This window comes from Euphorbia lathyris, chromosome 1 (assembly GCF_963576675.1).
Source record: "Euphorbia lathyris chromosome 1, ddEupLath1.1, whole genome shotgun sequence".
NCBI classification, from domain to species: Eukaryota; Viridiplantae; Streptophyta; class Magnoliopsida; order Malpighiales; family Euphorbiaceae; genus Euphorbia; species Euphorbia lathyris.
Genome location: NC_088910.1, coordinates 38,360,278 through 38,432,366, shown reverse-complemented (window position 1 = coordinate 38,432,366; position 72,089 = coordinate 38,360,278). Strand labels below are relative to the sequence as shown.

At 37.1% G+C, this 72,089-nt stretch overlaps 3 protein-coding genes across 7 annotated transcripts; 1 reads left to right on the top strand and 2 right to left on the bottom strand.

Annotated features, from left to right (window-relative positions):
• The first annotated feature begins 15,090 nt into the window (after positions 1-15,090).
• Positions 15,091-19,902, top strand: LOC136228777 (conserved oligomeric Golgi complex subunit 2). Its single transcript, XM_066017257.1, has 12 exons — positions 15,091-15,637; positions 16,258-16,464; positions 16,617-16,953; positions 17,390-17,551; positions 17,693-17,792; positions 17,865-18,080; positions 18,178-18,286; positions 18,424-18,624; positions 18,775-18,879; positions 19,195-19,320; positions 19,423-19,557; positions 19,639-19,902. Exons 1-12 carry the CDS (start codon positions 15,179-15,181, stop codon positions 19,750-19,752), a joined length of 2,271 nt encoding a protein of 756 aa, XP_065873329.1. The 5' UTR covers positions 15,091-15,178; the 3' UTR covers positions 19,753-19,902.
• Positions 19,903-23,871: 3,969 nt separating this feature from the next.
• On the bottom strand, positions 23,872-26,764 carry LOC136228766 (uncharacterized). Its single transcript, XM_066017247.1, has 6 exons — positions 26,577-26,764; positions 26,436-26,490; positions 26,016-26,066; positions 25,338-25,429; positions 25,174-25,251; positions 23,872-24,150 (listed from the first exon to the last, which is right to left on the bottom strand). Exons 1-6 carry the CDS (start codon positions 26,630-26,632, stop codon positions 24,000-24,002), a joined length of 483 nt encoding a protein of 160 aa, XP_065873319.1. The 5' UTR covers positions 26,633-26,764; the 3' UTR covers positions 23,872-23,999.
• Positions 26,765-44,758: 17,994 nt separating this feature from the next.
• On the bottom strand, positions 44,759-60,302 carry LOC136228739 (uncharacterized). 5 transcript variants are annotated; one of them, XM_066017220.1, is made up of 28 exons: positions 60,136-60,302; positions 59,824-60,022; positions 59,612-59,739; positions 59,321-59,437; positions 58,975-59,121; positions 58,441-58,830; positions 58,196-58,353; positions 55,743-55,864; positions 55,544-55,635; positions 55,189-55,456; positions 55,027-55,081; positions 54,110-54,258; positions 53,933-53,997; positions 53,665-53,838; positions 51,262-51,333; positions 49,591-49,692; positions 49,429-49,518; positions 47,529-47,604; positions 47,353-47,446; positions 47,184-47,253; positions 46,889-47,068; positions 46,644-46,766; positions 46,475-46,558; positions 46,185-46,369; positions 45,950-46,088; positions 45,784-45,843; positions 45,447-45,551; positions 44,759-45,365 (listed from the first exon to the last, which is right to left on the bottom strand). In XM_066017220.1, the coding sequence occupies exons 1-28, from the start codon at positions 60,232-60,234 to the stop codon at positions 45,252-45,254; spliced, it is 3,657 nt and encodes a 1,218-aa protein (XP_065873292.1). In that variant the 5' UTR covers positions 60,235-60,302; the 3' UTR covers positions 44,759-45,251. The 5 variants fall into 5 exon arrangements, with proteins under 5 accessions (XP_065873292.1, XP_065873300.1, XP_065873277.1 ...); XM_066017228.1 differs by having other exon boundaries at positions 58,456-58,830; XM_066017205.1 differs by having other exon boundaries at positions 58,196-58,830.
• Positions 60,303-72,089: the final 11,787 nt, after the last annotated feature.

Below are 72,089 nucleotides of genomic sequence, written 5' to 3'. Positions count from 1 at the left end.
AGTTTCAGTCTAGCAGCATCTTGGGGGACCCCATTGGTCCTTGCAGTGTCTACGCACATTAGGAAGCGATCCAGATGATCATTCGGGCTCTCATGTGCTTCTCCTCCAAACAGTCCGGTCTGTTGGATCAAGTGAATTATACCAGACTTGATTTCGTATGTGTTTGCCGGAATGTTTGGAGCAGCAATGCCTGACAGATGCTGATGTCGGTGCGGTGCCAGGATCTCACTCATCAGACGAGTGTCATTTTCTGGTCCGGTGTTCTCAGGGTTCCGCTCATTGTTCCGTTCATTGTCAGTCATCTTGATAGGCTTGATAGGCTCGATGATCTCGTCTTGCTTCAGCTTTCCGATCTGTTTGCTCCTACGAAGAGTACGTTCAAGTTCAGGGTTAAGAGGGACAACCGGTATTTTCGCTGATCTCGTAGGCATACGCTGAGAAAAGATAAATACAGAAATAAATGAAAGCTGAAGGGAAATCATACAAATCATACAGTTTTGTACAAGTATAAGAATAGTATAAATAAACACATACAGACATGTTTAGATGAAATTAATAACTATATGTTCATACAAACGAATATAAACAAGCGTAAGTATTAACAAGGATGGTTATCATAGATGAGTATATATAAATATGCGTATATAAACAAGTATAAACGGTATAGATACGTAATAAAAAGAATCATGATTATAAACAAGTATATATGATATTAACAAAGGATATATTCACAAGGAATGCCTAAACTAACAAGTCGACCTTTGGTTCGATATTGCAGAAGAAATAAATCCCCGGCAACGGCGCCAAAAACTTGATGCGGTTTCTGGGAAACCTCACTAAGGGATAAGTGTACCCCGTCGTTATCAAGTAATAAATTTCTGGTTTAAGTCCAGGTTATCGTCCACAGGATTTATTTCTGCAAGTACCGAGCTACTCGATCTCGGATGTTATCTAGGCTTAGGGGGTTTTGAGTTGGTTTGTTTATATTAATCTACTCCTAGGTTGAATTATACTAATTCTAGCTAAGTTATCTAATTCTAACTAAGTTATCTAATTCTAGCTAAGTTATTCTACGCCTAACTAAGTTACTCTACCCCTAATTGATCTTTTACCAATGCAATTAACCGAATGAACATGAAAGGATACGATGATAATGAAAATAGAATGTTTAAACAATTGAATTGAAACTAAGTCACTTATGTCCAAGGCGATTAACCCGACCTATCCTCCTAAAGTCCCTAGTTCGTGATTCCCTTGTAAGGCCGAAACTAGCTCTAAGGCTCAGTAATTTGGGCTTAATCTTCTATAGGGTTGTCAATCCTATAGGCACTGACTAGGTCAGATTCAGCTCGCAATATGTACCAACCTAATTTTGGGATTATCGAATGAGTTAAACCAATCAGACAAAGCGTAAGACAAAGATTAAAACATCAAAACAATTGAATAAACAAGAACTATAATATATATCAAAGATGGAAACATTGTCACGAAGTTACAATAAACCTAGAATTCATAGCATGTATCAGAGGCTAGACAGAATGTAAAAGAAGAAAAATCCCTTTCAGGGAACCTGTCTACCAATGCAGGCGTCTTTCTAGGACTTAAGGATGAAGCTTGAGTAATCCTCGGTGAATGGAGCTTCGGAGGTGTCTTCAATGGAGGTTTGAAGGATATGGAGGAGGTGGAGAGGATTTCTCAAGGTGAAAAGCTAAGAAAATTACAAAGGAAAAAGATATCTAAATTACAATGGAAAAATCCTATTTATAGACGCGTCTCGAGCCTCGTTTTGACCTATTTTCGTGTCCTTGTTGGTGTAGGAAGACGTGGGGCCGAACGTGGCTTCGTGGGGGCAGAATTGGTCTTTTTGACCAATTCCCGCAGGGCTGCTCGCCGAGCAGGGAAGGCTGCTCGGCGAGCAGGGCTGCTCGCACCGAGCAGCCCCCTGCTCGCCGAGCAGGCGCCTGGTGGCCTGCTCGGCGAGCAGAAATGGCCCGTGGGGCCCTACTCGCCGAGCGTTTTCGCCCGAAGCGTGCTCGATTCAAGCTTGATGAGTTCCATGCCCTTTTTCGTCCGAACTTACACCTGCACACGCATAAAAACTCCGGAAAATATTAGTCCAAAAGCCAAATTGATCCGTCAATCGCTTATTTTGAGCAAACGCTTCGTTTGGTGTGACTTTTGACGGACCAATTAGCTTCAAAAGATAACGGAATTCTATTATACATGCTATTTCGGCCGTATTTGCCTAAATTGATCATAAAACGAGCCTAAACGACGAAAAGTAAATAGAACGTTTCCAATTCCTAACTAACTCACACAAAAGCATTTAAATGCGAGAATTGCTCGCTTATTAACCAAATAACTCTAAAACCCGTCCTAAAACCGTACCCAAAGATAGGGGTTTTTGACCTCTATCATCTGTCAGCACAGACAACATTAGAATTACCTCTTCTCCAATCAACACATCTACCGATCAATCAGCTCTACCAGAACCTCAAGTGCAGATTGAAAGCACACTTCCAGTCACTGACCACGTTATTCATCTGACTCCTCTTCCAACCGGTCATACTGAGGCAATAAGGCAAGTTAATGAAGGCCCTCTTAGCTACTTGCATGCCACCGAGTCTGGAAAAAGAATCATCGACTCGGTGCAAACACTAATCAAATACCTTCATCAAACCACTCAACCTGCTGCTGGGTCTTCTACTGCTGAGGCAACTCAGCTCTCCCATGTAACTCAGCTTCTCAACGAAGTTAAGGGATTCAAAGACTTGCTGAGTGTCATCGTTACCTTTCAAGCACAGCAAGCTAAGCAGGATTCCATCGCAAAGCTGGCTGAGATCCAGCTGACAATAGTTCAACATCTCAACGCTCTTCAAGAACAAGTTCAGACTTTGTCAGCTACGAACACGCGCTATGCAACTTCTGATGAAGTCAAAATGCTTTTTGCTCAGCTTCACACTGAGCAAATCAAAACCAACGAGCAAATGGTCTCCTATTCTCAGTGCTCAGTGGAGCAAATTGGTGAGGATGTTCGATTGCTGAACTTGAACAAGCAAGAGATGGACACTGACGCTATGAAGCAAAATGAAATGCTGTGTATCACCAGACAAACCTTCAACCACATACGTCACAACAATATTCAGCGTCAATACTACGACACATCGTTACTGAAGACTTTTCATCAAGTCGTTGCTGGTCTGTCCGATGCACTTACCTGGATAGGTAAATCTCAAGCCTTCATAGTAAGCATGATCAGCGCTGCTGAACTCAATATACCCACTGAGGTATCAGATGATGGAGTTGCTATTTTTGATGGTGTCAATGAAAGCGCCGATAGACTTAAGGCGCTATCCACGGAACTGACCAGAGCCGTCTTAACCGACGCCTTTAGGATTCCTCCTCCCGATGCTGACAAAACGGGGGAGAAAGAACAAGCAAGAACACAGCATGAGCATAGTCAGTCCAAGCAAAAGAAAAAGAAATAGAAATTAGGCTAGCTCAGTTATGCTTAGTTTGTAGTCTCTATGTTTATGCTTTTCTTTTGTTGTTTATGCTGACTACTTCTAGTAATATCAATACTTGCATCTTTTTATCCAAAAACTGAGTTATGAGTTATTATCTATGATGCTGAGTATTAAGTTATTATGTATCTTCAATTACATCAACCATGTTTAATGCTTATAAAACTTGTTGATCGTACCCAATGCTGATAACATGTTTGACATTGACTTGTATGTTTATATAATATTGTCTTATAAAACTCATTGAACAACAAATTACTCAGCGCCCTCTGAATGTTAAAACTTCCGCTTAAACACTAAGTAAAATAGAATATGTTCCATGAGCTGGCCTATGTCTATAAACTGACCTTAGACTTACTCGATTAAACCTTCAAGTGTTTAGAGTAAAACTAAGTCAGTAGCTCAACCCTGACGAGGGAGTCTGCTAAGTTATATTAGGTCAACAATCATGGGGGAGCTCAATACTGAGTTCTTCGCTGAATAGTTTTGCCAACATCAAAATGGGGGAGTTTGTTAAAACACCTTTCCACATAATTTTGATTTGACAAAATTGTTTAAGTAGAATTAAAAATATTCTAAACACACTAAGTTTAAATGCTTTGATTTATTCTACTAATGGGTTTGTTCAATGTTGAGTTAAATTATTTATAAGACACAAGATTAAAAGGCCCAAGCCCAATACGGAAGTCAAACCCCAAGTCAAACAGTTTAAGGCAACTCGGCCCGCGTATGTCAAAACGCTGTCGTTATGTACAAAACGCAACTCAGCGGAAGAAGGATCAAGAAGACCTTCGTGGAACAACTTCGGGACGAAGCTACTGAGTTGATTCGACAAACAGTACAAGACAGCAGCTGACTAAGAACAACTTCCAGACAAAGTGTTTCCACTTTGGGTAAAGTTCAGAAGACACAGTATGCTGTCCAGTTGACCTTACCATAAATGGAGAGACATTCTGCCGAGCTGTCCAAAAGCTGACCGAGGACAGAAGATACTCAAATCTGATTGGCCAAGAGCTCTGAGCAAGACAGGATGACAACGACAGGAAGCCGTTTCCCTCCAACGGTTATTTCGAAATTCGAAATGACCGATGCCTCAGACGTCTCTATAAATAGTGCCATCAGTTGCTTCATTCGATACAGAACTTGATCAAGCCATTACGCTGACCAAATCTCTACGCAAAGTTCTGCAAGAAAAAGCAAAGCAATCTTACACTAAATTTCATATCTTTTGTGTAAAAGTCTAGAGTGATTATTCAATCATCTAAGGTGTCTTAGCAATCATTGTTTAGGACAAACACTTATCATTTCTAGAGATTAGAAAGGAGAGGCTGAGTACTCGGTTATAGTACTCAGCGAGAGATTAGGATTGAGTAGAGGTATAGAGGAAGGTACTCTTGTTATACTCAGTTGCTAAGATTGTAAAAGGTTTGATGCTCTACCGTTAAAGAGCTCAGTAGAGAATTCGAAATCTCGGAACGTGTTCCGGGGACAAGACGTAGGCTTGGAGGCCGAACCTGGATAAATCTGCTGAGTAACATATTTCTAACTTTTAACTCCTTTATATTTTTATTGCTTGCTTAAACAAAAAACTGACCAAGTAAAGAGGTCAAGCTGAGTTGTGCGCATTGAATATCTGAGCTCAGGAATAGACTCTAAGTGATATCTCCTGACTCAAGTAAAGAAACTGACCTAGTCACTAGTTGACTAAGCCAGTATCTTGCTATTCACTCAGCGCCGCTGTCCAAACCTTTTTCTCACGAAAAAAGAAGTCTGCCCTAGCTTAAAATTTTTAAATAGTTCCTAACCCCCCCCCCCCCCTTGGAACTATACTTGTAACGTTATAAGGGACCAACAACATCCCTTATTAGCAGACAACTCGAACAATTTGTGAGATAAGTTGTTTATTTCCTTTTTGTAATATGTATCTAACTTATTTTTGGGGTTTTCATCTTCTTCCTTAGCTTCACTCGGTCTAGCCACCATCTTATTAACTTTTTAGTTTCTATTGCGACATCGTAACCCATGCAAATTGAAATAAAAAAGACTAACACTTTCTGCTTTCATGTAGGTTTTGGATGGACATTGAATTAGTTTTCTTTGGGAAAGTTGTTAATTTTATTTCAAGGTTATCCTCTTTTTCTTGCATGTTTATTTAGAGACGGTTGTGAGCAGCAGCCAAACCCGATTATCCTACTCTCGGGAGGATTTCGACAAATGGAATTCCGTTTTTACATATCACCGTCACTTACCGTTTTTAAGAACGATGCTTAGCGTGTCCTTTCCGATATATGCATTCATTTGAATATTTTCTAACATTTTTTTATCATGCTTTATGGTTAGATTATTTATTTCAGAGTCGCCACCTGAATTTTAATGCTCGGAAACATGTCAAAAGTTTAGATGGCACACTGGCCCACAACATGTCATTTCTTCAGAGTTAGGTTCGTGACTTAAACGGGTTAAGGGTCTGATTAATAAACACGTAGACTTGTTTTTATTAAAATACTATAATATTTCTATTCCAGATTCAATTTAATATCGTTTTAGCGTTCCAAAGCGATAAATAAGTACTGAAATATAAAATTGTTACATGATTACACAAATGGCACCATTTTGCCCTAACACATCAAATCTAGCCATATGAAATAAATCTATTAAACTTGCAAGACAATAAACATTAGCTGTGGGACATTAAGACTCGTCTTTCGGGTTTAACCACGGCGTCGGACTCGATCAAATAGGACTTATTTAATTCTAAGATCTAACACAACAGCATGCAATTATACCGAAGCCTAATTCATTCATCTAGTCAGTCTTTATAAAAGTGATGAAAATACCCTTATATCCTGAGATTGCTTTTGAGGGCGAGCCTTGGCGCAACGGTAAACGTTGTTGTCGTGTAACCAAGAGGTCACGGGTTCGAGTCTTAGGAGCGGCATCTTGTCAAATAAATTGGCAGGGGAAGGCTTGCCGCCAGTACACCCTTGTGGTGGGACCCCTCCCCGGACCCTCGCTCAGCGGGGACGAGTTGTGCGACCGGGCCGCCCTTTTTTTTATCCTGAGATTGCTTTTAGCCTTATTTATAATAATAAAATAACAGAATAATAAATTTACCAAAATAAAACTAGACTACCCAAACAGAAAACATGGTTTGCTTGTCTCTCCCTGAAGACTAGGTCTTCGATCAATGACTGTCTTTGGGGCAAACCCCATGTTTTACGTGTCAGAACCCAGAAAACAAGAAAACAAGATAAAAAAAAGTAATAAACAAGTTGCAGGCAGTAGGGATGAGATTTTAAAACCCTTCAGAAGTTACATTTGAAACACTTTTCCAGTTTTTGAAGCGTGGTAGGCTGACGTACGCGTGATTGTGGCTTGAGCAGCAACCCAGACCCGTGTAACAGGAAATTAATATGATTAGAAAGTGGAATTCCACGTACTTGAACCGAAATTCACCGGTTTATGAAAGATTTTGACCCAAAAGATCAATTCTAGAAGTGTAGTGACTTTAGAATTGATAATTAGAGAGGAACAGTTTTAGTGAATGTGTTTCCTCTGCTAAATAACTTAAAATGGTGTTTAATTTGGATGTAAGAACCTTCAAAAATGGTTGATTTGATAAGAAATGATGTAAAAACCCTTTCTTCTCACTCACTTTCACTAAGTTTCACTTAAGGGTGTACAATGAATAATTTTTTGGTATTTGGAACCCAACCCAACCCAACCCAACCCAACTCCACCCAACCCAACCGACTAAAACAAATAGTTCATGGATTGATTGTTAAAACCAACTCAACCCATCAAATATTCAAATTAAAAGAGTTGAGTTGGGTTGAATGTTAATTCAAATAATTCAAAATGACAACTATATATATATAAAAACTATAACTTTGAGAATATTAATTATTATATCAACTAATACAATAGCTGTAACTTAAAAAAATATTTAAAAACCATTTTAATTCTTAATAAACTTAACTAAAATATCAATTAAAAATAATAACTCCAAATTTTTCAAAAAAAACCTAGAAATTTGTTCACTTGAATTTCAATTAACCTACACGTAAAAACTATTAGTCCAAATAATGTAATATTCTATCAAATTAAAATATAACAATATTATATTAAGATAACCTTTTAAAAAGTTTTCGAGAGAACATCATCAAACAACAATGTAGTAATCATCCAAATCATAAAGCATTTTTTAAATTCCAGAATTTTCAAAATTCCAGAATATTTGGAATTTCAGAATATCTGGAATTTCAGAATTTTTAATATTTTAGAATTTCTAGATCCTAAAATTATAGAATTTTCAAAATTTTAGAATTTCTGAAATTTCAGAATTTTTGAAATTCTAGCATTTCCGAATTCTGAAATTCCAGAATTTTTGAAATTCTAGAATTTCTGGATTCTAGAATTCTTCAGATTCTGGAATTCCAGAATTTTGAAATTTTAGAATTTTAGAATATCTGGAATTTTTAAATTTCTAAAATTTCAGAATTTTTAAAATTCCAGAATTTTCAGATTCTGAAATTTTAGAATTTTCAAAATTTTAGAATTTCTGAAATTCTAGAATTTCCGAATTCTGGAATCCAAAATTTTCATATTCTAGAATTTCAAAATTTTTGAAATTCTTGAATTTCTGGATTTTGGAATTCTTCAGATTCTGGAATTCTAGAATTTTCAAAATTCTAGAATTTCTGGAATTCCAGAATTTCAGAATTTTTGAATTTCTAGAATCTCCAGGATGTCACAATTTCTGAATTTCGAGCTTCAAATTTCCAGAATTTAATAATTTTTGAAATTTCAAAATTTTTGAAATTTTTGAAATCTAAAATTTCAAAAATTCCAGAATTTCGGAAGTTTAAATTCTAGAAAATTATGAAATTTTAGAATTTCTGATCTATGAACATATGAAACCGTGTGTTTTTTTAAAATCAACCCTTAATTTTATAGGTTTTCTTTTGAGAATATATAATTTAATATTTTGTGGAATTAGAGAATATTTTTTTAGACGTTTTGTATAAGAAATAAAAATATATATTTATTAATTATTAAATAAATGAATATTTTGATGAAATTATTTATTGGGTTGTCGTCAGAGCCTCACATCCTCATATTTTATAAATAAATAAATAAATATATTATTTCAAAGGAAACTATATATAATGAGTTGAAAAATCTACTAATATTAAAGAATAAGTATGAAAAGAATAATATGAAGAGAATAATTCTGATTTAGTGGTGAATAATTCAAATTCCATTCAATATTTCTTAATCAAACCCAACCCAACAAATAAATTAGATAATATAGAATATGTTGGGTTGGGTTGGATTAGTGAGTTGGGTATATTTTGTAAAGCTCTATGGGTGTACAATGAATAATTTTTTGGTATTTGGAACCCAATCCAACCCAACCACTAAAACAAATAGTTCATGAATTGATTGCTAAAACAAACCCAACCCATCAAATATTCAAATTAAAAGAGTTAGGTTGGGTTGAATGTTAATTCAAATAATTCAAAATGACAACTATATATATAAAAACTATAACTTTGAGAATATTAATTATTATATCAACTAAAACAATAGCTGTAATTTTAAAAAAAATATTAAAAAACTATTTTTTTTTTTGTAGAAAAGGAAAAGAAAAACGAACAACAACAAACTACCTAGGAATTAGCCTAGGGAAGCTAACCCCAATCTTATCTTCTAAGAGAAGAGGAGAGATGAAATTAGGGGAAACAGGAAGGGTAGTAACGCCTAACGTCCCTTCATGGCCCGCCGTCGCCAAGCGATCAGCAACACGATTCTGCTCTCTAAAAATGTGTCTGAACTCTACGAACTCAAAGGAGGAGCAAAGACTTTTAATAGCTTTGATGAGGTTGCGACTGTTAAGACCCATATAATGATTCTCAGAAATCATTTTGATTGCTTCCAAATTATCAGACTCCACAGAGAGCCTCTTAACACCCAGCCTTTTAGCAAGATTGATTCCAGTAAGAATAGCCCAGAGCTCCGCAGAAAAGGAAGAACCCAACCCTAAATTCTGGGAGAACCCAGAAAGCCAGGCGCCCCCTGCATCTCTAAGCACACCTCCAGCCGCAATCTTACCGTTACTGAGGCAGGAACCATCAGTATTCAGCTTCACAACCCCCTCTCTTGGCCTGCTCCATCCCACGAGATGGACATCACAACACTGAGAGGCTCTGGCAAGGGACTCTCCTTTGAAACTATCGATAATAGAGAAAAGTTTTTTCGAGAAGAAATCAGCTAAGTTTGTCATAAAAACAGTTTTATCTCCAAAAATCTCTTCGTTTCTCCATTTCCAAACTTGGTGACAGATAATAGCAAAGAAAATGTCACCATGCTCCATGTATGGAAGCAACTTTCCTCTAACACCATCAGAGAACCAGTCGACCTCAGAATGTGCCATGAAGGAAGAGAAAATATGGTGTGGGAGAATTTTCCTCCAAACCTATTAAAAAACTATTTTAATTCTTAATAAACTTAACTAAAATATCAATTAAAATAATAACTCCAAATTTTTCAAAAAAAAAACCTAGAAATTTGTTCACTTGAATTACAATTAGCATACATGTAAAAACTATTAGTCTAAATAATGTAATGTTCTATCAAATTAAAATATAACAATATTATATTAAGATAACCTTTTAAAAAGTTTTCGATAGAACATCATCAAACAACAATGTAGTAATCATCCAAATCATAAAGAATTTTTGAAAATCCAGAATTTCTGGAATTTCAGAATTTTCGGATTCTGGAATTCTCCAGATTATGGAATTTCAGAATTTTTAAAATTTTAGAATTTTTGAAATTCTAGCATTTCTGAATTTTGGAATTCCATAATTTTTAAAATTCTAGAATTTTCGGATTCTGGAATTCTTCAGATTCTGGAATTCTAGAATTTTCAAAATTCTAAAATTTCTGGAATTTCAGAATATTTGGAATTTCTAAATTTCTAAAATTCTAGAATTTGCAGATTCTGGAATTTTAGAATTTCTGAAAAAAATTCTAGAATTTCCAAATTCTGGAATTCCAGAATTTTCATATTCTGGAATTCCAGAATTTTCATATTCCGAAATTTCAGAATTTTTGAAATTCTAGAATTTCTGGATTTTAGAATTCTTCAGATTATGGGATTCTAGAATTTCAGAATTTTTGAATTTCTAGAATTTCCAGAATGTCACAATTTTTGAATTTCGAGCTCCAAATTTCCAGAATTTAATAATTTTTGAAATTCCAGAACTCTGAAATTCCAGAAAATTCTAGAATTTCAGAAATTTAAATTCTAGAAAATTATGGAATTTTAGAATTTCTGATCTATGAACACATAAAACCATGTGTGTTTTTTAAATTAACCCTTAATTTTATAAGTTTTCTTTTGAGAATATATAATTTAATATTTCGTGGAATTAGAGAATATATTTATTTTTGTTTTAGACGTTTTGTATGAGAAATAAAAATATATATTTATTAATTATTAAATAAATGAATGTTTTGACGAAATTATTTATTGGATTGTCATCACAGCCTCACATCCTCACATTTTATAAATAAATATATTATTTCAAAGGAAACTATATATAATGAGTTGAAAAATCTACTAATATTAAAGAATAAGTATGAAAAGAATAATATGGAGAGAATAATTCTGATTTAGTGGATGAATAATTCAAATTCCATTCAATATTTCTTAATCAAACCCAACCTAAGCCAACCCAACAAATAAATTAGATAATATAGAATATGTTGGATTGGGTTGGGTTGGATTAGTGGGTTGGGTATATTTTGTACATCCCTAGTTTCACTCACTTTCTTCAAAATGCTCTTCTTTTTTATTGCCAAAACTGATGCCCCTCTAGCCCGTCAATTTATTTCCCTTTTAGTAGTGGGAAATGAACCAAAACTACCAGAAAACTGATTAAAACTGCTCAAAAACCGTTAAAGGTCACCGATCAGCGACCAGGGTACCCGATCGGGGACTTGGTACCCAATCGAAGACCTGCGTGGAGACAAGTATTGTGAAATCTCAGAAAAGATAAATCTGAAAAGATTTTGATAAAAATAAAGTAAAACAAGCTAAACAAGTCAGAGACGGGGTCCAGGTCTTAGCTCGTATCTCGCACAATGCGTCATGTGAAGTCCACCTACATAAACTGTCAGCTAGAATATAACATAGACTCATCACTAGGACCGGAAAAAGTCCATGCTCACAATGATGCCTCCCTAATTAATAGACGACGCCTCTCTAATTAATAGACGACTTGATTTTTTTCTCAAATTAGTTGTCTCTTTTCCAATTGTAATATGTAAAGTACTTACTCCGTGCAAATACACATGCATTACATCAAATGGCCATATTGTTTAGGTTCGATCTCATTCCATATTAACTATTCACCATGAAAAAGAAGGTCCCCTTATCCAGGTTCAGTCTCAAAGAACTGTGGAAGAAGTACAAAAAATAAGCACATTTATCTAGGTTGATGTACTGCAAGAAAACTAAAATAACCTTCTTGACAATGACTACCGAACGTTTGTCTTTTTTAAAATTTTACTCCTGTATGTTAGGAAGGAATACTTGATTGTGTTGTGATGATATGTTCTACATTACAGTCCGAAAAATGGGATGTTAGGAAAAAAATGTTAGGCTCTCATTAACAGTGGCGTAGTTATATAGAAAGTGATATGGTTTGCAATGCAAGGAAACAAATCTACGTATTTCATTGTCTTTGGTGGTTCGTCTCCAGGCTACGGTGAGTTTTTGCCTCTTTTTTCCCTATATTAATATTTTCATTGAAATAGAGTTACACTTTTCTAATATTGTTGTGTTGTTTTGTTGGTTTAAAAAATAGACTATTTAAATTGTTAGATTAATGAATCATCAATAAAAAATATAAATTTTTTTCTCTATTGTTCTTCTTTGCTATTTGTTAGGTATTTCTTTCTAATTTTTATTTTCTCTACAACTACAACGCATTAGTCACTACAATTTGGCTTTCTTATTCATTAAATATTTTGTGAGCTCATACGATTTCCGTTAATTATGCTAGATTAGGAATTACAAAGCAAAACAATGTATTTGTTAGAAAGAAACAACAAATTGCTTACCTATTTTTGTTAATTCCATCTTTTTAGTAAATACATATATATATTCTGAGTTTGTCATTGATATTTTTTTGCTTAATTTTCTTGGATGATATATATAAATAACACCGTATTAAGTGGTGTATAGTGATTTTTCGTGCTTAGTATTATTTTGTTATAACATGGATTCTTAGTGCATTTGGGTAAATGTACAAGTTTTATAAAGGAATAACTCATTCTATTAAGTTTGGTAGATGTAATGACTATAACGGGAAGATATGTTCGGTGAAAGCTAACTAAATGTATTATAACTGATTTGATGTTTACTACTTCAACATATTTAACCCTTAACTTTTGGTGTTTTGTATGGTTACTTTGTTTTTGATAAAGTAAAACTTATTTTGTTTCATTTCACCATTAGATGATAGTGGACTTTAACAAAGTAAGTTCATCCAATGGTGGTAAAAATAAAGTAAGGCTTACTTTATCAAAAACAAAGTAAGCATAACCTAACATAATTTTTGTTTTTCTTTATGTTAGTATTTAATCTTACAGCTAGTAAAATGCATAAATAGATAAAAAAAAATGTTATACATAATATAAGGTACATAATAATTTATATGACATATTGTCATTATTAATAAATAAAGAAATATGATAGGTTTTTTAGAAGGAAAAAAAATATGATAATTAGCATTAAGATTAAATAGACAATTGTAAGAAAAAAAATATATAATTATTGGTTGGATTATAATCATCGGTAGACAAATTTTCTAAGGCCCTGTTCTTTATCACTTAATTTCAGTAACAATCAGTTCAGTTCAGTTCAGTTCAATTCAGTTCAGTTCAATTCAATTCAATTCAGTTCAGTTCAGTTCAGCATTCAGTTTCAGCATCCAGTTTCAGCATTCAGTTTCAGTATTCAGTAATTTATCATTATTTATTATATTATAATTATTTATATATAATTTATTATTATTATTATTATTATTATTATTTATCTATAATTTATCATTATTTATTATTATTATTATTTATAGTTTATCATTATCTATAAATTAGATAAAAGTCAAGAAATGATAGTTTATTAAAGTATATATGGTTTAATAAAAAAAATAAAACTAAAGTATGCATCCATATTTAAAAATTAGGAATTGCATCCATTTATGAATTATTTCTCAAATTTATCCAATTTATCAATGTTAGGGATAAAATTCCACCATTTTAGACGTTAGAGGTAAAATTACTTCTGACCCAAAACGTTATTTTTGCACTTTAACCCTTAATTAAAATAAGAAGTTAAGAGTTTGTATTCATATGAAGATTTGTATTTAATTTCATAGGCTTTAAATTATATATAAATTTGTGTTTGTATGTAATTTGTATTTTTAATTTAAATTAGACTTATTTTTATTTAATTTCATAGGCGTTTATCGAGCCAAGATTTTATCATCCCGGGCTTTTAATATCATCATTATTGTTAAGTTCGGTTAAGTTCGGTAGCATTCAGTTAAGTTCAGTAGCATTCAGTTAAGTTCAGTATTCAGTAGTATTCAGTTAAATTCAGTTCAGTATTCAGCAGTATTCAGTTCAGTTCAGTTCAATTCAATTCAGTTCAGTTTAGTTTAGTTCAGTTCAATTCAGTTCAGTTTTTTTCAGCGATAAAGAACAAGTGTATGTTTTCCGCATAGTTCGTAATTGGTATTTGTAACTTGCATTATTGATCGCTTTGGTAAAAGAAAATTCATTTTGTTCGATAGTTTGTAAACTGCTCAAACATTTCTATCCGCAATTTACTATTACGAGACGTAGCTATGGTAACTTCTAATTTAACATTAAGGAATGCAAAAGTATCCCTAACATTTACGGCTAGAAGCAATTTTATTCTTAACGTTTAAATGGTGATGTTGGCAGTCAAAAGCAAGTTTACCTTAATGTTGTCAACTTGGGTTAATTTTAGAAATAATTTATCAAACTGTTTCATCGATCATGAATCTTGTCATCTACACTTCATATTTATTTTATCATTCATTAATGACAAATCATAAACATATGATTAAACGTGAAAAAAAAATTAAAAAAGATACTGTCTATTTTGGATAAAAAGAATTCAAAATATTTCACCGAATTAATAAATATTAACCTCCAATTCTATTATTAAATCACAGAAAATATGAAATTTTGATATGCAATTGGTGCAAAACGAAATATTTGTGTTTTACAATAATATTGTAATTGACAACGTTAGAGATAAAATTGCTCTTGACTATTAATATTAGGAATAAAATTACACCATTTCAGATATTAGGGATAAAATTACTCATCTCTACAAAAGTTAGTGTATTTTTGCACCTTGTACCTAACATTAAAATAAAATAAAAAAAAAAAATCCTTTGCAATTTTCAAATTAAGCGACTCCAGGCCCAAACGACAGGTCGTTTGGAAAGAACAAAAAATTCCAACTTGTTCCGATACATATTTTTACTCGCATCGGCGGGATCTGTACTTCAGCAGAGCAAAACTAACAATCTAATCCAACACTCCAGATGGTGGATTCCGTTCCAACTCCACCGCCGAGATCCGCCACGGATTTCTTCTCCGACCCTCTCGACTCCCACCCTCTTTGGTTCAAACCTAACCTCTTCCTTTCCCCAACTTTCGACTCTGAATCCTACATCTCTGAGCTCCGTACCTTTGTCCCCTTCGACACGCTTCGCTCAGAGCTCCAGGCTCACCTTTCCTCCCTCAACCACGAGCTTATTGACCTTATCAATCGTGACTATGCTGATTTCGTCAATCTCAGTACCAAGCTTGTCGATGTCGACGCTGCCGTGGTGCGCATGCGAGCCCCGTTACTGGAGCTCCGGGAGAAGATTGAGGGATTTCGAGGAAGCGTGGATTCGTCGCTTGTAGCTTTGAGGAATGGATTGCAGCAGAGATCGGAAGCGGCTGCTGCTAGAGAGGTTCTAGAGCTGTTACTGGATACATTTCATGTTGTCTCGAAGGTATGCATTATGGATCAAAACCGAATTTGAATTCCTCCTTTGAAATGAGCAATTCTTATGAAATGTGAATTTTGTATTCCACGAACCTACTATACATCTATAGCTTTCTCATTGGACACTGAATTTTTGGAAGTTGAATTGGTGGGATTTGTTTTGATGTTTTAACTATTATCAGTATTTAGGGGATTTATCCGCAAGATTGGAATGGAAATGGATATCTGTTCTGTGAAGTGGTTGGGAAGTTAATTCAGATCTTGGGTAGGGGTGTAGAAGAGTTGAGCTTAGTGTAATATTTTTAGCATAGTTATCTCAGTCTTTATGCAACCTTCAAATGTCTGATTCAGTGCCGGTTTGTGCTTTCTGTGACTGATGGGAAGTGCAATATTTTTTTCATGAATCTAGTAGTTAAAAATCCAATCTTTCTTTTAATTCTCATTCTTTGATGGCAAGCCTTTGCAATTAAGAACATTAGGTAGACAACAGAACAACTTATTTAGTTCCATTGTACTGATAATTTTTTATTCAATTTAATCCGTGAAGCTAAACTATTTATTCCCTATGATTGTTTGTTATCAGATGTCATTGCTTGTGCTGTAGTAATCTTGGACATGTGAATGCAGGTTGAAAAACTTATAAAAGAATTACCAAGTGTTCCTGCTGACTGGTCAAATGGAGATTTAAGTTCAAATATGAAGAATGCTATGAGCAATGACACTTCCTTACAATCCATTGAGAATGGATCAAATATCAGGGAGACTCAAAGCATGCTTTTAGAGAGAATTGCCAGTGAGATGAATCGGTTGAAGTTCTACATTGCTCACACACAGGTCTCTTTTGCTCTCACTCAATGTTTAGGAGTCACCTTCATACAATTTATGAGAAAATACTTTTGGGTTTATTCATTTGTAATCATACTACAAATCCTACTCTGGAAATTTTACATTTGTGCTCATGTCTTTTCTCTATTATGCCAGTACAGAACCTTCCCTTCATTGAGAATATGGAGAAGAGGATTCAAAGTGCAAGCCTTTTGTTAGATGCAAGTTTGGGACATTGTTTTGTAGATGGGCTGGAACATCGAGATGAAAATGCAATTTACAATTGCTTACGAGCATATGCCGCCATCGATAATACCAAAAGTGCAGAAGAGATTTTTCGCACAACCATTGTAGCTCCACTAATACAAAAAATTATATCACAAGGATCGTCAGGAATGGTTTCTGCAGCATCTGGGGATGGACTAGCAGATGATTATCGCCAATTTAAACAATGCATTGTGAAAGACTGTAAATTCCTTCTGGAAATTTCATCGACAGGTATTAACTATGGTTAATAATTCATTCTCAATTTGTCTTTAGATTAGTGTGGGAGTTATTGGCATTATTTTATCTCGATATTATTTCTTTTTCATGGGATGTCTGATTGAATTTGAAATACTTAAGCATTGTTCTCAAACTTAAACAATAACATCAATGGCTATTCTGGAAAATGGTTTCTGATACAATTATTTTTATATCAAGCATGGTAGCTTTTACATTGATTTCAAGATTTCATTTGGTAGGAAGAACCAAAGAATGATTTTTAATGTTGCTTATCTCTTTCTAGTTCTTTATCAGAATAATAATGATAAATTTCCTTTTGGATGTCTCTCTTTGGAAATACTTGTCTTCTCCCATATTAACCTTGTCCAACCTTGTTCAAGCTCTTAATTTTATCTTGGTTTTCTTTTCTGTTTTCTTGTTCATGGTTCAGAGAATTCAGGTTTGCATGTATTTGATTTCCTGGCCAACTCAATCTTGAAAGAGGTTCTTTCAGCAATCCAAAAGGGAAAGCCAGGTGCTTTTTCGCCTGGAAGACCGACTGAATTTTTGATGAATTACAACTCAAGCCTAGATTTCTTGGCTCATCTTGAAGGTAGCACAGGCCATCCAATATTATGTTACACAAGTTTAACAAATTCTCTTGGCTGATTCTGTACTTACCAATGCATGTGTGAAATTATCATTATATCAGAGCACTGTGCATTATATTTATAACATCCAATTGTCATGCAAGGCTATTGTTCATCCAGATCTGCTGTGGCTAAATTTCGAGCAGAACCTGTGTATGTTGAGTTCATGAAGCAGTGGAATGTTGGAGTTTATTTCTCTTTAAGGCATGTAGCCAATCCTTTGTTCTTTTTTTTTTTCTTAACAAAACTTCCCTCTTATATGTCCAGTTAATGCAGATTTCAGGAAATAGCAGGGGCTCTGGATTCTGCACTTGCTGCAAGCAGTCTTGTTCCTGTTCAGAATTCAGAATCTGCTCAAGGGAATTTAGGAGGGCTAACATTAAAACAAAGTGCCACTCTTTTAGAGAGCTTGAGATCTTGTTGGAGAGAAGATGTTCTCATCCTTTCATGCTCTGACAAGTTTCTTCGCTTGTCTTTACAGCTTCTTGCTAGGTCTGTTCTAATAATAGAGAATGGTAGTTTCTATTTTGCATCAGTTGTTTCAGTTTATATATCATAGGTTAATTGTTCGTTAATGAATGTCTAACAGATATTCAAACTGGTTATCATCTGGACTGGCTGCTCGGAAGTCCAACAGTTCACGCTCCAATTCGGGATTTGAATGGGCTGTTTCAGCTGCGCCTGATGATTTTATTTATGTATGTTCAATTTCGTGATTGCACCATATAATCTGCTTGTGCTGTAGACTAGATCTTACCAATGCCATATGCACCGAGTCTTTGTGCTTAGCCCGCAATTTCATATAGGATTTTCATATAGGATCTTTGATTTGCAGGTAATTCATGACTTAACTTGTCTGGCAACAGAGGTATGTGGAGATTACCTGGATCATGTCCTTCAGCTTTTGTCTTCCTGTTCAGGTGACATTCTTGGTCTAGTAAAACAAAGCATTTTGCAAGGTGGGAAATCGTTAAATGATTTAGCACCTCTTGCTATCAACGCAATCGTAGAAGCACTAGTTGAAAAGGCTGTTGAGGTAAGCCTACTATTGAAATTAATTAAATGATTCCATGTATGTTTCTATGAGAGATTGCTTGAATTAGTCAATATATTTTATTATTTAGTTTAATTGTTTATTTTCTGGATAAAAATTGATTTACATGAGTGCTTTATTTTCAAACTATAGGACTTGAGACAAGTGAAGGGAATAACTGCAACCTATAGGATGACTAATAAGCCTCTTCCTGTCAGACATTCACCGTATGTTACAGGGGTATTACGACCTTTAAAGGTATGCTACTTTTCAGCTTGTAAATTAACTCCGTTACATGTGAATGGTCTAGTCATTTCCATTTACCACATAGAGGTCGAGGCTAGATTTCTTCTATCAATTTTTGTTATTATTTTAAAGGTTGTTACTAGATGCTACTTCCCCCACGCTATCATATACTGCTTTAAAGGATACTTCTCTTGATCTCTTCCATCCCGTTTATTCTAACTATAATTGCTGCTTCACCTGTAAAAGTTCAGGCGTGACCATTTCACAGATAAACTGAAATCTTTCGCTACTTAAAACTTCCTGATATGGAGTAACTCATTGGTGCAGGCTTTTCTAGAAGGGGAGCGAGCTACGGCATATTTAACAAAAGAAACTAGCAACGCGTTACTGCTTGGTGCTGCGACTGAGATTACTGGTCGTTATTATGAATTAGCTGCTGAACTTGTCAGCGTGGTTAGTGTCTAATACTGCAATCATTCAACTTTGATTTGATTTGACACTTGATTTGGAAATTCTTTATTCATAATATAATATATATTTGTTTGTCACTCCCAGGCTAGAAAAACAGAATCTTCACTTCAGAGAATACGGCAGGGTGCACAAAGACGAGCTGGTGCAAGCTCAGATGTATCAGACCACAGTTTTTCGGACACCGACAAGATATGCATGCAATTGTTCCTCGATATCCAGGTAAGCTGCACTCCTCTGTCTTTCTGTATCTTTGGCTTGCACTCTCCTCCTTACAAGTGGAAATTTTACCTAATCTACCAGGAGTATGGGCGGAATCTCTCACCGCTAGGCGTGGATGCAGCTAATATTCCCGCTTATCGTTCGTTATGGCAGTGTGTTGCTCCTCCAGATAGGCAAAGTATAATTAAGTTGTGAGTGAACATTACCTGTTTTGAGTCTAGTATATGAAATTGGATAGGATATTAAACTATTCTTTTATATTGTTTTCTATACGAATTTTGTACTATTATCTTTGGATGCCCTTATAATAATATAATATAAAAAAAAATAGGCAATCACCTCTTATATAGTTGTTGAAATATATTTTATTCACAAACACCTCTATAATCTTCATGTTGTTGTGTAAATCTCATGATTTAGTTCGAGTTTTGATCATTTTTAATAAGCACTTGAAATTAATAGCTATTAGTTTTAATTTATCAGATAACACTATTTAAAAATTTGAAGGAGTGCCTCAAAAAAAATTTGAAGGAGTAAAAGAATCATTTTAATATCATAATTCAAAATATTCAATTTAAAATCTTAAGTAAATATGTATAATAATATATTTTTTTTTATGAATAAACAAGTTAAATTTACTCTTTAAATGAATGTATTATGATTTAGGTGCTGTTTGATAAAACTGAAAATTAAGTGCTGAAAAAATAAGTACTGGATTTTAAGTGCTGAATATTATAAGTGCCGAAAATATTGAATGATTTAATTTTTATAAAAATATTAGTTGATAATGTTTAACTTAAAATGTTAAGTTAAATATTTTGACTTATCAAAATAAGTGGTTTTTAACTTAATTAACTAATTTAAGTGGTGGAGAAACAACTATTATCAAACACACTTAAATTAAATAAGTGCTTAATATTTTAATTTAAGCAATTAAGTGGTTTATCAAACAAGGCCTACTCTCTAAACCACTTTTTCTCATTTTGGAAACAAGCAATCTGGGAATGGGAATAAAAGTTTCCCGATTCATTTTCGGGGAATTCCTGTTAGACCAGATAACAGGGATAGGGATGGGGAATGTATTTTTATAGTAAAAGTGTACTTAAAATCTTACTCTATTTTTAGAGTAAGACTTTTGATATTCTATATATAAAGTATCAAATGTCTTACTCTATTTTTAGAGTAAGGTTTAATGATTGTTTAAGAATAAAAATATCATTTAATATAATAAATGGTATGTAAAACTAATATAATAATAATAAAATAGTATTTGTTAATAGAAATATTCTTTTTAAAGTTATAAATGGAGTAGATGATTGGAGAAGTGTTATTGTAGTAACTCTATAATTGAAGATGACTTAATCCTAAGGGAAAGAAAAATACAAAAACTGTTAGAAGGAATAATGGAACGATGTAGGTGGTAGAAGATGAGAGGTGAATTCTTGTACAAGGATTGCTAAATGATGAGGTGGGAGCAATTAAGGACAGGGGGGCATATGGTAGTATTAAACTGGACAGCTTCTAGAAGGGCAAAGTTACCGTTGTGGATGAAATTGGAAAAAATAAAAGGAATTAGGGATTTGACCGTTGGGAATCCATTACCCTCCCTCAAACTTGACTTGGAAGATAATGAACAAGCCAAGTTTGTTGAGTAGGAATCGAAGATGTGGAGAGTGTTGTGCCTTTGTGAAAAGGTCAGCTAATTGCAAGGTTGAGATCGACATTAGTCTGATTAAACCACTTTGGACTCATTCGCAACTCACATGATAATTGATGTCAATGTGTTTGGTTCGCCCATGGAAGATCGGGTTCTGTGCGATATGCATGACTAAGGTATTATCGCAGAAGAGCAGGAGAGACATGTTGTCAAGAACATTGAAGTCGTGAAGTAGATTTGTGCGCCAATGAAGCTCACATGAAGTTGATGCCATGGCTCTGTATTCTGCTTCAGAGGAAGAGCGAGAAACAGTATTCTGCTTCTTGGAGCGCCAGGAAACTATCATTGTGCCCCAAGAACACTATATATCCAGTTAGAGATCGACGTATATATGGGCATGTAGCCCAGTCTGAGTTGGAGAAAGCTTGGAGTTGCAGAGAATTGGTTGCAGGGAAGAACAATCCAAGTCCACTTGTTCCCTTAAGGTAGCGAAGGACCCAATGTGCTCTTTTCTTATCATCTGAGGTAGGTTGGTTTAGGTGTTGGGATAATTGTTTGACTATGTACTACAGGTCAGGTCTGGTATGGGTGAGGTATAGGAGTTTGTCAATCAATTGGCGATAAGACAGTAATATCAATTAGAAGCTATGCATTGGGGGTTAGTTTGTGATTTGGTAAAACTAGAGAAGAAGCTAGTTTACAACTGATGAATTTGGAAGTTTATAAGAGCTCAATGTGCAGGCCTCTATTATTTCTGGCAAATTCAAACCCCAGGAAATAATGGAGATGGCCTAGGTCTTTTATGTTGAAGAGTTGATCAAGTCTGTGTTTGGCCTTGGTGATTTGACATTCATCATTTCCTGCAACAATAACATCGTCAACATAAATGAGCAGCACAGTGATCGAGTTAGAAGTCTTTCTGATGAAAAGTGAAGGATCTGCAAATGATTGGAGGTAACCCATAGACTTGGTTGCTTGTGTGAGTTCAGCATTCCATTGTCTTTCTGCTTGTCTCAGCCCGTAAAAGGACTTTCATAATCTGCAGACTTGGTTTGGTTTGGTGCGGTGCTTTGTAATCTTGGATGTAATACCATATACACCTCCTCTTCAAAATCTCCATGAAGGTAAACGTTATTGATGTCTAATTGTTGTAATGACATCCCCTTGCTAATGTTATAGCCAATAAAGTTCTCATTGTAGCAAATTTTGCCACTGGGGAAAAGGTTGATATGAAATCCACACCTTCAAGTTGAGTGAATCCCTTTGCTATGAGTCTGGCTTTGAACCTTGCTACGCTCCCATCTACTTTGTGCTTCAACCTAAAGACCCATATGCATCCAATGGTTCTTTTCCCTGCAGGTAAGGTGTTGTGATGCTATGTGCCGTAGCGACATAGTAGTCGTTGAGGTATGTTGGTGCAGTCTTAACTCTGGTAGATCTCATTATTGTTGGTTCAATAAGGGTATTGCTAGTATTGGATATGTTTTATGTCATATCATCATCATTTGGTGTATGATCTACATTTTCATTCATTTTTATATAATAATAGAATTTTAATTTAGTAACGTAGAACTTTTCATTAAAAAAACGAGTGAAAAATATACTAAAATTTATCAAAATAGGAGAAATGAAAAAATAATTTGAGGAAGAGGGTTCAAAATTTAGTACCGTCTTCACTCTGGTAGATCTCATTCGATTGAGCGGTTTTAAACCCTCTTCCTCAAACTCATCTTAAACCATCACACAATACATGTTAAATAGTCACGGTTTCTGATTTTAGAATAGAACAATGACTCGATAATTTTTACTTAGTTCAGAGACTTAATTGATGATTTCAATAATTTAAGGTTCTAATTGATTTAAGTTGATGCATTGAATGGTTTACTTCAAGCAAAAAATTCTATTTTAATGGATTCAATTAAAAATTCGAAAACACCAAAGAGTTTAAACTAACGATTTGGTTAGGTTCTATTTATTGAACTTATTCGTGCATTGAATTTTATTCCAAAGATTTAGGTGATTTTTGGTATATCGTACTAGAATGTAATACTCTGTCTGTTCCATAATACATGTCTTTTAAGGTTAATGCACACTAATTAAGAAATGCAATTAATTTTAAGTAAAAGACTTTGTTACCCTAGTAACTTTATCTATTCCCAAAGCAAAAAGTCAACTTAAATAAGGATATATTTGATAAAAGTAAATTAATGTGCATAGATTGCAGCAAAATGACACGTATTGTGGAACAAAAAAACTTCTCTATAAAGACATGGATTGTGGAACGGAGGGTGTAAAGTAAGCAAATTTAAAAAATTAATACAATGTAATTATCATTTACATTCCCATGTTTATTAAGCTAAGCTAAATATGATCATAAATTTTTTTTACTCAATGAATAATTTAAAATCACATTTAGCTAAATATGATCATAAATTTATTTCCAAATGATTTCTTCCAAAGAATATCTGCCTAAGAATTGAGTTCAATTTTCTTCAGTTTCAATCAAAATCAATCAGAGTATGATTTCCCCCATTTTTAGGGAGCATATTTGTCTTCCACACCCAAAATTGAACAGAACCAAAGATGACATTCTAACTTTGAAATCTTTTTATCTATGTTTTCCTACGTAAAACAATAGTCGCTAATTATTCATGAGATTGCTGCACCAGAATAATTGACCACTTATTTTAATTGTAAGAAAGGAAAAGTAAATATATATTGCAAGATTTGAAAATAGTACAAATAGAATACTTCAAAAAAAAAAAAAGTTCCTTACTGAAATTCATCAAATCTCAGGATCAGAACTTCTTTCTTCTTTAGGAGGTGCAAACTGTTTGCTAAGCCTGGATTTTGTCCATGGATCCAGAGGTTCTCTTTGTGGTGGTTGAGGCACCGGAGGTTTCGACTGCCTAAGCTCATTTTCTCTGTCAATAAACCTGTCAAATGGGTAACCCAGACCCTTTAATCATGCAATACCAAAATCCGAAAAAAATAAGGAAAAAAAAGAAGAAGAAATAGAATAAAGACGTAAAAGTATTCAAAATCAATATTCACATTTATTCCAGGACTGGACATACTTCAAATTCATTTTAAGTACCCATCAACAGGCATTATCCATAAAGCATTCATCTGCTGTAGCCTGAAGGCATATGCATATCCGTCTACCAGTTGCGTTCACATGGACCCTGATGACCACGTAAATTTGATCATTCACCGTTAGATCTAGGCGGATTAAATATAAGCCTTAGGATGTTTTGAATCTCCACCTTAGGATTTTAATCCGCCTAGATCTAACGGTGAATGACCAAATTTATGTGGTCATCAGGGTCCATGTGAACGCAACCGATCCATCTACAGGATACAACTTGAACGCATGTTCTTCACAAGACTTTTTATCTTATAATTTAGACCAGTCTCACCAGAAATTTACGAAATCTTTGGTGCTCATATTGCACAATCTTGACCATTGCTGATTCTGGATTGCACAATCTAGACTAAAGGAGCATAAGCAATTTCGAGTTAACAAAAATTCTTAGTTGAAATTCATTTCCTTGTAGAAATTAGAACATGTCTGTGTTCGCTACTAGCATTAGATATAAAAATATATTCACATTCCTTTCTTTCTTTCAAATCTAGACTAATTCAAGCTCGCTAGTAATCTAGATGCAAATGGAGGACATCATTTTGAAAATTAGTTAATCCCTCCAGTGGCAATTGCATTCTCCATAGATCAAGAAGTCTGCATAGGAACTTAAAATGGAGTTCTAACTGTGACCTGAGTATAATTCTCAAAAATATGATGCACTGCCTGCTTAGTCATTAATACTACAGACCATAAATGAGTTATAACCAACAAGAAAATCAAGTTTCATCCAAATGAGAAAATTCAATATAACATCTACTAGAGTGAGAAACGAGTCTTTCAGTAAAATAAACAGTTCAGTTAACAAAGATATTACTCGATGTAGGCCATTGGTGCAGCATCACCAACTCTTATACGGGTTCTAAGTAGTCTCGTGTAACCACCTGCTCTGTCCCTGTAATACAGAATATAAAGCCAAAACTAAAACACCATACAGATGAAAACAGGAAAAAAATAATACACCATTGACAAAATGTTTACTTGTAACGATAAGCCAATTCTGTGAATAGCTTATGAAGGACATCATCCCCCCTCACAAAACCAGCTGCACGCCTTGCAGCAGAAAGGGAGCCCTACAATTATTTTCCCGAAATTATTTATTAAGAAAAACTATTTATGGTGAATAAGCAATTTGTGCTGATAGGTTCACATAAAATACAATATTGAAGAAGCGACGAGTGGATTGTGCTCTCAATCGTAAAATTACATATCATTGGAGCTCCTGAGCAACATTTCAAAGTATCCCATGTGGTTCCAATACATAAGAGCTCCAAAGGAGCATGCCTGACACAATCAGTAATCAATTGAAATGCCTCAAACAAAACGGAAAAAACATTATTTAAGGAACAGAGAAAATCAAGGAATTCTAGACCATAAGAACCCACCAATCAATCAAACATGTAACAGTGATACCAACTCTATTATGGCCAGTTTTCTACTCAAGGTCACTCCAATTATACATGTTTCCAATCATTTAGACAATTAGATAAGGTTCTTGGTTGAAAAAACAAAAAATTGACAATTAGCATGTTGTTGCTAAGATGCTTGGAAGTTGAACTTGGCCAAGTTAGCATTACACCTCTATCATTTGAACAACATAATGGAACTAAAGTATGGGATATACAGAACAAATTGAACAATATAAGTTCTTCAGCTAACCTCTTTTCCAAGCTGTACCATATTATCAGCAAGTCGTCGAATCTCTTTGGCCTGAAAATTGAGAAACAAAACAAAGATGTTCAGTCTGGTATTTTCTCTATTATGTAATCAAATTTCGGGACATGAGAATAAAACAAAACAAAGAAACAACTACTGCAAGAAGCCTACTCCAATAGTATCCGACCCCAAGAGATAACATAGACACTTAAATAGATCGAGACAGAAAGAGCACCCTTGTGATCAATGCCATATATATTATATACCAGTGTTTTCTCTTCTTTGTATTTATATAAAGTAATTGATATAAAAATAGCATTGAAAAAAGCATACAAACAATAGAAGTTGAATCAAAAAATTAATTTCCATAAACCCTAGAAAAACCCTCGAAATGTAGAAAGGACATAAAGCAAATGGAAATACCTTGGCAACAGTGGTTTCAATTCGTTCATGCTTCACTAATTGAGAGACCATTGTTCTAGAATTACAGAAGAATATATTAATGAAGCTATTGAATTAAATTAATTGGAAGATTAGAAGCAGGAAAGAGAGTAAATCGACAACCTAAGCATAGCCATACGGTGACCCGTGGGTCGACCCAGCTTTCTGAATTTCGTCATTCCCGCAAAGACAGAGAGAACGAATGTTGAATTGGATGAATTTGTGGATAGTGAAGAGAAACAAAGAAGCAAAGTTTTCTTCCCCCGATCAGGGCAAGGCTCCAAACGATTTATTCAACTGAATAATTGTTAAATTATTATTTAATGGATGTATTAAAAAAATACTATATATGTACCTTATAAATGTAATTGGAATTATTTATTTTATAAATCTACTATCTATATATAATATAAAACAGTAACGATCGAACTGAGTTGTCACTTCCTCATTTTTTACTGATAAAAAATATAATAAAAAGTATAATATATTAACTTTAGTTATATTATTATATTGATTTATAAAAAGATTATTTTATCCGTACTATATCTAAGAGTTCTACAGAATTTAAATTAATCCCTAAATCTCTTTAATTCTCTGCATATCTATATCTAAAAGTTCTACATAATTTAAATTAATCCCTAAAATCTCTCTAATTCTCTGCATATCTATATGTAATATAAAACAGTAACGATGGAGCTGAGGTGTAATTTCCTCCTTTTTTACTGATAAAAAATATAATAAAAAATATAATATATTAACTTTAGTTATATTATTATATTGATTTATAAAAAGATTATTTTATCCGTACTATATCTAAGAGTTCTACAGAATTTAAATTAATCCCTAAAATCTCTTTAATTCTCTGCATACCTATATCTAAAAGTTCTACATAATTTAAATTAATCCATAAAATCTCTCTAATTCTCTGCATATCTATATATAATATAAAACAGTAACGATGGAGCTGAGGTGTCATTTCCTCCTTTTTTACTAATAAAAAATATAATATATTAACTTTAGTTATATTATTATATTTATTTATAAGAAGATTATTTTATCCGTACTATATCTAAGAGTTCTACAGAATTTAAATTAATCCCTAAAATCTCTGTAATTCTCTGCATATCTATATATAAAAGTTCTACATAATTTAAATTAGTCCTTAAAATCTCTCTAATTCTCTGCATATCTATATATAATATAAAACAGTAACGATGGAGCTGAGGTGTCACTTCCTCCTTTTTTACTGATAAAAAATATAATAAAAAATATAATATATTAACTTTAGTTATATTATTATATTTATTTATAAGAAGATTATTTTATCCGTACTATATCTAAGAGTTCTACAGAATTTAAATTAATCCCTAAAATCTCTCTAATTCTCTGCATATCTATATCTAAAAGTTCTACATAATTTAAATTAGTCCTTAAAATCTCTCTAATTCTCTGCATATCTATATATAATATAAAAATAGTAACGATGGAGCTGTGGTGTCACTTCCTCCTTTTTTACTGATAAAAAATATAATAAAAAATATAATATATTAACTTTAGTTATATTATTATATTTATTTATAAAAAGATTATTTTATCCGTACTATATCTAAGAGATCTACAGAATTTAAATTAATCCCTAAAATCTCTCTAATTCTCTGCATATCTATATATAATATAAAACAGTAACGATGGAGCTGAGGTGTCACTCCCTCCTTTTTTTACTGATAAAAAATATAATATGAAATATAATATGTTAACTTGAGTTATATTATTATATTTATTTATAAAAAGATTATTTTATCTGTATTATATCTAAGAGTTCTACAGAATTTAAATTAATCCCTAAAGTCTCTCTAATTCTCTGCATATCTATATCTAAAAGTTCTACATAATTTAAATTAATCCCTAAAATCTCTCTAATTTTCTGTATATCTATATCTAAAAGTTCTGCATAATTTAAATTAATCCCTAAAATCACTCTAATTCTCTGCATATCTATATTCTATATATAATATAAAACAGTAACGATAGAGCTGAGGTGTCAGTTCCTCCTTTTTTACTAATAAAAAATATAATATATTAACTTTAGTTATATTATTATATTTATTTATAAAAAGATTATTTTATTCGTACTATATCTAAAAGTTCTACAGAATTTAAATTAATCTCTAAAATCTCTCTAATTCTCTGCATATCTATATCTAAAAGTTCTACATAATTTAAATTAGTCCCTAAAATCTCTTTATTTCTTTGCATATCTATATATAATATAAAACAGTAACGATGGAGCTGAGGTGTCACTTCCTCCTTTTTTATATCATTAATTGTAATTATTAATTATATTTTTGTTAATATTTATATATTAAGATGAATCCGTGCATCGCACGGGTCAAAAACTAGTTATTTTCTATTTGTAGTCCGTAGGTAAAATTAAACATTTTATGCACTTATTAATCACATTATAAATGTAACACATTATCGTTATCAATATGCTCGTTAGATTAATTTCAATACGAATTAATTCATCCAATTAATCTCAAAGAGGAATAAGATATTAATTCTTGCAAAAATAATTTTTATCTCCTACTAAAACAGTTTAAACTTTGATTCGTTCTTTTTTAAGAGTGCTTATAGAAAATTGAAAGTAGGAAATTGTCCCTTATCTATTTAATTGTGCATAAATTATAGTTTGATTCTTATTAAAAATTATTATTTTCACAGTAAGCTATTATTCTATAAATTATAAATTGTAATTAGGGATAAGTACAAAAAAAATGCTTGTGGTATACTGGATTTGCGAACTCGGCCCTGTGGTTTTTTTTATAAACGGAGGTCTGTGTTACAAACCGTTAGCAAACAGAGGGTAAATTGACTAACGGTATTAAAATTCAAAGAGAAAAGAGTTAATTTGGTCCTTATATTTATTAATTTTATAAATTAACCCCCTAATTATCTAATTATCACAAATAAACCCCCATTTTGGAAGATGAACTCAAACCTAATCCCTCTCTTTTACAATTCTTACAATCCCTAAAGAAAACTGCAAAAGATCTACAGAACAATTCCATTTTCATCATCCAAAACCCCCAACCCGCTATTGAAGCTCTGTTAGACCTTCAAACTCAAAAACAAAGCATATTTTCTTCCTCCTCAAATCTTTCTCTCTTATTATCACGCCTAGAAACCCTAAAAAACTCCAATAGCTATGGCCTCAAAGCCCTCCTCCGCCGCCAACTCATCAATTACAGAATCTAACAACTCGCATTCGAAATTGAAGCTGAAGTTCAAACCTTAATCGATCGAGAATGCATTCGGATTCTCGCGAACTTGAATCGAGAAACAGACACCGAGGATGAGAAATTGAAGGGACTGAGAGCTTTCGAGAACCGTTTGTTACAGGGTTTCGACAGCGAGTTTCAAGAACTGATTCTGAAATCAAAGGGGTTTCCGATTCTCGAAGCTTTAATCGCCGATTCAACTCGCTCAAATGAACTCCGAGAGCAATCGGCGTTTTGTATCGTCGCTTTAGTCAGATTCAACAGAGATGTGTTTGTCGGATTGATTCTGATGGGATCGACTGTTGAATCTTTGATTTCAATGGCGTCCGAAGGTTCAATTCGAGCTCTCCGTTCATTAATCAGATTAATCAAGATTCCACTAATCGACGAACTCGAACTACTCGGAGAAATCCCTAGAATCATCAATCTCTATGACTCCTCTGAAGATCTGTCAATTCAGGTAGCCGCCATGGATTGTATCTGCGAGATTGCGTATTTTGCGAGAAAAGAAGTGATTGAAACTATGATAAGAGAGAATTTGATTGAGAAACTGATGGAGTTGCAGAGATCTGGAGATGAAGAAACTGAATAGACGAAGAAGCCATTTGCGAGCTGTGTGAGGAGATTTGGGATAATTAGATAATTAGATAAGTAGAGGTTTATTTGTGATAATTAGATAATTAGGGGGGTTAATTTATAAAATAAATAAATATAAGGACCAAATTGATTCTTTTCTCTTTGAATTTTAACACCGTTAGTCAATTTACCCTCTGTTTGCTAACGGTTTGTAACACAGACCTCCGTTTGTTAAAAAAAAAACCACAGGGCCGAGTTTGCAAATCCGATATACCACATGCATTTTTTTTTGTACTTATCCCTTGTAATTATTTGGGTTTTGGATGAGTTAAAATTTTATGTGAAACAAGCTAGTTTGGATTTCAATTATATAAATATGTACAAATATCACATGTATTGAACTGTATATAACGTAAAAATATAAAAAAAAAATTGAGAAAGGGAAAAGCAATATATCTGGTAATATAAAATTAATTGAAAGTATAGTCCTACCAAAAGGAACAAAATTTATTATAAATAGTGCATTGATTTTCTAAAATCTCATAGAAATTTGTTAAGTTTTAAATATATTCACATAAATGGATATCACATTGAGAATGTAAATATAATTTCAGGGGAAAATATTCACTAGAAAATTTTAATACTTTATCCTTTGGTTTATATTTCTCATTTATCAATGTGATTGAAGCAAATCTTACCGTAAACCATATGAGTCTATAGATTTAGATACTTATAAGATATGACATTATAGATTGAGTCATCTATTTCTATAATGATGAGAAAAATTATAGAAATTTGTACTGGCATCCATTGAAGAGCCAGACAATTCTTTAAAATAATGGATTTTTTTCGTGCTGCTTGTTCTCAAAGCAAATTAATTATAAGGCCATCAAAGGATAAGATTGGAATTAAATCATCGACATTTTTAGAACGCATTTAAGACGATATATGTCGACCAATTCATCCACCATGTGGATCATTTAGGTATTTTATGATTTTAATTGATGCTTCTACTCGATGGTCACATGTATATTTATTATCATCACGTAATATTGCTTTTGCGAGATTACTTGCTCAAATCATTACCTTAAGAACACAGTTTCATGATTATCCAATTAAGACAATTCGACTTGATAATGCTGGTGAATTCACATCCCACACATTTTATAATTATTGTATGTCACTTAGGATAAGTGTTGAACATCGTGTAGCCTATGTTCATACACAAAATGGTTTAGCATAATGATTTATTAAACGTCTACAATTAAACACTAGACTTTTACTCATGCAAACTAATCTTTCTACATATGTATGGGAATATGCAATTTTACATGCACCAACTCTTATATATATTAGACCGATAAACTATCATAAGTATGTCCATTACAATTAGATTTTGGTCATGAGCCCAATATTGTTCATTTAAGAGTTTTTGGATGTGCAATATATGTTCTTATTGCTCCATCACTTCGTACTAAGATAGGTCCTCAAAGGAGATTAGAAATTTATGTTGGATATGGATCTCTCTCAATAATTAAATATCTTGAGTCTTTAACGGGCGATATGTTTACTACATGATTTGCATATTGACATTTTGATGAATCCATATTTCCTAAATTAGGGGGAGAAAATAAAAATGTGGAAAAAATAATAACATGGAAATCTTCATCATTTTCTCACATGGATCATAAAACAAAGGATTGTCAACAAGAAGTTCAGAAAATAATTTATCTTCAAAATTTAGTAAATCAGTTACCAAATACACTTGATGATCCAAAACCAATAACAAACTCACGTACCAAACAAAGGATTGTCAACAAGAAGTTCAGAAAATAATTCATCTTCAAAATTTAGCAAATCAGTTACCAAATGCACTTGATGATCCAAACCAGTAACAAAATCACATATACCAGCAGTTAATGCACTAATTCATATTGAGATTCCTGGAGAAAAATTTGATGATCGTTCTCAAATACGTCTGATGCATGGAAGACCTATTGGTTCAAAAGATAAAAATCCTAGAAAAAGAATTAGTTAATAATAAGAATAATTCTATCGAAAATATATAGTACTAGCATAAATACACTTCATGAAGAAGTGCAAACGCCTGAAGTTGTTAAAATGAAGAGATTTTAATAAATCATATTAGTTCTAAAAAAAAGATGTAATGGAAAGGAAATAGTTGTGGTCCAAATTTTTACGAGTAAATTATACCAATGGTACTTGAACTATTCCTCAGTTCACACTTTGGTACCTGAATTACATTTTGTTCCAAAAATATACCACAAATATGTGTGACAGGACATTTAAGTGCATTTCTCCGATTTATGATCGGTCAACGTTTGTTTGACCATTTCTAACTTAAAAATAGTGGGACCTACCTAATACCTAAAAGGTAGAAAGACCTAAATACCTTTATTCATTTTCCTCCATACTAATCACAAATTTCGAACATCCATAATCTCTCTCTCCTTTACAGTTCATTCCAACAGTCTCTCTCTGCTTATAGTTCTTCCATTTTTCGTTCTCTCTTCAACTATTCTGCAAAGACGAAGAAACCCAATTGATATTTCAGTTGAGTATTACAAACTCACCATTGATGAGTGTAACTCTGAACCGTATGCCGAAGAAACCCATCTCTGAAAGCTTCGATTGAAAGAGGTATGCATGCATGCTTTTATTAGCTATAGTTTCTTCTGGGTTTTTGACCTACCTACCTATCTTCTTCTTTTTTTGGTTTATTATAGTTTATTTATTTTTCTCTTCTCACCTTCTTCTGGTTTGATTCTGGTTTATTTTATATTTCGCGATTCTCACTCGTTATGGGATTTCAAATGCAACGACCCATATTTGTGTGATATTTGGTGGTCTCGCGTTGAAAACACTGCAATGGAATTCCCATGTAAGTAAAATGTAGTTAATCTTTTGTTTTTTTAGCCTATGTAGAGCATGTAAAAATTATTGTCTGTATGTGTGGTTGATGAAAAGAGGGTTTTAAATTTTTTATAGGCTTTATTGTCGCTTTATTGACCCTTTATTATCATATTCTGCGAAAAAACTTTATTTTCTATGTATGTTTGTGTATGTTGTCGCTTTAATACACTTTGACCTAAAAAAATGGATATTTTACAATTATCATCCATTACAATGGAAGAGTGAAGGGACAATCTTACGTGGATGAGGAAATTTTCATACGACCAGATTGCCATTGGGATAGGTTGTCCCTAGTGGCAATTGATGCAAAATTAATGAGCTTGAACTACAATTGCTAATCGCCTAAAGGAAGTGTTGCATCTTATTATTTCTTTGTTTCAAAGTGCCTTTATCTCAGGTCGCTTGATCACCGATAATGTCATGCTTGCTTTCGAGGTAAATCGCTTTCTTAACCGTAAAACTCAGGGAAAGTCTAGGGTGGTCTCTCTCAAATTAGACATGGAAAAAGGCAAATGACAGAGTCGAATGGGACTTTGATAGGGGTCAAAAAAACCCTATCTTTGGGTACGGTTTTAGGACAGTTTTTAGTGTTATTTCATGAATAAGCGAGCAATTCTCGCATTTAATGCCTTTGTGTGAGTTAGTTAGGAATTGGAAATGTTTTATTAACTTTTTATTGTTTAGGCTCGTTTTCTGATCATTTTAGGCAAATAAGGCCAAAATGGCATGTATGTTATAATTCTGTTATCTTTTATAGCTAATTGATCCACCAAAAGTCGCACCAAACGGAGCGTTTGCTTAAAATGAGCGATTGGTGGGTCAATTTAGCCTCGAGACTAATGTTATTTGGAGTTTTCGTGCATGCGCATGGATAAATTCGGGCGAAAATTACATCGTGGAACATCGAGCAACCGTGTGGAAGCGTGCAGGGCAAAACGGCTCGTCGAACTGGCCTTTTTAGGCCAGCTCGCCGGGCGAGCTGGCCATTATAGGCCAGCTCGTCGAGCTGGCCTCCAGGGGCCTGCTCGGGCGAGCTGGCCTGCAAGGGCCAGCTCGCCGAGCAGCGCGCCCTGCTCGGCGAGCTGACCTGCGGAAATTGGTCAAAAATCTCAGTTTTGCCCCCACGACTCCACGACCGGTCCCATGACTTCCCACCTGTATAAGGACACGAAATAGGTCAAAAAGAGGGCCCGAGCTACAACTATAAATAGAACTTTTCCATTGTAAATTAGATATCTTTCATTATTGTAATTTACTTTAGCTTTCCCCTTGAAGTTCCTCTCCATCTCCTCCATCTTCTTCAACCTCCATTGAAGCTCCTTCAAAGCTGTTCACCGAGGAATATTCAAGGTCCGTCCTTAAGACCTAGGAAGCTGACGGTAGAGTAGACAGGTTCCCTGAAGGGATTTTCGTATCACCTTTTATCTTTCCTTGTTTGTACTCTTTGATACAGTCTATGAATCCTAGGCTAATTGTATCATGTGACATTGTTCTTCGTCTTTAATAATATTTTAGCTCTTATTCTGTTCTATGATTAATTGTTTAATCTTTGTCTTACGCTTTATTCAATTGGTTTAACTCATTCAAAAGCCCCAAAATCTAGTAGGCACATATTGCGAGCTGAATCTGACCTAGTCAGAGCCTAGGAGATTGACGACCTCTTAGTTGATTAAGCCCAAATTGCTGAGCCTTAGACCTAGTTTCGGCCTTACAAGGGAATCACGCACTAGGAACTTCAGGAGGGTAAGTAGGGTTAATCGCCTTGAATACAAGTGACTTAGATTAGGTTTTTAATCAATAGACCTAATAACCTAACTTCATTATTATCGTTCATACCATGTTCCTTCGGGTAATTGCATTAGTGAAAGATCACCTAGGAGTATTATAACTTAATTAGGAGTAGTTTAACTTAATTAGGCGTAGAATAACTTAGCTAGAATTAGTATAACTTAGCCAGGAGTAGTGTAATTCAACCTAGGAGTAGATTAACTTAAACAAACAAATTCAAAACCCACAAAGCCTAGATAACACCCGAGACCAAGTAGCTCGATACTTGTGGTAAATAAGTCCTGTGGATTCGATACCTGGACTTTCCAGATTTTATTACTTGATAACAACAGGGTACACTTATCCCTTAGTGAGCCTTGTGGTACCGAACGCCGTGAGGCGCATCAAACTTCCTACGACAGATAATACTCAAGCTGGGCTTCCAGAACAATTGGATCAGTTTAATTATGCAGTGCGTTACCAAAGCTTCTTACCACATCATCAATGGCGAGCATGTTATTGGCTCTATTCTCCTTCAACGTGGACTCCGTCAAGGGGATCCGATTTCTCTATGTTGGTCCCGTGTAACGTGATGATACTAGTTCCAAGGGGGGGTTAGGAACTATTTAAAAAATTTCACGTAAGGCTGGCTTATATTTAGAATTTAGACTTCTTCAAAGTCTATTTGCACAGTGACACTGAGTAAGCTTCAGATGCAAGCTTAGTCAACAGGTGACTAAGTTTGGATCTGTCCTTGAGTTAGGAAATAGCACTTGAGTCTATTCCTGAACTCAGCTTTTCAGTTCACTCAACTCAGCTTATGTTCTTTTTGGCACTTAACTAGGCAGTATTATAGCAAGCAATATGTTTAAGGAGATAAGGGTTAGAAGGATATTACTCATCAGACGTATCCTGGTTCGGCCTCTCCGCCTACGTCCAGTCCCCGGAATTCCTTCCGAGATTTTCAGAATCCTCTACTGAGCTCTTTAAAGGTAGAGCACAAAACCTTTTACAATAGACACTGAGTATACAAGAGTACCTTCCTCTTTTCCTCTACTCAATTCTATCTCTACCAATGAGTACTATAACCGAGTACTCAGCTTATCCTTTCTATCTTCTAGAAATGATAAGTGTTTTGTTCTAAACAACAATTACTAAGAACACTTTAGATGAAATGAAATCACTCTAGACTTGTACACAAGGATTGGAATTGGTGTAAGGATTTTTGCTTTGCTTTTCAACACAGAACTTCAAGTAGTAATTTGGTCAGCGTTTCGACTTGATGAAGATCTGCATCGAATGAAGTGATTGAGAGGCTTATTTATAGTGACACTTGAGGCACCGGTTATTTCGAATTTCGAAATAACCGTTGGAGGGAAACGGCTTCCTGTCGCTTTCACTCAGTCAGTGCTCAGCGTCCTTGGCCAATCAAATTCTTGTATCTTCTGTCTTCGGCAGTGCTCAACAGCTTTGCTTCAGGCTTGGCAGAATGTTTGCACATTTATGGCAAAGTCTTCCAGACAGCTTCTGCGTCTTCTGATCTTTACCCAAAGTAGAAATACTTTGTCTGGAAGTTTGTTCAGGTCACCCGCTAACCTGACCTCCTTGTCGCACAACTCAGCAGCTTCGTTATGAAGCTTTAGCTTGAAGTCTTCTCGATCCTTCTTCTTGCTGGGCTTGCGTTTCATAAAGTTGGAGCTGCGTTTTGATCTGTTTGGGCCGCATGGCTTTCTTCTGTTGATTTGGGCTTGACTTTCTCTTGTGGGCTTTTGGGCCTTATATTTTAATGTCTTTGATCTTGTAATATAATTAACTCAACATTGAACAAACACATTAGTACAAATAAATTCAAAGCATTTAAATTTAATGTGTTGGAATATTTTTATCATGAGAATTTAATTCTACTTAAATAATTTTGTCAAATCAAAATCATGTGGAAAGGTGTTTCAACACTCTACACTTATTTTTTATCTGTGCTGAGGTCTTTCATCTGCACTACTGAAATTGGAAGCCGATGGCCGAATAAATGGGTGCAAAATTGCTAGAACAGCCCCACCTATTTCTCATCTATTTTTTTACTGATGACAGTTATCTGTTTTTCAGGGCTTCGGCTTTTGAGTGTGCTGAGATAAAATCACGCCTCATGTTATACGAAAGAGCTTCAGGACAAAAGGTAAACTTTGCAAAATCATCGGTTTCGTTTAGTCGCAACTGCTCCCTTCCTAACAAAAACTACATGAGCTCTCTGCTTAGGGTCTCTATTGCCACCTCTCCGGGGAAATATCTTGGTTTACCATCACTGATAGGCCGGAATAAAATACAAATTTTTAGTCACATTGAAGAGCGGGTTTTCGCACGGCTAAACAATTGGAAGTCGAAGTACTTGTCTCGGGCTGGTAAGGAAATCCTTTTGAAGCCGGATGTTCAAGCTTTGCCCTCTTATGTGATGAGTTTGTTTCTGCTGTCTATTACTTTATGTTCGTATTTGGAAAAACGTATGAATGCTTTCTGGTGGGGTTCTAGAGGCACTAATGGAAAGGGGCTTAGATGGCAATCTTGGGATAAGTTATGCATCACTAAGAAGCTGGGAGGTATGAGCTTTCAAAAGCTGCACCAAGTCAATCTAGTCCTCCTAGGCAAACAAGCATGATGACTATTATCTAATCTGGATTCTCTGGTTGCGAGAGTATACAAAGCAAGGTACTACCCTTTCTTATCTTTCTCCTCTGCTAAGCTTCATTATAATCCCAGCTTCATATGGCGTAACATCCTTACTGCTCAAAACCTGGTTACTGATGGTGCTAGATGGGTTGTTGGGAATGGTGCGTCTATTGATATCTGGAGGGACCCATGGCTGTCAGATTCTGCTAACCCTCGTGTTATCATCCGCACTTGTCCGATTTGGGAAGTGACTTGGTTCAGTCGTTGTTGAGGCATGATGGCCTGGGATGGGATTCCGAGGTGGTGTCTAATGTGTTCTTAGAGAGAAACAAAAATATCATTGAATGCATCCTAATCAGTAGAAGAAAGATTAAAGACGAGTGGGCTTGGGACGGGGATTCATCTAGCAGATACACGGTCATTATGCCTCCTTCTACTCTCATGGGATTCGTCATTATGCCTCCTTCTACTCTCGTGGTTTTGGTCCCATGGCTGTCCATTTGGAATTTACACATTCCACCGAAGGCAAAAAACCTATTGTGACGAACCCTTGCAGAATGTCTGCCTACTTTGGCGCCCTTATAGCAGCGCTTCATCCTAGTGCCAGATAGTTGCCCATATGTGCTTAATCTCCTGAATCAGTTTTTCATGCTCTGGTAAGCTGTATATACGTCCATAGAATTTGACGGTTTTCTCTCATTGGCGATTGTAGTGCTCTTTATTCAGACTTTCACTCCTTTTGGAACCATATTATCGACCTTAGAAATCCCCACGCGTCTGAACAGGATGTGATGATTTGTTGGGAAGTATGGTTTGCTAGGAACAATTGGGTCTAGAATCACAAGTCGGAGCCAGCTTCTATGTGTTTTAGCAAGGCTACAACCTCTCTTTCTCGTTGGCAGTTAGCCCAAGTCCCTTTCTCTCAGGTTCAGTCGGGTGTTGTTCCTCCGTCTGTTTGGGTTCCACATCCATCGGGTAAACTGAAGCTAAATTTTGATGCGGCTATCTTCTCGGTGACTAATTCGGTGGGCTTCGGTATGATCCTTCGTGATGACAGGGGGAATTTTGTGGCTGGTCGCAATGGCAGGCTAAACAGCCTGATTAAACCGCTAATGGCTGAAGCCCTGTCCTATCATGAGGCTTTACTGTGGGTAAAAGCATGGGTCGGTGCCTCAGTGCTGGTGGAATCAGATGCTCAGACACTTGTGCATGCTGTGGGGAGGGATCACGCCTACTGTTCGTCTTTAGGTTTGATTATTGATGATTGTAAGCTCTTATTGTCTGAGCTAGAAGTAAATTGTTTAGTTTTTGTCAAGAGATCAGCGAACTGTGTTGCTCATGTTTTCTCACGAGCTGCTGGTTCTATGGCTGACTCGGGAGAATGGCTTTTGTCACCTCCTCTGTTTGGAGGTTCTGTAGTAGCTGTTGATATGAATCAATAAAACGGAGTTTCATTTCGAAAAAAAATTCAATCCTTAAAATATATTAAAAATGATGATTTTCTTGATTTGACATAGTTATAGATAATTTTTAAAAATGGTATATTTATGTAATTTCACCAAAGACATATTGATAAAAGAGGAAATTAGTTGGTTGGCAAACTCTGGGCTGCCCAAATTTAATACACTATGGCCCCGTTTGGTACGCTGTAATGGACGTCGTAATGGAATGACCATTAGAATGGAGGTTCATTACCATGTTTGGTTAGTCATATCATTTTTGTCATAATGGGATCACCATTACATTATTCATTTTTTCTTTACAAATTTATGTAATGGGCATTATAAACAAAATAGTCATGAATCCCCATTACGATTAGCCCTTGTATTTTTATTACTAATGGTGAAATACGAAAAAAAAAACATAAAAACCGAAAAAATGCGAAAATGTGAAAAAACCGAAAACGAGAAAAAAATGCAAAAAAACGAAAAACATGAAAACGAGAAAAAATATGAAAAACACGGAAATGGTAAAACGAGAAAAAACAAGAAAAATGGTGAAAAAACCGAAAAACGAGAAAAAACACGAAAAAATGTGAAATGAAAAAACGAAAAAAAAAAAACAAAAATGAGAAAAACAACGAAAAAATGAAAAAAGAAATTGAAGAAAACATGAAAATCTGAAAAATGCAAAAAAAAACATGAAAATTGTATTTAACTAATATAAATATACGTATTGTAATGATAATTGTATTTTATGGATTTTATTAAAATTTACAACCAAACATGGTAATGTAATCATGATTCCATTACATTACACATTTGATTACATTACAACTTTGATTACATTACATTGCATTACAACGTACCAAATGGACCCTATGGGTTTGGGCAATGTCTATAATACTAGGGGTTGAATTGCTAAATTTTGAAACAGGAGAAAATATTCGTACAAATTGAAAAGGACTCAATTGACTTATAAGGAATAGTATAAGGACTGAGGTCTGCTTTTGCCAAAAACAAAGTAATAGTGAGCCCAAATGCTCCTATAAAAAGAAGCAAATCCTATTAACCCTAACCTTGTGAATCCCTTCCTTCCGTCTCAAGCTTCTCCGTGTAGGTAAATAATGGCCTTCAGTTTCTTTCTTCGCAGAGCCTCTGCTTCTATATTGCCTCTGGAAATCGGCTCAGCAGCCACAGTAATTTCCTCTGTTGTTAATGTTCAAAACCGTCACTTGTTCGGCAGTCAATTTCTCCCATTTTCGCGATTCTCGACGGCCAGCTGCGATAATATGGTTCGCATAATTGAATCCGATTACAGCGCCCAGAAATCCTCTAAGGTCAGTTCTTCATATCTGGTTTGCCGCATATGTCTCTTTGTTTTTGACCTGTTCCTCTCGTTAGTTTTCCAGTGAATGTCCTTTTTATGCAATGGCGTTGTTGGCAGCCTCTTGAGTGTTGTTTCAATTGAGTTTTGCTTGTTCTTTTCCATCTGTCGTCTCTCATATTCGATTTGTTATTTTATGTTGGGTCTCTTGGATTATGTTTTATATTCCAAAGTATCTTAACTTTCTTATTTGAGTTGTATTATGTGTTCTGTATTTGGATCCATGCTCCAGTTTGAGGGAAAGTGGATCAAGGATTTTCAATTTGTGGGGGCAAACTATATACGTAAAATAATAACTCTAACGTTTACAACTAGGAGCAATTTCACCCCTAACGTCTAAAATGGTGCAATTTTACCCATATAGATGAGACAATTGGTTATGGTGTAATAATGAGCTTATGGTGTGACATAATAAAACTAGTTTTGATGATAATTGAAAAAGGCAAGGTGGCAAATTTGTAAATAAAAGGAAACACAGGAGAGAGAAAATTGTTTTATTTCTTTTCTATAAAATACATTTTCCCGATCTTCCTAACTTCGTTTTTCGAAAATTTTTATACTGTTAGGCTCGTCTCAATTAGACGGTCATTTTTGAGATCCTTGTAGCTCAGGTAAAAAAAATTCCGGTGAACGGAATCCGGCGATTAGGTGGGCGTTTTCCGATGAGAAGCAATAAATATCCAGAAAATTCTCAAAAAAATTCAAAAAATGTCAAACATTATTCTGAAAAACTTTAATTCTTGGATCGAAGCGGGATTTCTTACGGTTTAGTCCCAATAAAACTTTTTCCTTAATTTTATCCATTTTACATGCTTCAACAATTTATTGGGTCAAAACCGTAAGAAATCTCATTTTGAGCCAAGAATTAAAATTTCTTAAAATGATGTTTTAAATGTTTTAAAAAATTTTGATAATTTTTTTGGTACGTTTTTTGTCCTACCTTTCAGCAGTATATGTTGGAAAAACCAGCACATACCGCTGGACGCCAGCACGTTGTTCTGAACCAGTGTACAAATTATTCTAATTAGTGTACCAATTGTTTCATATCAGTGTATCAATTGTTCCAACAAAAAAAATATATTGTTCCAACAGAATTCTTAAATTATTCCAACAGAATACTTATATTGTTTCGACAGTGTACGAAATTGTTCACGAAATTGTTCCAAATCAGTGTACCATTTGTTCCAACATAATACTGATATTGTTTCAACAGAATAAATCAGTGTATCAATTGTTTCAACAAAATAATTATATTGTTCCATCATAATACTTATATTGTTCCAACATAATAAATCAATTTACCAATTGTTCCAAATCAATTTTATTATCTATCGTCTTCAATTTCATTTTTGTTTTTTTAGTATTTAATATAGTATCTTCAAATTTAATATTAGTTATATTATTTAGAAAATAATTTTAATCCTTAAAATTTACTGAAAATAAAAAATTACCCTTAAAAATCAATAAATTATTTTCCTTTTTTTTAACTAAAAGGACGGGACGCGAAGGAGAGGCCGGACATCCCAACTAGGTTGGCACCCCCAGTACAAACCAACAACCCGAAAATTATTAAAAGAATCGGAAAAATTACAAAGAATGAGGAAGAAAGGAAGAGAACAGGAAAAGTAAAAAACTAAAGAAAATGAAAATGAGCTAGGTTACAGATGTCATCAAAAACGAAAGATTGGCAGAAGTAAGGAGCTGACGTCCACCAAACAATCGAAGAAGCCGTCTTGCCGAAGCTTGCTAACCGATCCGCTGCTTGGTTACCCTCCTTGTAAATGTGTGTGATTCGGCAGTTCATAGCAGAGACCCGAGTTAGACACTTGTACCAATCCTGTTTAACCTTCCAGGGAACCTTCGTGGACTTTGCAAGAAGTAAGTTGACGGCATAGAGCGAGTCCGATTCGATCCATAGGTAACGCCAGTCCCTCTCCCAGGCCGTGTCAACGGCAAAAATAATGGCTAATAATTCAGCAACATGCGCATAAGTGTCTGGGATCGGAAAAGCGAAACAACCCTTGACGAAGCCCCTACAATTTCTGAAAATACCTCCGGCTCCACCATTTCCGGGCGCACCAGACACGGCACCGTCCGTATTTACTTTAGTCCAACCAACGAGTGGCCGCAGCCAACGCACAAACAAATTTATGGATTTGTACTAGAGCAATCATAAAAATGACTAGCTGACAAATAAGATCCACAACATCCATCGTGTCTTAAAAGTGACATTGTCATTGTTAATTAAACTTCCATTTATCCCTATGATATCCATAATTTTATTATGGGTAAATTCCAAAAAAAACCCTTGTGGTTTCACTTATTGACAAAAAAAGATCTGTGCTTTTTTTTTTGTCAAAATGGGGATTGTGTTTAAGACTGTTAACCAAAACGCGAAAAAACAGCTAACCCCGTCAACTGAGCTGACGTAGCAGAGGGTATTTTTGTCCAGTTTTTTTTTTCTTTCATATAAAATGTCTCTCTTTCCATCAATAATCGATCACCAATTCAATTTAGTGTTTTTCCCCAATTTCTTCATAGATTGAGAAACCCTAGAAGTTAAATCCTAAATTGGGGAAAAACCCTAAATTAAATTGGTGATCGATTATTGATGGAAAGGGATGCCTTTTATATGAAAGGAAAAAAAATTGGACAAAAATACCCTCTGCCACGTCAGCTCAGTTGACGGGGTTAGCTGTTTTTTCGCGTTTTGGTTAACGGTCTTAAACACAATCCCCATTTTGACAAAAGAAAAAGCACAGACCCTTTTTTGTCAATAAGTGAAACCACAGGGGGTTTTTTTGGAATTTACCCTTTTATTATTTAGCAATTGTGATATTATTTTATAATATTTTCTCCTAAAGTATTCTCATAGGTAATATTTGATTCATTTTAGATGAAAAATTAATCAATATGTTAAATTTTTTTATCATATATGACAAAATTTTTAAAAAAATTCTCTATAAATAAATAAGAAAAAAACAATTCTTTATTTATCACATATTGGATTTATATGAAACACATGTTAAAAGTTATTTGATGTGGTAAAGAATTAACAAATTGGTTAATTTTTCATTCAAAACAGATTAATGTTCACGACAAAATATTACCAGAAGTTATTTTATGAGAATACTTTGAAGGAAAAATATTATCAAATTTTTATTTTTTGGTACACTGAGAAGGCACAAGCCCAGGAGAAAGCAAAACAGAAAAGGAAAAAAATCTGGAGCGAACAATTCTGCTAAGAACCGATCCTCGACGATCATCAGAAACGATATCCTAAAGACCTGCAGGAGGCGCACCAAACTCATGGTAGCCCAGAGAACACGAACCTGCGAAGTTCGCCAACCAGTTAGCAGCGCAATTACCTTCACAGTAGGTATGAACAAAAATAGTGGACCAGTCTCTGTCCCTAACTTCTTGACAGCAAAGGATCAACCAAGAGAAAGGGTGTTGAATATCCACAATGCCACTCACAAGGTGCAGAACCACTCTAATTCTAAAACGACCTTCTTGTAGCCCTTATCCCAGACTATACGGAGACCGAAATAAAGACCCCAAAGCTCGGCCACTGCAGTACAATACCCAATGTTTGCTCCGAAGGCCCCTTACCCGATACCGTTTTCATCCCGAAACAGACCCCAGCAAAGGCAACAAAATATTACCAAATAATACGAGAAGAAAACAACAAAAAAAATTTAATACAAAAAATGCCAAATTTGGATTTAATCCTTGAACAAATGACTCCCTCATTAAAATAGGATGGCGAATATAACCCGCAGCATTTGAACTACAAAACAAAACCAACATTCATTTTATTATTACAAGACCAAAAAACAGAAAAATTGAATCAGCCATCAAGCCAAGCGAAGAAGAAACTCAACCTTTCAGACACAAAATGGATAAATTCAAGAAAGCATGAAAAAAGACCAAAAAACTTTAAAATCTATTCAGCATGTGAACTTCATTACCTCTTCTTGATAACCAATTAAATCTAGCTCACGCTGTAACAATTGATATTATATTGATGATTCTGCTGTTATCAAAAGTTAATAAAACACAAACAATCACACCAAGAGAGGAAGTGAGAAAGAAACAGATACATCAAAAGAACAAAGAAGAACTGAAAAACAAAACATCTGCAGAAAATAAATGCAGTAAACTCTAAAAAATTCTAAGAGTCAATGAGAATGAGATGCATGGCTGAAAAAAGACCTAAAATTTGCCTCTTCATTGACTAAAGCAATCCTAGCAATGACCATATCTTCAAAAGTAGTAAAGTTACCCTGCAAGGGCATCTTTTTTATCATTACATTACATTACATGATTACAAGATTACATCTTCCTCCATTTTCTTGGGGAACACAAACATGAAACACAACAAGCCAAGGTTACCAGTTCTAAATCCAACAATTATCAATCCTACATTACACTAATTATTGTAATAAAACCACAAAGAATTAACTGCAATGAACAACCATCCAATACAGCATAAATATTCACAGGGTTTTTCTCTCTCTTCTATTTCAGATGTTAATTAACTTAAAAAGAAAAAAAATGCTCTTGCATTGCAGCATTAAGAGGGCATTTATACCAACCATCCCTGATCCCGGGATAACGACAAAAATATCTATTTTTCATCTTACAGACAAAATGGCTTCCAGGCAAGCCTATGGTAAGAGCACCGGCAAATTACTTGGCTAAAGGCTTTCCGACAATGAATACAAAATTAGATACTTTTTGTACAATGGCAAATTTACATAAAATAGCTCAGAGCCTTCTTTCTTCTAGACCCTCCTTCCCCGTAAAGCTCATTCCATTGTAATAATTCAGTCATGTTAACTGATTCTGATGAAACACTCGCGCACACCTGTTTGAATGAGCAAAGAAACGCATAAGTAACATTTAATGGATCACAAGAGTAATTTGGCACAACAGTTCATTGTTTTACCCGTTCATGAGCATATTTGAAGTCATCCATGTTAAGAGGCCGTATATCAGCACTGCCACTTAAAGCTGGAGTAGGTTTACCTTCTGCTAGAGCCACCTCACGTTCCTATCATCAATTGAACATAATGAGTCACATTAGTTGCTTGACAAAAAAATTAGGTTGCATCTGAAAAATAGCTAGAAAATCAAGTAGCCCCATGCTCTACAGCCAAAAGTTTGAGTACATGGGACACTCGTCTTAATATTCTGTAAGTTAAATCAACTCATAAAGATTAAGAATTAATGCCTTTTAAAATGTCTTTAATTAGAGAAACAAAATAAAAATACAAAACTCCCACCTTTTTTTCCTTTTCCAGTATCTCTTTAATTGGGCGGTGTGCAGCTGTTACACACAGGTTCTGCATCATAAAACAACAAATACTAAGTAAATCAAGTCTAAAATAGGAAAGGAATAAAACAAGAAAAGTATCCCGCTGTGTTCCATCTTATCAAATGAAACTAAACCTTAAGGTCACTTCCAGAATATCCATCCGTCAGATTTGCAACTGCGTCAAACTCAAAATCAGGAGACAAATCTTCCTTCGCCAAAATAACTTTGAGTATCTTTGCTCTATTTGGAGCATCAGGTAAATTCACCATTAATCTGTGGGAGAAATGTATTTGAGTCACAAAATTAGCTTCACCATGCATGATAATGTTAACTATATTTATCCAATCATTAGATTAACAAAATAATTACCTCCGTGGCAACCTCCTAATAACAGCCTCATCAAGGTCAAAGGGCCGATTAGTAGCAGCAAGGACTAGAACCCTTTCTGTATCTTTGGTACGTAGACCATCCCAATTCACCATAAATTCGTTTTTCATTTTTCGCATGGCTTCATGCTCCCCTGGATTTTCCCTTCTGCCCAACATGCTGTCAACCTATACAGCAGAAACCAACCAGGAGAATGAATTTGTGAGGAAGGGGAAGGAGAAACTATTATTAAAAAAAAAAAAAAAAAAAACACAAGGATCATAGAAGCTCACCTCATCAACAAAAACAACACTGGGGGCGATTTTGCTGGCTAGGGAAAAAACAGCTTTTACATACTTCTCACCCTCACCAAACCACTGTTGCAAGCAGGAAAAGAGCAAAATTTGCATTAGGAAATTAACTCGGTATATAAAGATCAAGTTCAGCTAAAACAATCCAGACCTTAGATGTGATGCTTGACATTGAAATATTAATAAAATTTGCACCAGCTTCTGTTGCCACAGCTTTTGCAAGCATAGTCTTTCCAGTTCCAGGTGGTCCAAATAGAAGTATGCCCTTGCAAGGCTGCACCATAAAATGTTGACAGTTATACCTTCTTTACACTGAACAAATCAAAGTCTTTGCCATATGTCCCAATAAATTATCGCCATCCATTATTTTCCAAAATCTAGATAATTTTTAAATACCTTGGTCAATTGCCCCTTGCAGAAAAGCTCCGGCCTCTGTAAAGGAAGCATCACCAACTCTTTCAGAGTATCCTTGACATTCTCAAGAGCTCCAATATCATCAAAGGTAACTCCAATGTCACTGGGTGGGATAACATCTGCCAAAAGCCTCTTCTCAAACTCATTTTCTGTGGCAACATCCTGATTGAGGCCAAAACAATCACTCAGATCATTCTCCAGAAAAGATATCAGGAAAAAAGAATTTACTGGAACTACTTAAAAGAGCTTGTGCACATTAACAAACTTTTTAAGATACCTTCAGTGACTTCTTCAAGCTTTTCGATTCATTCTGGATAGCATGCAAGATTACAATCCCATACTGGATGCTGCTAGAATTCAAGAATGCATTAGAACAGTCTAGTCCTTCTCATACCTGAGTTCAAATGACAGTCCAAAGAAACATTACAAGGTTAGCTATCAATTACCTCTCACAAGACAAAACTAGTCTTGCTTCTGCATCAGCTTCAGGATTGTTCATTAGATGATGGCTTAAAGCCCACCCAATCACCTTCTCCGCACCTGCAATACAAAGGAAAATATTAGTGTTTCAAGAGAAGTCGATTGGATATGTGTAAGCTTGAAATATACAAGCAATACATACTTTCACTTGTGAGACTCTGATCCTTGATGCATAATGTCTCAAGTCCTTCACATTCCATTCCACTCCGACTCAAGACCTATGAGATGAAATGGCACACAATAAGAACTCCAAACATACATATTATATCGTCCAAAATATTTCATCATGATGCACAATCAAATGCAACTTCTTTTTTCATGGGGGGTTGTGGGTGGGGAAGTTGCATTTGACAAGCAGAAACTTCTCTCTCAAACATGAACCTTCAACAAAGTCAATACTAAAAATGTAACACATGATCTAAATTTGAGTTCTAAAAATGGTTGCATGACCAAGGCCCCAATTTTCTCAAAGCAATGAATTTGCACAAAGGAAGAGGAAAGACAAGAAGTTTTTTCTTCAGAAGAAATGAAGGACTAGCAGCAGATTTTATGATTCTGTCTTTTGAAAAAGGTATTATCCCTACACATAATTTGAACTTCCACATGATTTGCTCCGTCTGAAGCACAAGAACATCAATGAAAATCAGTTTCTTATATTTCCTGGGAAATACCTATTGCAACAACCACTTTCAGAATACATTTCTATTGAGGATGAAAATTAGATTACAAGGATCTTCCATTCTCCAAATTGCATAGCCATTTGGGAGCAATGGTAGCCACAAATGAAACCAGATCAAGATAGCACTCACCTTAAAGCTAGGGACTTAACTTCGACCAACCTAAATACAAGAGCATCTAATTCATAATATAGGGAATGGATATTCGTTTTTATTATCACAGAATACAAGGCATGAGCTATACATTAATTGTCTAATATAGCAAGAAAATTTGGTATGAGAATGAGTTCAGCAGTTTTTCAAACTGAAGGTCTATGCTTTTACAAAGTTTTAAGAGCGAGAAACGTTATGGCTAATACAATTGTCTAAAAAGAAAACAATTTTAGGGACCAGCAATAAAAGTCACCACAATGTTGAGTGTGCTCATGCATCACACTGAACAGTGACCTCCTAATTCTTTCCTTCTCCTTTGGTCCTTCACTATAACTGAGGCCCACTTTACCAGTTGTGGTGACTATATTTCAGATAAAATTTTGTACTTCACTGTGTAGAGGCATGCCTATCATCCTAACCTAACACTTGACCAACAAAAGGACTAACGGATTAAAGGATGACTGCGGACCAACACTTTAAGCAATGTAGAACTATCTCAGAACACACAGTGCAGTCATTACACATTAGTCTTACTCGACCAGTTAACATGAAATTGTTGGTTAGAAAAACCCATCTCAGTTATTTCTGCTACTCCTAGAAACGAAGTGGACATAAGATTCCAGTTAGCTATGTAATCGACTGTTAGCAACAAGACAATGTGAAAAAGAGTAGGAGCAGAATCAAAAGTTCAGAATCAAAACTAGAACAGAGCACACAGTTGAAGCCATTCATTGATCCAGAGTCAGATTGCTGAGTGTTATAAACCATGTAATACACTAGGAGTACATGGGATACCATGTAGATTAAGAGGCTACATTGATATATTTACTTAAGAGCAATACACATATATATACAAGGTTCTCCTTCAATCAAGGAGATATTGTAGGTCCACAGCAGTCCTATGGCAGCCTAAGCATGATTTACTTGACTTAGGCATGCTTGCATTTATTACATTGAATTATTATGTAACACTGAGAAAAGTAACTTCATATTTTACCTTGCCGTGCATGTTGAGTGTGCTCATGCATCACTAAGAACCATATTGTTTTAGGGACCAGCAATAAAAGTCACCACAATGCTTAATGCACAAGAAGCCAGAGAAGAGCAAACAGACAACAAATCCTAAGATTACAAACATGCGAACAGCCACTCTAATATGTTGTATTATAAACAATGCCTCAAAATGAAAAATTGCTAAGAAAGATTTCTCACAGCACGCAGATGATTCAGATTTCCCTTCATTTTGAGTGTTTCAGCATCTCGATCTAGTTGATGCTTCCAGGATGTTAGAAGTGCCTCATCCTGAAACAATAATAAGCTTTACATAAGCCAGCCAAGTAGTAGCAGCAGTAGCACTCTGCCCGTAACACGAACCTGTGGCAAGTGAATAACTACTTTGTTAGGGAAAAGTTTAGCGAGCACTTTCGTTGCCTTCGGCACTTCTTTCCCTCTTTCATGAAGTCTTCCAAAACTATCCTGAGAAAACCAAAGGGCAACAATCCATCAGTCACTATAGTTACTTATTGATCAAGCACCAACGAAGGCATGACAAACATATAGGCAATCTATATTTCAATTATACCAGTTTTATACTTTTATAAACATAACATAGTTGCTAAAGACGCAAAGCGCACTAAGGATTAGGGGGTCCTGGAGCCTAGGCGCAAAGCGCACTAAGGGTTAGGGGGTCCTGGAGCCTAGGCGCAAAGCGCACTAAGGGTTAGGGGGTCCTGGAGCCTAGGCGCAAAGCTCAAGCGCGGCCCTGATGAACATAAGGTGCAGAAATGAAAAAGGAAAAAGATACAAAATCTGATTATCAATATTTGATACTAATGTCACTAATACTCTATTAGTAGTTAAAGCACAACACAAGTTATGATGAACTAAAAAACACACTTATAACCACGAAAACAAGACAACCACATAAAACCACAATATTAAACGTCAAAAACACCAAGTTAAGTGTTGACAACAGAGACTAAGATACTGGAATTGCAGCAGACCTCTGCTGGTTTCTTGTGTCGCACCGAAGAAGATGGAGCTCCTCTCCTTCACGTCTCTTACTCTTTTTCCCTCCCTTCTATTTTTACGTCTCTTTTTAATCTTTTTTACTTAGATCAACAGTTTAGATTTAAGTTCACTAAATAGGATAAGTGGTTGAGATTAATCAACCTGCCATTTTATTGAGAGCAGTAAAAAAGAAGCGCCGGAGGAGAGCCTGCGAAGCTCAGTCGAGGCACACAAGGCGAGAGCCTTTTAAACAGAGCCTTGAGGCACTCACCTAGGACTTGTTAGGTGCAGGACCTTGAGCCTCACCTGAGGCGTGCCTTTAACAACAATGAAACATAAACAAGACACATTTATACTGAGTCTTTCAGCTTCATATTTTGCAAAACATCTGAAAAAGCTAAGGCACAATAAAACGAATTGACCCCCCTCTGAACTGCTCAGATCCTGAAAGGAACTCCAATGACTATTTCAGAATTCAATAAGAACTAAATGCATCTTCCAGATCATTTCCACCAATGCCGCTAAATTTTTTTTTCCTATTATAGTTTCAAGTTTGAGAAACTATATATGCCTATGCCAGCATGTTGGAGAAGCAGTCTTCTCAATTTGTTTGCTCAACAGGTCAACTATCTTAGCTTAAAACAATAATATCCGAGAACATAAGTAATAGATACATCATATATGATGATGATGAAATTATAATTTCATCAGTGAAGATCAAAGCTACCAACTTTTGACTCTAAAGAGCTTAAATATAAAAAGTAAAACTATTATGGTTCACACAAAGAAACACCTGAAAACCTCCATTTTCTTCCTTCACACTACTTTCTTCAGAAAGGAGAGACCTTTACATCTCTCCTGTATACAAGATTGGCAGTTTCATACTTAAAATAAAGAACCATCTTCATAGTTCTCAGCAAATAAATGTTGAAAAGCTTTTTTCAAGGGAAAAAGAAAAGAATAAGACTCTAGAAAATAACTTAAACCAAAATGAAGAAATAAGAGAGATACAAACACATGGGAGAGAGTGACTACCGGAAATGCCAGGTCAAGAAGAGCAGTCTGATTGCTACCAAATTTTGTAAACAGAAGACCCCCAGGATGTGACTGCAATGAGAAAATGTTATTGAAGTTATTTATCATATCTTTTAAGTGAGACCATTACAGCAAAATGAAGCTAAGCAAATGCAACCAACAAAAATGTAGAGATGCCTATAAAAATTGGTAAGGAACATAAAACCAATATCATATTTCTTTGCATGGAATAAATGGTAGAAGGCAGAGATAGTCTCAATTTCACAACACTCATTTCTTTGCATCAGTGACTTTTTATTTTAATCTTCAATCAGTATTACTTTCAATAACCAAGTCAACAATGGGTCATGCAACCATAATACCACATAAATCCATCTTCATTAATTGATATTGAACTACAGGAAACTAATTTGAAACCGATAGAGAAGAATTTATAGATGTGGCCAAAATGGGAAACAGTAAATGGTGGACCCATTTAAAAAACAAGGGATAAGGTACCAAAATAGGCCTAAGGTTTTTGGGGAAGTACCAATTTAGGCTCAACGTTCAAAATAGCGCCAATATAGGCTTAACGTTTACAATATAGCATCAATTTAGGCCTCACGTACAAAATAGCACCAATATAGGTTTAACGTTTACAAAATAATACGAATTTAAGCTTAACGTTTACAAAATATATACAATTTAAGCTAAACGTCACAATTAAATTAACCATATTATATTCTTTTCCTATTAACTTTATATGTTATCTTTTTATTTAGTTATATATTACATGAGCCATGGAATTTAGGAGTCATAGAATGGTTGATGAAAAACAAATATAAGGTCTTAATGGGCAAGAATACTAATTAATTGTATTATAATAAATAAGAAAATAGAACTAAATAAAAAGATAACATATAAAGTTAATAGGAAAAGAATATAACATAGTTAATTTAATTGTGACGTTTAGCTTAAATTGTATATATTTTGTAAACGTTAAGCTTAAATTCGTATTATTTTGTAAACGTTAAACCTATATTGGTGATATTTTGTACGTGAGGCCTAAATTGATGCTATATTGTAAACGTTAAGCCTAAATTGATATTATATTGTAAACGTTAAGCCTATATTGGCGCTATTTTGAACGTTGAGCCTAAATTGGTACTTCCCCAAAAACCTTAGGCCTATTTTGGTACCTTATCCAAAAAACAATTGTGAAGACATTGTTTGACACTTGGTTTTTATCTAGACATCTGCAAGCAGATAAGAAGGGAATCGAAAAGTAATAATCATAATTATTAAAGGTGCACTAAGGCACTAGAGGGTCCTGGAGCCTACGCGCAAGACACATGCACGCCTAAAGAAAAATAATAAATGAAATAATAAATAATAACAATTAACATTTCTAAAATGCACCAAATAATCAAATTCTAATCATATCCAATTATCCATAATCATAAATTCTAGCCTGAAATAAATTCCAAATTAACTATTAACTCTTAGGAAGTAGAGGTATCCATGATACTTTTTCCTACTTTAGCATAATATGCACTTTCTTCAAATGCTAAGAGTTAATAGTTAATTTGAAATTTATTTCACGCTAGAATTTATGATTATGGATAATTGGATATGATTTAGTATTTGACTATTTGGTGCATTTTAGAACTGTTAATTGTTATTCAACCGTAGATGATATAGATAGATAGGGAAGGGTTGAGATTGAAACAGCCACTTTTTAATATGAAATCCTAAAAAACCCGTCTTGATTATAAAATTGCACATAGGCATGCCTTAAGCAAGGCACTAGGCTCACAAAGACGCACCCTCTTGAACAGAGCCTGCCTTTTGGCTTTTCAGGCAACATTTCTGGAGCCTAGTGCCTTTTGAGCCCGAGGCAAGCCTCTTTGATAACTATGGTAACAATGCAAAACAACTTTTCAGAACTCCCAGAGAGAGAGAGGAACTGAAGAAAAAGAGAGAACCCTAGAAACTTAGCAAAGCTCTGATACTGTCAAGATGTAACTTTTCTGCTATACTGCAGGAAACAAAATTACTGCCAGACATAAAGCAAATATAATATAGAAATGAGCTTAACGACATACATAAAGGATAAAATACAGCATACATAACAACCATAATTAAGGTTGAATCAATAACAGAACAACATTGTGTCATCAAATAATATTCTTGCATGACCTTTTTCAAAGTAAGTTCAGCCATGCAAGTCATTAGTATTTAATTTAAGTCACTTTAAAGGACAAGCACAATCATAGCATGATATGTCAGTGTCTAACAACAATTGCACTTTGTCCCATAGCAGTACTTTACGGAAGCACAAAAGATGCCTCGCCAAGTCATTGTGCTACTGTGAAGAAGCACCTCTAGAAAAAGAAAATTCAAAAAGATGCACAAAAATATTACCTTTTCCTTTCGGTTATCAGTTTGAGAGTGTGAAGCAATAGCAACCACATTATCAGGAAGCTTTTCAAGCCGGCTTTTAAACGTAGAACATGTATCTGGATTCCCTGCAATCGATTTCTCCGCATCTTTCATGAACAAAATGAAAGGAAAATTTCTACTTTCATTATGTACAGCCTGACAAAATACTCAAATGAGAGGTCTAAACAAAAAGCAATAATGGAAAAACAAAACAAAGCCAACTCAAAATAGCAGAGATAGCAAGTATTACCTCAAACAATGTGTTGACTAGCAGTTTATCAATATCTTCCACATTGTCCAAACGAAGATCAGTAACTAGAGAATAAGAATAAGAGATGCCATAAGTAAGATGGAACATGAAAAAATAATTGGAAATGGCTGAATGATGTTTGCACATGAAAAAGTTCATGATCTAATAAAACATTACCATTGCAAAAATATCCATGACCTCCCTCGCACAGACCTCCAAGATCAACACCATCAGGTACAGGTTTATCAAACCTTACCCCAATTTTTGACAAAGGATTGTCCTCGAAAACTAGTACAACCTTTCCACGAATCCCATTGAGTGGGCCCCTACATATTAAATTAACAAAGCATTAGTAGAGCAAAGGGTCCAACATAGAGAGGACAAAGTCAATACTGGAAAAGTTATTAAGCCCAACCCTACAAGGCAAGGCTTCTGAAATAGCACAACACTTGATATATGTAAAAAGAACATGTTTTCTTTGTTCCTTTATATAATATATATTCTCCATGTTACTAACATTTTTGAAGCCCATATATTGGGTTCTCATTGACATGGCTCTAAGCATTGTTGGACAAATTTTCAAACTTTATACCTAGTTTCACTGACTGAAATCAATCATATATTCAGAACTATCAAAAACCAGCTACACGCTTCTTTTACATCTTCAGAGTAATCCTAAAGGCACCTCCAAATAATGTTGCAACTGTTATCAAAAGTATTAACACATAAAATGCAACTCTTTTACCTACACAGTCACAAATGATATAAGTGCAATCTTGTGATAGGCATTGCTCAAAGTAGTGTGTGAGCTTCCTGTTAAAAACTCCTTAACAGGGTATATTAACCTCAAAATTAGAAGTGCAATCTTGCGATAGGCATGTCAAAAGAAAACATGGACCCTGATTCAGATCAAGCATGCAATCCAACTAATTGCCACTTTTTGCAAATGTGAAATACAAAGTTTCAGCACTCACTATACACTCATCAAGAAATGTAAAACTGAACCACCTAAACATCACACGATTCAGATAGAGCCAAAGAAACAGTCAATCGAACTTTAAAAATAGAAATAAAAATGTTTAACCCATTCATACCGTGACTGGGATCCTGTTGGATATAAGCCGCCAGACATATATCTTACTCTGTCACCTGACAAGCGTATTTTAGGTTATCTAACTAATGTTAGAATCCAAGATAACAGGCTGAAACTACAACATTACATAAATTGAAAGAAAAAAGTGGAAAATGAACCATACCAATTTTAAACAAAAGATTCCTAGATGTCCCTGAAGTTGAGGGTATAGCATCAGCATCTGCCTTTGGTTGAGATTCTAGACTGGAGGAAGAAGGTGCATTCGAGGAGCTAGGTGTTTCGGCTTCAACACCAGACGTATTGACAACCTTCGATACATCAGTTGGTGCAGCCCCTACATCAGTTGGTGCAGCCCCTTGTTTAGTACAAACACAGGATTTTTCTGCATTCAATCCATCCTTCAGTAACTCAGCTTCCTTTGAAGATAAACCCTACATATCAACCACTAATTAGTCTACGCATCAAATAGATGACCATGTCCAAGTGCTATAAGAGTCTAGCCACTGTTTTAAGCTTACACCCATGAAAGAATGGCTATCAAATATGAGTAGTTTAGCGCCAAAATGGTTAGCAAGAGCCTTTGCCAACATCTCCTGATATATCTCAGAGCCTGCATATGAAGTTCACAGTTAGAAACTCCAATTTCATCTCATACAGATGCTAACCTGTACAGGTTCAAAGACAAACCATCATAGACAAACTAAACTACCAACACACCTGCAGGACCAGAAAGCAAAATCCGAGGATTTACTGTAGTAAGGTCTGCAGTAAACTTCACATGTTCTTTATGCCTCAGGTGTATATATGAAGCTGCAACCAGTACATTTTTTGTATTTTCACTGCAAGAAAGAAATAATTTAACAAATTACTTGCATGCCATAAAGAATCCCCATACGAAATAGTTTCAGCAGAAAATAAAACTATTTGTCCTCCATAAATTTAAAAACAAAAGAACAGATAAAATTCTAATCACCAAGTTATCCTGAAAGGAAACAATGAAACGCAAATTTCCAGAAATCAAAATGACAACTATTCCACTTATATTTCATTGTATGATTTTCAATTACCAATTCCTCATGTATAATAATTTGAAGTCATAAACCAGGCATCAAATAAAATATACACGTAATTTTACCAGAATAATAAGCATTGATCAATATCCACTGATAAATCGTAGGCTAAAATAAAATAGTTTTGTAAGGAGTAAATTGACTTTTAAGACACAATTCACTTTTTTAAAATAATAATTTCTTCATAATATAATAGCAAAATTAAGCACTTTGTAACAACTTTTGTATTACAAATACAAAAATTAGTACAAAATGCCTTTTAAGAACGTTCTGCTCAAAATTGCATTAGAAACTAGTGATTCAAAGGAGAAATTGAGATCAATTCAATAAATTTTTAAAGTTAATTCTTATATATTTATATATGACGTTAAAAAGCATATCCTAAAAGTAAAGTACTATCCAAAAGATTCTCATAGACACTGAGGAATAAAGTGCATTGCTTATATGCATTTGGAATGAGATAAAAGTTTGGGAGAGTGCTAGTGCATCAAGTTAGTTGCATTCCTCATTATAATTATGGGTAAACCTAGAAAACTTTATGCAAATCACCCAAATAAAAATATTTATTAACGCTACCATTAGGAATTCACTAGAAAACCATGGTAAATATCCTTTAGTCAGAATGATATTCAGTAGCATTCAACAGGTTATGGTGGACCTAAGATAAGGATTTCAAAGGTAAAACAGACGCACACGCAAAAATACAGCAATGTGGTGCTAAGAGAGAAGACAGCACTGTGGATAAATCATTGCAAATATAATTCCCTCTAAATTCTATAGTTAAAGCTTTTGGTCATCCTATCATATGGATCTACCTACACTCCAGAACAGATAATATATATTGTCCGCAATTTAAGGTTCTTCTCAATGTGCAATAAATACCTTCATGTTTTGCTACCATGAAGCTATACAATACTACAAAAGACAATCCAATGTTCAAAGAGACTATACATGGATAATAACTTCTCATCAAGATACCAAAGATACCTCAGGCAAAATGGATTGATACATCATCACAGGGAGCACCATATATTGCAGCTATTATCTTAGTGGTTAAGATATCTAATTAATACGTGAGGTCCTTCTATTCTATATTGGAGAGATTCAAAGTAGATGCTTTTTGCTATTTGAAATCCCCAGTTAATACATATGTTTGGGATAGTTCAACTACATAATTAAAGTTGCCTAAGAAGTTGATTATAGTTCTAAAGTGCACCACCACTAAGACAGTAACAAGAAGGGGAAGACTAAATAAACATTGCTTGTCAACAGCACATCTCCGCTGAAATTAACACCATAATAGAGCAGACCACAATCAAATTACATGTTATTTAGACTTGGCATCAAAAGTGAAGGATCTGATCTACAGCTACACCTCTAAAAAGATTAACCAATTATCACACTCTGCAATTAAGTCCTGGAACCATAGGTTTTCAAATAATAACACAGTGATTAGCATTTTTATAATCTATCTACCACATATTTCCACAGTTAGACATTCTTAAATCTGGTGGACTGAAATTAAAGCAGAAAACAAAGGGCTGGTACCATCCTAAAACATAAAAAGGAGACACAAGTAGGCTTACCAGGAAAAGGTTATGATATTACACTGTTAACCTAATACTGAAAACTCATAGTAGAAAGTCTCTCGTATGTGAGAAGGCAAGTTTAAAACAATAATGAACTAAAATAATCTAGATCTTTTTAATTTTTTAGATCTCATCTCTACATTTAGTTTTGCATTTAGAGAATTCCAGTTGAAACAACCATGTTATTGTCATAAGATGTGTATTTTCTAGTCTCTCTCTTTTTCTTAATTAAAAAAAAAGTAAAAATAAATAATTCTCACAGACTACATCAATTAATTAAAGATTGATCTTCCCAGGGAGCTAGAAGGAACTAACATAGGTTATTCTTTTCTTAGCTACCAAAAACTCCTAACCACTGACTGAAGAGATAAAAACGTCTAAATAAATAAGAAGTTATCATTTGAAGACTTAACTAGGAAACTTAACAAAGAAAATAATCTGCCGCTATTAAATGGAAAATCATTTGTAATTCAGAAATGAACATCAAATGTGGTAATAAAACAGTTTATACCTTAAATAGTAGGGGAAGTTATCAAATGAAACTTCTATTTTTTTCCCATCAAGAATTCCAGCGTAAATGTCTTGTTTGAATGCTGCACACCGCAATGACATACCCGAGGTTGATGCCAGCTGTGAATCCCGTGTCCACTCGTTCCTTTCTTCCAATACCTGTTTACAGATACTTTTGCTCAATTTTTGTTTATAATCAGTTGACTGAGCTAACATCCTGAAGAAAGGCCTTATCAAATCATTCACCCCAGAGATTTTTACATTGCCTGCCTCCGTGCCAATGTTCTGGTTGCAATCGTGAGAAATGTTCTTGCCAACTGCTCCTATATCTGCAGCTTTTTCACTCCCCAGATTTGGAGTAGAATTGATCTCCAAGCCATCAAGCTCAACTTCTGTGCCATCATGAACAACAGAGTGGGCAGGGACCTCGGTCCCTTGCTGGATTTTACTGCTATTCATAGTTGGAGACTTATAGCGAGATATGTCTTGCCTCATGCTTGAAAGAGATGCTAGTATTGATGCCCCAGCAACAGCAGAAGGATCTCCTGACCTCCTTTCAAATTGCAGAAGTTTTCCAAGACTAGTTTGCACTTCGGCACCCTTAACTGCAACCTCAGTCATGAGTTGCTGAAAAATCTGAGTTGCAATAAGATTAAGGAAATCGGCACGAAATAAATCCATTGGTTTTCAAAGCAACAGAACAATGAAGCAGGAATATGGAGTTAACAAAAAATTCCACAAACAAGAGAAAGCTGGATTGTATAACTAGAAAAAGGATACATAAGCCTGGTTCCCAAGCATACCAAAAACCACCTCATCTCCAGAGTGCAGCGCACGACCAGTGTTCTTCTTAACTACTTCCCCGTTTATTTGCACCGATCCCTTGCTGCCCGTACTCTCTAGCACCGCTGTGGCACTTCCCTCGCGCTGATCATGTCCATAAACAGTGAGTACTCAAACTGCATGTACATATTAAGGAGTTCACCTCCAGAAGAACTAATAAACTAAACAATGGCACTGAAGTACATCTGAGGAGAGTGAAATCCTTATGATTACCACTGTATATAATTTACTTACGACTTGAATTATTTATTATGTACTCCTTAACTTAAAAAGAAGATAATACCTGCGTGTGTCTGATCTTGCACAAAACTCCACTAATACTCTGATCCTTCAACGGGAAGTTACAATGCCGGCTTGAACCTACTGTGAAACACGATGTGCATATGTCTACATTTGGATTCTGCATATCAATCATCAGGAAGTATAGAAACGTTAAACTGATACAAAAGATACTGTACTAAAATATTTCAAACAAGAAAGGAAAGGTTTTCACTTCATATATAGTTCAATACTACAACTTGTGAATCTTAGGCCCAAGTATGAGATTGAACAATCTAATTACTGATGTGTGTACCTGTGCAGACTGTGACAGAAGTTTACACCAAGGCGTGGACGTTTCAAAATTTGTTTGACTCGGCTTATGATACAAGCTCCACGATGAGAATGGACTTCTTGGCTTATCCACTACAATCGGTGTAGAACCTTCAAATACTTATCGGTTAAAATTCAAGATAAAAGCTCAAAGATAAAAAGAAATAAACGAGCACACAACAACGAATCACCTACCCTCTGCGATCGGCGTGACCACAGCCACCGCCGGAGCAGCCTCAGCCTTCCCTGAACTCACAATCTCTCCACCCCCTTCTCCAGAAATCGGAGCATCACCAGGCCCACATTCTGCGGGATCCGCGGCTGCAGGAGAACAGAATTCCTTGGAATTCTCCGCCGCCGGCATCGATTTCTCCGTAGCTCCACCATTTTCACCCTGAAATTCAAACAAATCACATAAATTTACACGAATTTTTCAACAGCGAAACCTTCTGCAGCAATAAACAAAAACAAAATATATTAGGCTGGAATATTTCCCGTCTTCTGCACCTTTTGACGCTTGGGTGACGGTGGCTTATCCTCCGAGGAAGAAGATCTCTTGCTATTATTGTTTGCTGAGAGAGATCCACTCCTTCTTGTTGAAACCATGACTCTGGTTTCTTGTTTTTTTCTCTCTCTCCTTCCTCTTCCTTCTCTCTATTCTTCAATACTTGTTGCTCGAGAGATATATTTATATTTATATTATTTTATAAAAATATTTCTTTATGATATTCAAAGGCAAATTATATTTGCATGTTTTATTATATGAATATATATATTTTTTCTATTTGCCATCAAAAAAAATGGATCAATGTACATACGCTTGTGTCTGCTTTGTTGGCTGTTGCACGGAAGTTCGATGCCTCCGTAAGTGACTTATAAAGGAAACGGCTTGGCTTGGCGTCTTGCTTACCGGCGTAGGATAGCAACTGTTAGTTTAGTGAACGGAGCAATTTAGCTAAGGGTACTTTGGTTTTTCTCATGATACCCCACACACAGTGGTAAGATTTATTGTTTATACTTTGTCGTTTTATGGTTTTTCTTTTTTATTTATAGACCGTTTTATGGTTTAAGTTTGTGCGTTTGTGTCCCCGCTGCTACCTGTGGTTATTTAGAATTTTGGATGGGAAATGACTACTACGAAAAAAAAAAAAAATCATAGCAATTTTTTGGTTCGAGGATCTTAAATTTCCAATTAAAACTTTCCAAGTTTGTTGGAACTCAAAATTTAATTTAGGCAACTTAATCTTAATTGATTATAAAAATAAGGATTATTAACTTTCAAAATTTTAAAAAATCATCATCTAATCATTATTTAAATTTTTTAGACATTCTTAAATTTTAATTTTAAGATGTTAAAGATATTAATCAGGGAATACGGAATAGTGATCCGGATCTCCGTCGGGCAGGTCTGGCTTCTTCGGGGGTCGGCTTTGCGCGGGGATTGGTTCCTGCGGACACTCTGAAGATTAAGACAGTTAGTCGTTCTAATGACCTTAGTAATCAAATGTAAATGAAGTAGGAAATTAGTTACCCTCTCCCTTCTTCTTCCTTCATTGGCCTATTTATAGCGGATTGACTTGGGTCTGCGGGCCTCCTGCCGTCCTGGCCCATTCGCTTGTCGGACATTGTTGGGCCTCTTGGGCCTAAGTGACATTCCGAATCAAGTAGTCCCCCCGGCGAGGTTAGCCGAGCATTTCATGCGAGGAGACATGGATCTAATAGGATTTATTCCCCTTTTAACGAGTGGTGGACAGCTGGATGGAAAGTGCTTGATTTTCTCATTGAGACCTTTCAGAACTATGCATGCGCTCGTGGATTTTAGTGCGTAATTTATTGCCCCTTCATTAAATGCCCCTGCATGCGCCGTAAAAGACACCTGGAACATTGTGCGTTGCCGGCGCCTCCGTTTTTGGCTGGCTATAAAATGCAGGGGGAAACCCTCTTTTGCGGTTTACTTTGCCAGAGTTTCTTCCCTTTGTGCTTTTGGACCGTCTCGTGTTACATTTGAAGCCGTTGTTTCCTGCCGATCATTCCGTCGGTGCTCTGCCATTTTAGTCGCGCTTGCTGGGTACCGGGCATATTAGTTGACGGAGCTTTGCTGAACATTCTTTACGACGTTTTTCGTAACCTTTGCGAGGTCAGTCGTACCTCTAATTTCTCCTATCTTTCGCTCTTTTGTTTAGTTGTTTTTTCTGGGGAGGGGGAGTATGTCAGAGGGTTCTTCACGGGGAGCCCTAAGAAGATTGTCGCCAGTGACACCGGGTGATTTTACGCTGCGTGACGCCTCGCGAACGCGGGTCGTAAAACGAAAAAGGCGGGCGATCGCGGGAGAGGAGAGTGCTTCTGCTGCGAGAAAGAGGAAGAAAATCGTAGAGCGTGCGCCGCCTAGTGTCGAGCGGCCGTTAGGAGGAGTTGCCGCCGGAGTTCTTGAGGTAGTGGTTGTAGTACCAGAGGGCTTGATTACCGAAGAGTGTCCCCTGGCCTCGATTTACGAGGAGATGCGCCAGAGGGTATGGACTCGTGCCGCGGGGGTCACTAGTATTGATGGTCGGCGGTTTGAGGGAGTGGAGCGGCCAAAAAGGCCGGAATCTTTTTCGGTCGAAGATGCGCATAGTATTATTGTTGCTGGGGATTTGGTCGCTATTTCCGTAGTGTATCGATTGGGGAAGCCCTACGAGTTAGTTGCGCTCGGGGAAGACATCCGTGCTCATCACGCGGGTGGCGCGAACGAGCTTATTGTTTACGAGGAGCAGCTTGAATCGGGGATGCGGTTGCCCCTACTTCCCTTTTTCGTGGAGGTTCTAAAGGAGTATGACCTGTGCCCTGGTCAGATCCATCCGAACGGGTGGAGGATGATGGTGGCCTTCTACTCGTTATGTCGATCGGCTGGATATCGGGCAACTGGGTTGGTATTCCGCGAGTTCTTTCGGCCAAACAAGGGGCCCCGATCTCAACATGTTACCTTCTCGCACCAAAAGTTCAAGGTGATTGGCGGGTTGAAGGACAAAGTTCATGAGTATAGGCACCGTTACTTTTTGGTGCGAAAGCTGGACGGCGACTTCCCTTTTCGAGTAGTGTGGAACGAGGAGCCCATGGATCCCAGTCATTGGCTGAAGTCTCGAGAAAAGTTGCCTTTTGAGGAGCAGCTCGTGTCATACTTAAAGGGGCTTTTGACAGATAAAGATCGTAAGCAAGACATCGACGAGCTTTTTCGTCACTTCCTAGCCGCCGGGTACTATATTTGGAACCAATGGCGAATGGCTCAGTTATCCGGATGGACAGCAGCGAACTTTGAGAAGTGGAAACGTGGATACAACTTCAAAGCCGGAGAGTTGGCGGAACTAGAAGCGATTTCCGTGAACGTCGCTGTTGTAGGTGAGGGGTCTGGGTTGTAGGTTTTGTTCATTTCTTTCGATGTGCTGTTGTTACTATGTACTCTATGTGGTCTAAATTTTCTGTTCTTTCTTATCGTGCAGGTCCAGGAGATCCCCGTGTCAGCATGGACTTTGATCCAAACGAGTTTGGTGTTGGCCTTGATACTGCGGAGGAAGCTTTTGCTGTTGCTTTCGGATCCCTGGCGTCATTTTCTTCGCTTGAAGATGCGAACCAGGTGGTTCAGAGCATGGGGGCGTGCTCTCGACGCATGAGGACCTTGAGGTTGCTGGAGACATTCCGCAAGGGATGCCCGTGGGGGAGTAGAAGGCCGAGCAAACTGCTGAGGTGATGGTTGTTGAAGAGGAGCAGGTTGAGAAGTAGCTTCAGGGGCCCCTTACCCGGAAACGTAAGAAAGACAAGGGTAAGGTCGTTGCTGGGATGAAGAGCGAAAAAGTTCGTGCTGGAGATGATATTGGTGGAGAAACCGACAGCTCTAAACGAGCGTGTACCGAAGGTGGGTCCGATCTCGGAGCAGGGATGATGGATCGCGTAGGCGATCATCCGGAGATGATGAAAAGAATGGATGTTAAGATTGCCAAGTTCCGCGAATATGTTATGGGCTTGTCGGTCCACTCTGATATGGCGACATCTGACCTTGCTCGGGCGATGGCTCGCGTAGCTAAGGTCCCCAGGGAAGTTGTCCGAATGGACGGTGTGTCCAAGATGAACCTTCACGTGGAGACCCTATCGGCGCTTGGTGTGGTAAGCTTTCGTGATTTGCTCGCCTAAATTTGTTTCTAACAACTGTGCACTGAGTTGTGTGATTTTTATACAGGCTATTCAAAATGCTAACACTGTCTTTGACATGTGTGTGAATGATGAGAACCTGTTTCGGGATATGGAGCAAGGCCTGCGGAACGCGGTGAAGGAGCTGGAAACGGCGAATGGGAAAGTAGCCACCGTCGGGGAGCTGTTGGAGCGCCGAGAGGGCGAGATTGCTGTGCTGGCTGAGAAGCTAAAAGTGGAGACGGGAGGCAGGGTGGAGCTGGCGAAAAAATTGAAACTTGATGTGGAGAAAATTCGCTCTTATAGAGTTATGCTCAAGTTTGCCACCCTATGGACTCACCGAATGAAGGAGAAAATTGACGAGAGAGCCAAGCAAGCCGACGCGCTGTCCGAGGAGAATGAGAAACTGAAGCGAGAGCTTGAAGTTGCTCGGAAGGAGGCTAGCGAGCTGCGTGCCCTTGCTGGTCAGCGCGAGGAGAAGCTGATCAAAATGGATAGGATGATGCTTATTGCGGCTGCTCATTCCGCCGAGTATGATGTGCCTCCGGAGGTCATATTCTCTCCGAATGTGTATGATAAGGTGGCCCAGGTGAAAGCCGTAGAGTTTTGCGGTCGATTCAAGAAGAAGTGATTGAGACTATTATCCAGTGTTTTTGTTTTTCAAAGATGTAATAATTTATGTACGGTTGGTATCTTTGTGGATCTTTTGGCAGTTTAATGTGATCATCATTTTGCACTTTGATTTGATTTGAGCTTGTATAATGTGTTTTTCAAGTCTTGTCCTGTTTTGCTATAAATATGAGTCGATTCTTGCTTGCGGTTTTCGTTCATGTGGCGTTCTTACTTCAAGTGCTCATATTTCTAGTCGTCTTTTTACTCCTAGTTTCGTGTGATGTCGCTTCGGGATGTCGTGGATTCTGCTAAGGTGCTCGAAGTCCAGAAAGCTATATCGGCGATGCCTCATCCTTATGTGTATTGTCCCCTGAGGGATGATCACGAGCTGGACAAGAAAGTGCGATATGCTTCTCCTGTATGGATGAACCGGAGTCTTTCGCGGAGAAGTTGAAACGGGGAGAGTGAGAGTTCCGCACCCTATAGTGGATCTGCGACGGACTCATGCGAAGTTGTTATCAGCGCCTTTTCTTCAACTGAGAAGAAAGTCTGGTCGCAGGATGGGATTGGGTTCTTGAATTTCGATGAGTCAGTGGTACCCGTGACAAATCCTCATCCTGCCTGGGTTAGGCGGCTGCTAGCCGATGAATTAGACAGGGTTACGAACCTTCCTCTTGTGCTGGAGAACCGTCGTCCTGGGCGCCATGCTTCGTCGAGCCGTCCCCACGGGGCGACGTTCATCGATCCGTTGAAACCTCGTAGCGTGGTTTTCCTTGAATTTTCGAGACAAGGATTTCTGGGGCCTATTCCGGTCGATCCGGCACATCGAGTGACTCATGTGGGGAAAGCATGCTTATACCATAGGTAGAACGAGCATAACACCGACAAATGTATTGATTGGCGAGCAGTGCATGAAGCCCTTATGGATGTGATGACTAGTGGAGAATTTCTGATAGGTTTCCGTCTCTGTGGGGGCGTCGTTGGGTTCGACGGTGGGAAGCTCCGATGCCAAAGTCAGTATAAAAGAACAATAGAGCAAACTGAATTGACAAAGGGTAAGTGAATGTGTACCTTGATAGCCTGAGATACAAGTTATATATAGTCATGAAGTTGTAACTTTTAGTAACTAGAAAGTCTCCATTAATGCTCCATTAATGGCGGTTACTGGTTTCCTTTAAGTATGCCGGTTAGCTTATTGATAGCTTATTAATGGTCTTTATTGCGGGATCGGCTCAGCTGTTTCAATAGCGGATTGAATGGTTATGGCGATTCGCCTCACAGGTTCGCCCGCGGATCTCTGGTGGTAAGGTGTTGGTGATCCGCCTGTCGGATCTCTTTGCTCAATACGCCGTGATACTCCGGTATCAGGCGATCAACACGTGGCGTTCTAAGCGAATATCCCTTTTGATCCTTGGGATAATATCACAATGTTATCAGGATGCGGAGGCTATCCCGAACCCTGACAGTGTCCGTGCTACTCTCGAGTGATTGTGACGTGTTTGATCTGTAGTTTTTTATGTTTTGGCCGTGGTTGGGGCTCTTCTTCTGTAATGAATTTGTGGAATGTTTTTCTGTTATAAAATATATGTGCTTATGCAGTTTTGCTTGTTGGTGTATACTCTGAAATTCCTTCCTCAGTGAGCATTTAATATGTTTGTCTAGTGCTGCTTAACGGAGCATGAATCGAAGTACTTATTCATGATAAATTGGTCATAACACGAGATTGTTTTGGTGACTAAGAAACCACCGGAGGTGCTCGACTAGCTTTGCGGATAGCATTTTGATGCTTTTATAGCGGGGAACGCAATGTGGTGTCCGCCCGCAAATCATGGATAACAATATGCGATTGCTAGGCTAGTTCGAAGGCGATCAAGATGCTCGATAGGCCTTTGGGTAGTATATAGATGCTCTTGTAGTGAAAAACTCATCGTGGTGCCCGCTTTTAAGCAATCGATAACAATATGGGATTGTTGGGCGATTGCGAAGGCGATCGAGATGCTCGATAAGCCTTTGGATAGTATAGATGCTCTTGTAGCGGAAAATGCATTGTGGTGCCCGCTTTTAAGCAATCGATAACAATATGGGATTATTGGGCGATTACGAAGGCGATCGAGATGCTCGATAAGCCTTTGGATAGCATATAGATGCTCTTGTAGCGGAAAATGCATTGTGGTGCCCGCCAGTAAGCAATCGATAACAATATGGGATTGTTGGGCGATTACGAAGGCGATCGAGATGCTCGATAAGCCTTTGGATAGCATATAGATGCTCTTGTAGCGGAAAATGCATTGTGGTGCCCGCCAGTAAGCAATCGATAACAATATGGGATTGTTGGGCGATTGCGAAGGCGATCGAGATGCTCGATAAGCCCTTTGGATAGCATATAGATGCTCTTGTAGCGGAAAATGCATTGTGGTGCCCGCCAGTAAGCAATCGATAACAATATGGGATTGTTGGGCGATTGCGAAGGCGATCGAGATGCTCGATAAGACCTTTGGATAACATATAGATGCTCTTGTAGCGGAAAATGCATTGTGGTGCCCGCCAGTAAGCAATCGATAACAACATGGGATTATTGGGCGATTGCGAAGGCGATCGAGATGCTCGATAAGCCCTTTGGATAGCATATAGATGCTCTTGTAGCGGAAAATGCATTGTGGTGCCCGCTTTTAAGCAATCGATAACAATATGGGATTGTTGGGCGATTACGAAGGCGATCGAGATGCTCGATAAGCCCTTTGGATAGCATGCATGGATTAAAGTGCTGCGAGGACCAGATCAGGTAGCTCGCTTCTGATTGTCATCAAGATGGGGTTTTTTGACAAAAAGAAAACAAAGAACGAAAAACCTTTATTGATGATTTTCTTTACAAGACGCTATTGCTAATACTTCTTCAACGTCTGGATATTCCAGCTATTATCATAGACCAAGCCGTCTAAAGAGGCGATTTTGTAAGCTCCATTGTGGAGGACAGTGTCGATCTTGTATGGTCCCTCCCATGATTGGCTGAGCTTGTCTTGAGCTAACGGGGACTGTGCAGCTGCGGTGTCTCTGAGCACAAGGTCTCCGACTTGAAAAGTGCGGGGACGAACTCTCCTATCGTGGTAACGCGCTATGTTCTGCTTGTGGGTCGTGATGTCCAATAAAGCATTAAGGCGTTCCTCTTTAAGTCGGTCACTAGCTTTCGCAAGTTCCACGCTGTTGTCGATTTCTTCGAAAGTGGTCTGTCGAGGGGAGCGAAGGATGACCTCAGATGGTGCCATCGCTTCTGCCCCGTAAGCGAGGAAAAAAGGAGTGCGTCCTGTACCCGAGTGAGGGGTAGTGCGGTATGACCATAATATTGCCGCAATGTGGTCAGGCCATGCTCGGCCTTGGTCAGACAGGCGCTTTTTAATTCCTCGCAAGAGTGTTCGGTTGCTTACCTCAGTGAGGTCGTTGCTCTGAGGGTGTGCCACCGAGGTGTACCGCCCTTTGATGCCCCACTCTGCGCAAAACTCGTGGAATTGACTGCAGTCGAACTGCCTCCCGTTATCAGTGATGAAGGAGGGAGGGACCCCGAATCGGTATATGATTGTTCGCTTGAGGAAACCGATTACGTTATCCACGGTTATCTTGGCAATTGCTTCAACTTCGATCCATTTGGTAAAGTGATCGACTGCCACTACGACGAAACGCTTTTGTGCTAAAGCCATCGGGAAAGGGCCGAGTAGGTCGATGCCCTATACCGCGAATGGCCAAGGTGTGACAATGCCTTTGAATGGAGCCGTCGGGGCATGATGAGTATTGGCGTGTAGCTGACATGCCTGACAACTGCGAACTAGACGCATCGCATTGGAATCCATGGTCTGCCAGTAGAGCCCCTGGAGCTGGGCCTTCTTCGCAATTGTCCGAGTGCCCTGATGCGAGCTACAGACGCCCTGGTGTATTTCCTTACGACAGTGATCCCCCTCCTCCTCGGATATACAGCGCAACCAGGGATGCATGGCGGATTTTCGATAGAGTAAGCCACCATGCAATGCATAACGCCAAGAACGCCGAACCACGAGGGACGCCTGTGCCCGATCTATGGGGAGCGTTCCATCTTGAAGATATCTGATAATTGGACTTCTTCATCCGCCAGCCACGGCGTCCGCCGAGTCGATCTGTAGCGAGCTTTCTACGCGAATGGCCGGGGCCCCAGCGATCTCGATGAGGGTGTGAGGGTCATTGGACTGTTCGCCTACTGCGAGAGCGGTGATAGCATCCGCCTCTTCGTTCTTCTCTAGTGGCACCAGTATGAGGTCGAGGGTTATTCCTTTTGTTTTGAGGTCATTGATCAAGGATATGGCGAGGGCCAAGTACTGGCACATCGTCGGATCTTTTACCTTGTAGGTGCCGCTGACGTGGCTGACGACGAGCTTTGAGTCCGAGTATATCGTCAGCTGTCCGTTCACTATTGTTTTCGACAGTCGAAGAGCTGAGATCAAGGCCTTATACTCTGCCTGATTATTTGTGGTTGGGAAATCGATCCGGATGGCGTATCGTATGTGGAGATTGTCGGGTCCCTAAATGGCTATGTCAGTGCCTGCCCGTCCTGGAGTGCAGGACCCATCTATACTCATAGTCCAGGCATCGCTGGTGCGAGCTGTTGTTGTCATGGGGTTGGTGATAGACGAGCCGGTGAATTCTACGATGAAATCGGACAGTACCTGAGCCTTGATCATCGTGCGGGGCTCAAACCGTACGTCAAACTGGGATAGTCGAACGGACCAGTTGGTGATTCGACCGGAGACCTCTGGTTTCTGGATGGCCTTTTTCAGCGGGTAATTGGTTCTGACCACAACCGTATGCGCTTGGAAGTACGGTCTCAGACGCTTTGATGCTTGAGTTATGGCGAACAGAGCCTTTTCAACCTCGGAGTATCGGATTTCAGCTCCCTTCAGAACTTTGCTCAGAAAGTAGATGGGGTAAAGCTCCGTCCCCTCTTCCTGAGTTAAAACGACTCCTACTGTCTCATCGGCAATGGTGAAGTATAAGTGAATGTCCCGCTCTGGCATTGGCACCGACAGCAGCGGGGGTGTGGCGAGGAAGATTTTGATGGCGTTGAACGCGGCCTGGCAATCCGTAGACCACTTAAAGGGATGCTCCTTCTTGATTACTTTATAAAAGGGCAAACACCGCTGTGCCGAGCAAGAGATGAAACGTCCCAAAGTGATGATCCTTCCATTGAGTCTTTGAACCCCCTGCAAGTCGCGTGGTGGCTCCATTGCCAAGATTGCCTCGATCTTCGCGGGGTTTGGTTCGATGCCTTTCTCTGACACCACGCAACCCAGGAATTTGCCGCTGGGAATTCCGAAGAAACATTTCTCTGGATTCAGCTTAAGGTTGTAGGCTCTGAAAATCGTAAACACCTCCGCCAAGTCTCGCGGATGGTCGCCTTCTTCGGTACTTAGGACCACCATGTCATCGATGTACACCTGTACTGTCTTGCCAATGAGATGGGCGAACATCTTATCTACTAACCGCTGGTATGTGGCCCCCGCATTCTTTAACCCGAAAGGCATGACATTGTAACAATAAGTGCCTTCATGCGTAATGAAGGAGGTTTTCTCGGCGTCGGCTGGGTCTAGAGGGATTTGTTGGAATCCAGCGATGGCATCAAATTGAGACAGGATCTTGCGACCAGCAGTTTGGTCAAGGAGCTGGTCTATATTAGGCAGCGGGTAAGAATCCTTGGGCAAGCTTTATTAACATTTGTAAAATCTACACACATGAGGTACTTTCCGCTGGCTTTCTTTACAGGTACAACGTTAGAAAGCCAGTCCGGATAGTGGACCTCGTGAATAAATTTTACAGCTAGGAGTTTGTCAACCTCTGCCTTTACTGCAGCTTGCTTGTCCTTCGTCTGTACTCGCATCTTCTACTTCAAAGGTTCGACGGAGGGGTCGATTCTCAGTTTGTGCACTGCTTGATCAGGTGAGACCCCCGTGATGTCTTTGGTGCACCAAGCGAACACATCCGAATGCTCTGACAGGACAGCCTTGATTTTGTCCGCCAAAGGGGACGCGAGCCTAGTCCCAATTTTCACTGTCTTTTTATCCCCGAGGACACAGTCACCGACCGGCTCGATGGGTACGGGATTGTAACCCCTCATGTCCATCAGGCCATCCTCCAGGTAAAGCGTTGTCCGAGGCTGAGTTGCCTCCCACTGCAATCTTTTGGCCAACATGCGATCTCCTTGGATAGTGATCCTTCCGTGCTGAAGCGGCAAGGTCAAGCATAATCCGGAGATATCAACCGTGGCTTTCAAGGTAGCCAGTAGAGGCCTTCCGATGATGGCGTTGTAGGCCAGGGGGATATCGACCACCACCCATTCTGCGGTGTTCTCGATTTCCTCGACCCCTTCGATGAAGATAGTCGATAGTGCGATAACTCCCTTCACCGGGACTTCAATCTCTGACAGGCCAACCAGGGGGAAAGTTCCAGCTCGGAGGGCAGTGTGAGTATTCTTCATTGCGTGGAGTGCCGTCCAGGTGAGCAGGTTCACCGAACTCCCCGTGTCTATTAGCACTCGGTGGGTCTTAAAACTGACGATGTTGATGGTGACAATAAGAGCCTCCGAATGGCTGGTCCGGAGCGATGGTTGCACTATTAGAGTCTGTCCGACTGCCTTCCTTTTACGGGAGCTCTCTGGAGGCGCGAAGAGCGCTGGCGCCCCCTCCCTTATGACGTGTATTTCTCCATGGTACCTTGGCCATTTTGGCACCTCTGCTCGGCCTGCTTCCCGTTGCTTCGGGCTCTGCTCCCTCTGCCTGATCACCTTTGGTGGCGCGCCCTGCTCCGTGATCCGCTCAATTTCCTTTTGCAGCTGATAGCAGTTTTTCGTGGAATGTCCGGAGGATTTGTGATATTTGCAGTATTCTTTCTCTGCACGGGTCTTGCTCTTATCGACGGATGGAATTTGCTGTGTGAATCGGCGAGGCTGGCTCTGAGCAGCGTAATGCACCTCCTTCCCATGGGATCGATCTCCCATACGCTCCAGGTTTGCCCGCTCGGTTCGAGCTGGAAAAGGCATTGGGGCCTCCTTGCGGGCTCGGCCCTCCTCACGTGCTTCTGGGACCGGTCTGCCTTTTTCCTGCTTGTGCGTGTCTCCTCTGGCCTTGTCTCTGTCTGACTCCTCGTACCCTACGAGCCGGTCACAGTCGTCGTATCTGACGAAGGTTTGTGCCATGGTCATGAGCTCTTCGAAAGATCTTGGCATTTTTTGGAAACATTTCTGCTTTAGAGGCTCGCATGAGGTCCCTTTTGCCAGAGCGTCATGAGCCACCTCCAAGTTGAGGCCCTTAACCTGTGAGGCCATATGGTGAAACCTTGAGAGGAAGTTGCGCAGAGGTTCAGTTGCTCGCTGCTTGAGCCCGTTGAGGTCTGAACTGATCTTCCTAACTTTTGCTGCTGCGGCAAACCGGGAGAGAAAAAGATCCTTTAGGAGATCAAATGAGTCGATCGATTCTGGAGCAAGTCCTCGATACCACTCTTGCGCACTAGACGAGAGGGTGGTCGGAAAAACCTTGCACACGATGTCCTCGTCTTTTGAGTATAAGTTGATGGTGCTCATGAATGATGCCACATGGTCGTTCGGGTCCTCGGTCCCTGAATACTGGGATAGTCGAGGAGCTTTCCAGTCCCATGGGAACCTCATCTCGATGATC

Bases quoted from the DNA above. Each gene is read 5' to 3' on its own strand.
- LOC136228777 (XM_066017257.1), top strand. From the start codon at position 15,179: ATGGTGGATTCCGTTCCAACTCCACCGCCGAGATCCGCCACGGATTTC. The intron at 17,793-17,864 runs GCATGTAGCCAA...CAGTTAATGCAG, and splicing joins GGAGTTTATTTCTCTTTAAG to ATTTCAGGAAATAGCAGGGG. The intron at 18,880-19,194 runs GTATGCTACTTT...TCATTGGTGCAG, and splicing joins GGGTATTACGACCTTTAAAG to GCTTTTCTAGAAGGGGAGCG.
- LOC136228766 (XM_066017247.1), bottom strand. From the start codon at position 26,632: ATGACGAAATTCAGAAAGCTGGGTCGACCCACGGGTCACCGTATGGCT. The intron at 26,067-26,435 runs GTATTTCCATTT...CTCAATTTTCAG, and splicing joins TTGAAACCACTGTTGCCAAG to GCCAAAGAGATTCGACGACT. The intron at 25,430-26,015 runs GTTAGCTGAAGA...AAATAATTGTAG, and splicing joins TGGTACAGCTTGGAAAAGAG to GGCTCCCTTTCTGCTGCAAG.
- LOC136228739 (XM_066017205.1), bottom strand. From the start codon at position 60,234: ATGGTTTCAACAAGAAGGAGTGGATCTCTCTCAGCAAACAATAATAGC. The intron at 47,254-47,352 runs GTAATTGATAGC...GAATTCTAGCAG, and splicing joins CTAGTTTTGTCTTGTGAGAG to CATCCAGTATGGGATTGTAA. The intron at 46,089-46,184 runs GTAATTATTTTG...TTTCTCCCACAG, and splicing joins ATTAGGAGGTTGCCACGGAG to ATTAATGGTGAATTTACCTG.